The sequence below is a fragment of the Acanthopagrus latus genome, chromosome 12 (assembly GCF_904848185.1).
Source record: "Acanthopagrus latus isolate v.2019 chromosome 12, fAcaLat1.1, whole genome shotgun sequence".
NCBI classification, from domain to species: domain Eukaryota; kingdom Metazoa; phylum Chordata; class Actinopteri; order Spariformes; family Sparidae; genus Acanthopagrus; species Acanthopagrus latus.
In genome coordinates this window covers 4126732-4197543 of record NC_051050.1, presented here as the reverse complement: position 1 = coordinate 4197543, position 70812 = coordinate 4126732, and the positions used below count along the sequence as shown (strand labels likewise).

Genomic DNA, 70812 nt, shown 5'->3' with positions numbered 1-70812 from the left:
TGGCAATGTTTAGGTAGGTTTTACCTGCCAAAGTAAGTTAGTGGTTTATGTGGCTATGCAGCCCCATTGGACCAGACAGCACAGCCAGCCTTCTATCCCCCTGTGCATCAATTTGCCTCGAGGGTCTGTGACTCTCTCTCCTATTCGCCGGTTGCCCTTCTCAGAGCACTTTTGGTAGTTAGTAACAACTGTAGACGGGGAACAGCCCACACTTGCAAATTTTTCCTGCTTCCAAACACATAGACTTCAATAACAAAATGTTCGCTTTCTGCCTAATACATCCCACCCACTGACAGGTGTCATTGTAACGAGATAACCAATGTTATTCTCTTCCCTCGTCAGTGATCATGGCGTTATCGCTGATCCGGGGGCGTAAACACAGACAGTGCGGCTGCAAGCAAGTATGCGCCCAGTAGCAAGCACACCATAACAAAATGATGGCTTGTTCTACAAAAAACTATTAAAACTATTCAAATTAATATTTTCTTATTTCCTTGGTATTTTTGTCATATACAGATGCAGCAAGGAATAATTGCTGGGTAGAGTCTGTATGTTGCCGTCCAATGTAAAGTCTCTATATGATCATGTGACAAGACGTCAAGCCTCCGGCTAGTTGAAGCGCAAAATCCGTCAAGACTGACAGGCTTGCACACCTGCAAGGCAAGCCAAGCGAGCAGTCACGCCTCTCAAACATAAAAGCGGGGTGTAAGAAAAGACAGGAGAAAAAAAGAACAGGAGGAGAGGGTTGTTAAACTCCCTAAATTAGATTCCTTTGGATTTTTTTTAACAAACAGCCCACGGACGCAGCAGCTTAGCTGGCCACAGTATCTGTACGCTGCCGTCAGTGGTGCGCCAGCAGGTAACCTCAGGCCATTTGGAGTCGATTGGTACCTATTTGTAGTGACACTTTTTGGGATCTAGGGTTATATCAGTGGCACAAAACTGACTTCAGTCAGTGACTGAGGGTTTCATGAAAAATAGAAGTTCCACCAAAGTCCAATAAAAACTGGTGCGTCTCATGCAACTAGTTTGGAGTCGATTAGTACCAATTATTGTAGAGACACTTTTTGAATCTAGAGTTAAGGTTAAGATAAAAAAAATAAAACTGTTTTGCTTGCTGGCTGCTTGATAATGATATAGCCCATGTAGTCCAGGCCTTGTTGCTGACCAACTACAGGTCCACAGTGGTACAAAGGGACGGTTATACGTAGGATGTTGTGTGGTAAAATCATCATCATCTGGGTTTTGCTGATTTTGTGTAGCTGGCCAGTTTCCGTGACATGGTGTTGTCTGTTGTGTAGTAATCTACTGCAGCTCTCTTCGCTCTTCTGTTTTCTGTAAACTCTTGCCTCTTTATCAAAATCATGAGGTTATTATTGTACTAAAACTGCCTTTTGTTCACGTCTGCGATTTTGTCAGCGTCACAGTGAAATGGACAGCTCCTCCACTCTTAGGTGCTTTGTGTCACTTGGACTGTCACGGTGCTGTCCATGGTTCTGCACCTTTTGATCCACTAAAGGCCAGAGAGTGAAGGAGGGGAAACAAAAGCAGACAAAACGGATGCAGCTAACTGGATCTGTATTGGTATTATTCTGTCAGCCCGACTTTATCAGCTGATTTTTGCAAGGATACATTGTTACTGATCAGAACCATAAATCTCTGCAAATTATTTGTCTTTATTGGGTTAGGTTCATGGCAACATCCCTGCTTTCTCTGTGTCTCTTTGGTCGCCCTTCAGAAGCAGCTAATAAAGCAGAAAATCACACGGAAAGTGAACAATATACAGACATTACCATGTACAAGTCCAAACAAGTCATTATAACCAAGTACAAATACTTGGCCTCTGTACTGACGCAGATTTTTCAGGTATCTGTACTTTACCTGAGTGTCTATTTTTCTGAAACATTTTACTTCTCCTCTCTACATTTTAACACACCTAACATTTCTACAACAGGCTCTATTTTTATTGCATTTTAAAAGGAATCAATCAACAGCTTTTATTTTGTGACACTGCACACCACCTTCCCAACAACGTAAGATACATACAACGCACTGCAGACTTAGCAAGACGAGACCCTGCAGCCCTCTGCCTGGTTTCTAAAGGAGAACTTCGGTCGATTTAATCATGCAGCTTCATTGTTCAAGCTACCCTTGACTTTCCAGTACCGAAGACGCAAACACATTTGGTCCAGCCATTACAGGGCTCCGTGAATGGAGAGTTAGCACTGACAGCTAACAGCATAGGGTCAGAACTTTACACTGTGTTTTAAGCTTCTCTTCTAACATCTCACACCAAAAGTCATGCAACATCAGCAGACACCTTACAACACAGCGCTGTAGCGTGTATGACTCAAAATGAATAAAAAAGTAGTTAAAACAGTGTGTTTGTGCAAGGAGCTACATACCGGTTTGTTGACATCCGTGTCTTCCAGTAGCTAGACCAAACTAGTCAATCCGTTGAGCGTGCACTTACTCCCTCACTGGCAGACGGAAACTTGAATTTTGCAGACAGAAACTTTTTCATTTTTCTGTTCATAATGTACATGTCTATGTTACAGCCTGCCATGAGCCATGAGCCTTACATTTCAGAGCCTGTACTCTCTTACTTTTACTTGAGCAAAGAAGTTGAATCAGTACTTCTGCTTTTACGGCTCTTTTTTTTTACACCATTATTTGTACTGCCAACTCTGATTATAACCAGATTTCACTAACGGTAATTTTACTGTTGACAGCGAAAGATCTGAAAAATTATTTATTCATTAAAGATCCTCATGAACAAATCCAGTCTGTGAACATCCGTTTGTTAATAAAAGGTCTTAGTCGCTATGGTCGTTTAAAACAAAATAGATTTAATTAGTTTCGGGTTATTCACTGAATTCATTTAGAAAATATAACCTTTTCAAAGTGCATGATTGAAATGTTCTTATTTCCAGTTAACTATTTGATTTTGCCAAACCTAAAACCCTGCTGTCATTGTGATTTAGTAACTGATTAGTCGTCAACAGAAATCCAAATAGGTTTTTTACCACAAGAGATCTAAAAAGATCATTTTTAACATTTGGTGGTTTAACAATTGGTTATTTCACACAACTGCTTAGGACAAGGACAGATGTTACAAAACACCATTTACAGCTGACTTCACTGATATTTTGGGGGCAAGCTGAAAACTGTGCTGTTCTAAGTTGTTGGCTGTTTGAAAAAAAACAGCCTGCTCCCTCTCCAGCAGACACAGGACAATAGTGTGATCCCTTAGGAGTCGTGTCCAAGTCAACCTGATGAATCTCAGTCTAACGTTCCCTCTTCTCTCAGCTCTGGTTTGGATTTCAGCAGCTCCTGAGAAAGATATTTGGCTCTATAGCTGCTAAATGCCCCCTTCTCCTTCCCAGACAGCAGGGTGTGTGTGTTGTTGGCGCTGGGCAGGTCGTGCACAGTGGAAACACAAAGACCGGGTGATGACACTGTGACTTTTTGATAGCATTCACGTGATCGTCTGTTAATATAAAAAAAAGGATTAGTGTGGCTTAAAATACTAAATAGTAATAATGACAATACTTTTTTAAAATATTTTGGCTGCAAAAAACAACATCAGAAGAGTGGCAAGGAGGCGAAGACAAGGGGAAACAATCTGCGTGGCTCAGGAGTCTTAATAAATTATGAGAAAACATAAATAAAAACGCAAAAAAAGGTAGAGAGCGTGAACCATGGGAGAGGTGGAGGAGAAGCGAGAGGGAGGGATGGTCTGTCCTGGAGGGATTAGGGAGAGTCAGGGCAGAGTTTTATTGTTTGTTGTTTTATATTGTTTGGGTCTCAGCTGGCACATTGTCTTCTGTGTGTGTGTGTGTGTGTGTGTGTGTGTGTGTGTGTGTGTGTGTGTGTGTGTGTGTGTGTGTGTGTGTGTGTTTACACAGGAAAAGCTCTTCTGCATCTTTTACACACACACACTCAGTACTAAATGAAAGTGCCCTCCCAGGTTAGAATTTACATAATGATCCTGTATCAGTTTGATTTATTGGTTCAAATCCTCACCTCTTTTTTTGTTTGTTTTTTGTTGCGTTTCTTTTCTTTTTTTCCCCTCTCTCTCTCTCTCTCTCTTTTTCTTTTTTCGTTGATCCCTCGGGTGAAGCGTTTTACTGATACGCCGTCCCTAATTGGCAGAGCAGGGCACTAACGCAGCCCTGGGTGAGAGTTCGATTCCCCGTGGGGGCCGCAAATGCTTTAAAAAAAAAAAAAGAAAAAAAAAGAGCGCTAACTTTGTCCACCTAAATAGGACGTGATATTATAAATGTCCAAAATTAATAAAGCTGTTGTGTTTGTGCATTAGAGGAAGAGATTCGGAGTCAAACGAGAAACCTCCAGGGATGATGAGGCGCGCCGAGGGAGTTTAAATGTTCTCCAAGACTTGGCTTCAGTTTATAGGAGAGAGAGAGAGACAGAGAGAGAGAGAGAGAGAGACAGAGAGAGAGAGAGAGAGAGAGAGAGAGACAGAGAGAGAGAGAGACAGAGAGAGACAGAGAGAGAGAGAGACAGAGAGAGAGACAGAGAGAGAGAGACAGAGAGAGACAGAGAGAGAGAGAGACAGAGAGAGAGACAGAGAGAGAGAGAGAGACAGAGAGAGAGAGAGAGACAGAGAGAGAGAGACAGAGAGAGAGAGAGAGCATATCCTGCAATACATAATGTTACAGTTCTTGATGTATTTACAGTGCAACTATAACTACACAGGCACACCTCTAGTGCAATCTACATTAAAGCAAAATAGATATCGATCCACATTTCACTTATTATTTGGAACTGATATATGTTGAAATGTTGTTGGATGGATGGATGGATGGATGGATGGATGGATTATCATAGCAGCGGGTGCATTCAACATATACAATCAAAATACAAGGGCAAATGTAGAAGCAATAAAGTGCTGTAAACAACGAAATAATTAAGTAGTTATCTTATAAAATGAAATAAAATACTGAAGTAAATAAAATGAAATGCTGACGGAGGCCAGGTGCACCTTTGATGCTGACCAAAAATAAAAAAACAAGTTTCGTCATCAGTCACTGTCGTCTGTTAACTCACCCTCATTTATCTGACGTCTACTTAGTCTCATTTGTTCATCCGTTCATTCATTACCCCTCTTACTCCCTCGCTCACGTGCACATTTATTCGTGCTGGTGGGTTTTTTTTTTGTTGTTGTTGTTTTTTTAATAATGCATGTTGAGTGCATCCAGCGTGGCTGACTTCAATCAAACGTACATGAATATATACACATTAATTGAATACGTTTGATCAGCGGCTAAATGAATTCATCTGTTCGTCGGTTGCTTCCAAGCTCTCCCAGCCAGCGCGGTTTTAAATTTTTACAGCCGTGATCGTGTGCAGGTGTCTGCCGTGACTGTCAAACTCACCTCAAAGAGAATAACAGTGAACTCCACCAAACTCCCCGTGTGGAGGCTCCTCTATCGCACATCCCACTAATCTGATCAACTCTGCTGAGACAAACAACATCTGACTATACATAAATACTTTTTTTTTTTTTTTAAATGTAGTTTATAGTTTTAACAGAGGGGAAATGTGTCAAACTGCACACAAAGAGCGGATGAGCGTGTGCGTCCACTGTAAAGAATACATTTGCTGAACGGCCTCAGCTTTGGTGTGAGCGCCGGTGTCCGTGGATGAGAGGCCCTTTTTGTCATGAGCTGATCTTCTGATGCCTCTAATGAACGTTTCAATACGACAGACAGTCGATGAAACCTCCAGTCGGAGGGTATGTCTCCTCTTTTCAATACTTTCGGGTTGATTAAATCAGTCATTATTCACAAGCAGAGGTTACACAAACTGTTTGATCGCTAACAAAACTCAACCTTTGATGCGTACGTTTTATACTCATTTTGAAATGTTTTGTGGGACTCAGTAAGCGTGTTTCCCATTAGCATGAGCAAGCCTTTGCTGTTTCCCTGCACTTCTCCCTCTGTGTGTTTCTATAGTAACCTTGGCTAAAATCCAAACAGCCGGTAGGGCCCTCTGAAGGGCACTACACAGACAAGATGAAAGATTTCCACCAGGCGACTGCAGCTTCCAGGCAACAGATAAATGTGATTTTTAAAGGAGGACATGCTTCCACTGAGCTGGGGAGAGACAGCGAATATCAGGGTGACAGTGGCCGATCCAGAGTTTCTATATGGGCTAATAAAAGCCTGGTGCCACCGACACACTCGGCGCCCTCAAATCTGATCGAAGCTCCAACATTTAAAACACAGTAGTAAAGATTGTCTAGCAGTGGCACACAAAACATGTTAAAGTCGTTTGCCGGCAGTGAGCTGGTTGCAGTAACTATCCTGGAAGCGAACGATGCCACAGCGCAGGATGGAGGATGTTTTGGCACATCCTCGATCCGAACCATCCCAATCCATGTAGACTGCAAAAACATCACTTCAGCATCGATGCAGTCACAGCGTTCTTAGAGCAGCATCTACTGGCCGTGGCTAGCATGTGAGTGAGACAGAGATTGAGGCAGGTGAGCATCGTATGAGGAGCCAGAAAGTCCATGTCAGGAGGTGGCTGGGCTTGTTACGATGGTTCATTCACAGTACTTTCTACTGGGAGACCAGTTTGGGTTCCAGTCCTGTGCAGAGCCAACAGTCCATGTTGTCCGTTATCAAGCAGATCATTTAAACATACAGTTTCAGCCACTAGGGGGCTCCCTACAAAAAAAAACGCAAGACATTTCTGAGTGTTATGTTGTCGATGAGTGACATAGCCGCAGCGCCTGCAGTCGCCTGGGAGGTTCGTACTTTGTGCTAACGTTAGCCGCTAAAGGAGTGTGTTGCTGCTGCCGTGATTCTGTGTTGCCGGCTCTGTAATGGGTGAACATTATTGTGCCTTGTGCTACTTGGTTAACAAGCTGCAGAACATCGCTGTCAACACTAACAATGTCTAGCTACTTCCTGAATGAGATGATTGAATAGGCTTAGACTCCACCAGAACCATGGTTGGTGCATTTTTTTTCTCTATTTGTCAGAGCATTTGTTTTACTGATTGCTGTTGGGATGTTGAGAGATATAAAAATAGATATAAAACAAACTTTGCTTTAAGAATATCATACCAACCCTCGTGTTGAAACTTTAAACTGCATTAAAAGATTTTTTGGCCAGGGGAACCAGCACCGACTTATTTTCGCCATACAATTTAATATAATTTGTTGGCCATTTTACACTTATATCATTTCTTTGTGTTTCAGGAGATAATATCACCTGTGTTGTAGCTACTCTGGTTAGCTGGTTTTGGCAGTTGGCTCAGTCAGCCGTACAACCGTAACATGGTAGTTGGTGGGTGTAAATATAGAGCAATATGAATATATTTAGTGATGCATACATCTCTACTCAGTGAACATTTCGTTATAACTCGGCGAAGAGCAAGTGCAGCTGAACTTTTATCTTCTGAAAATTGTAACGTACCATTCAGTTCAACAAAATCTCCTGAAGGCAGCAAGCAAATGAGGGATCAATGTTTACTATCCAATCTGACCAATAACCCCTTTAGTCACGGCTGTTTGATCTTAGATCCAACACATTCAGCTACCTGTCCTTAGGTGGTTACCAACCGTTTTACCTTCCACATAAGTTTCGGCATTAGTCAGCTCACCCCAGCCCTGTTTGTTTTCTTCTCCTGAGATGTGACGGCATGACCCGCCCTACGCTGCCTCTCACTGGTTGGTACTCGTTGCCTTTCGTTGGGTTGGTTAGATTTTAGGCATGAGGACTGATGATAGGTTAGGATTAATATCTGGGTAAGACAATCAGAGGCAGAATGTGGTCCAAAGTCTAGCAAGCAGCAATATATTAGAGGGAGAAAAAATAATAAGGGGCAATTTATGATGCTCAATTCACGATCAATGCGTGAGACCTGGCAGCGCTGTGATGCGATTTACTCTATTTTGTATTCTTCAGATTTCATCCCCTCAAACATCAGCACCGTCAAGACCGCTTGTGGTCATCATTACACATTTTCAGGTCAAGGTTTACACAGATTCCCTTTGCAGTGATTCCACTGGACGAAATTCAACTTACTTAAACATCAGTGTGGCTTTTTGGCTGCTGTTCCTGGCCTGAACGGAACGAGACGTGAAAATGATTTCATATTTGAGTCGTTGATGCAATTATACGTCATATTAATTTTTGGAAGAGAAATCCAGTGGCCAAACCCTCAGAAACCAACACGATCCAGGAATCTACCGATGAGAATATTCAAATTGCCAACAACTGTCTTGCTAGATAATATTCCTGTGACCCTAAGACTGCTCAGAAAATAAATCAGAGAGATAAAAACAGTGAGGAAGAGGCAGGGAGGGTTATTATTCCCACACTCACTTCGCTGTTTGTTTCGTTCCCAGACACTCAGATTGGATGTTGAAGCGGCAGCCAGCAAAGAAGCTTAAGGCTCTAAGCATCAGTGTTTCTGTTTGTTCCCTGAAAGATTCATAAGCGCCACATCCACATGAATCATTCACTAAGGAAATGATTGTCGTAAACATGAAGTGCCATCTCTGCCACTGTGCGCTGAAAAATTCATGCTTTTTAAGGCATAAATTATGACACAGCGCTCTCTCCCTCTGCTGGAGGGGGGTCTGCGACTTCCTCCTCGTCAACCTTCCCTTTCCTGACCGAGGTTCAGTGTCTCACGCACACCCACACACACACACACACACACACACACACACACAAAGACACACACATTTACACATCGCAAAATTAAGGGAGCAAAGCGTGAAATGAGACATCCAGGATTTAAAACACCACAATGGAAACGTATTCCATTACAAGTGTGCGGGGAAAGAAAGTTCAGATTTCCAGTCTGAAACGTGCTTACTTTCATATTACTGTCCTTGATTTCTGTCAGTTATAATGACTTTGTCCTCACCCAGAGAACGATTATGTTATAACTGATAGGAGGGCAGGACAGAACTACAGAAAACAGACCTGGGTTGTACTGAAGAGCGCGTACGTCATATAACAACATTGACTCAGCAAATGTAGATGGATATTTTTTTTGCTTGAACTAACCTAGCCACTACAAATGCTTAAATTATCCAGAGTTTGACAAATGATGAATATCCAGTGGTTCTGCAAATGATCCAGTGGTAACACGTTGCGTGGACGTGATATGACGTATGTAGAACTGTTGACATTATACGTACGGATTTGAACTTATTTGTGGTTTGCAAAGACATAAAATGGCAACACTCAACTGGACCCTGAAAGAGTAACGGTGTCAGTTTGACTCCAGCCAGCGATCTCTGGCCCAAAAAATATTTTTAAAACAATATGTGCACTATAAGTTTATCATCCTCTATCCAAATAGGACAAACAGGGTTAGATACTGAGTGAAAGAGATCATTTCAATTTAGCAGTTCCATTTTTTTTCTCTCTCTCTCTCTCTCTCTCTCTCTCTCTCTCACCCACACACACACTTCCACATTTCCTCTCATTACTATCATTATCATTGCAGGTCCTTGGTTTCTTCATTTTGAAGTGTGTGTGTGTGTGTGTGTGTGTGTGTGTTCCTCTCTCTATCTCTTTCCCGCTCTCACTGCCAGGACCTTTTTTTTTTTTTTTCGGGGTTTTTTTTTCCAGGGAGTGTGTGGTCCTATCTGTGTGAGCATGTTCCCATCTTTGTGTGTGTTCCTCTCCCTCTCTCCGTCTCTCTCTCTCTCTCTCTCTCTGTATATTCGGCCCTCACCTCGAGGCGAGTCGATCCTCTTACAGTAATACCATTGCCTAATCTCAGAGGCGTATCAGAGGGAGCTCAGAGCGCTCAGCACTAATAGGTTCACACAAATGGGATCTAGTCAAAAACCTCCCAATCCTCCTGCCACTGTAAATATGGAGAGCATTATCTAAGTCTGCCTGGAGGCCTCTGATGTGGAACTGATGCAGATTTGACAGAGAGACTGAGAGATAGCGGCCAAAAAAAAAAAAAAAAAAAAAGTGATTTAACATGCTGTTAGCAGTGTTACAGCAGTAATTTTATTGGTTGTGGGGATGAATCAAATCGAATTTCAACTTTTAAAACCCAGATGGAGTCTGATGCCATTCAGGATTCCTTTAAGGAACAGAAAACATCAAATGTTAATATGAACAGGGGCTTTTAGGGTATAAGATTAAGTAACATTTTGGAACTTCAGATTAATTGGGCCTTAAACGGTACTAAGGCTCCTCTGTCTGCTCTTGCAAAATTGAAATCTTGTTTAAGTGGCCTGTCGGCTCTGCTTTTACACCTGGATTGGAGTGTGCCTTTAAACTATTTACTAGAACCCTAAGTCATCTAGATGCAGGTGTAAGCTAGACCTGCCTTCTCAGAATTCATATATGTTCTCTGTCTTTGACTCACTGGCTGCCTCTGAATGGGGTTTGTTTTGTTTGTTTTTTTCATTTTTCCACCTTCAGCTCCTTCTTTAAAGCAATGTGTGGTAAGTTACTTAAGACGCATTGTTTGTTTCATTTGTAGATATTCCTATTATCCCAATGATCTTACGAAAAGAGAAAAAAAAAAATAAATCCAGTGTGCGTGGTTGTCGCGGGCCTCTAATAAGCCCAAACAATCATTTCATGCAGCTCAGTTGAAATGACTGCACAGCCCACCTGTCTGTCTGCCCACGCACCTGCCTGCCTGTGCACCCATTCAGCCAGTTCTCACCCCCAAAGCATCCAATACCGAGGGCTGGTTATTGGCACGACGCTTAAGTCACCGCAGTCACACCTCTAGCGTCATATCTGGAAGCTGGGTTGGGGTGGACTGGGTAGTTGGATTTGTCATACACAGGAATTCCCCTGGAGTTGGCGGTTCAAGTCTTGTGTGTGACTGAGTGTCAGTTGTGTAAAAGTAGTTATTGTAACCCAAAGGATGATTTTTTCCTAAGACCAACTTTTTGTGCCTAAACCTCATCAAAATAATATGTTCAATGTTTGTCAGCAAGCTTTATTACGACAGTACGACCTCATGTTACATATCTATTATCATAGAGCCCTCACAGCGCAGAGCCCCTGAACCAAAGAACATGGGTGCTGCTGTCTGTAGCTGACTGTTGTCTAGCAGCTAATGCAGTAATGTTAGCAGAGAGCATGCACATCAGAGCAGTAGCTGCCAAACCAGGTGGCCATTTTCAGACCAAGGTTTGTTGCGTATTTTTGATTGTGGCACTTAAAAAGCATATTTGTGCCGACTGAAATAGCTAATGCCACATTCAGACCAAGCGCAAAGAAAAGATTTGTGTTGCGTTTCTTGCGTGAGTTTGATCGCTGGGTTACACTGTCTACTCGTGAGGGTAACGTGAAGAAAAATAACCGCAAACCGCCCACCAGTGTGAGCCCAAAACGAAGAGATTTCTATTTAGAGAATGCCTAAATAACAACAAAATCATAATGCTGCCTTGTAAAAAGCCGGAATTCATGCTTCAGGTCTGTCGACCAGACAACAAGCAAACAACTTGTTTCCTGAATGGAGTTTGGATCAATAAGAGCTATGCTGTGCTTTGCTGAGACTTATTTCCAAACTTGCCTGGTAGTCTTACTTTCTAGGTCACTTCCCTCCACGGCAGCCCCATATATATCTCATCTTGGTAGGAGTAGATGTGTTACTGTGCAGCTCTTGGTGTCAGCAAACAGGCATGATTAGTGAATACCACTGTTGAGTCCTATAGCGACAGGGATTTGGTAAAACAGCCGCATGAAGCCTGTCATTAAAACAGGGGGCCAGTGGCAGGCTTATTCACACAATCAACATCTGTGAAGTCAGGCCAGCAAACAGCCACAAGAATCAGTTATTGTAGATTTAATAAAAGTAATTAACTTAAAACTGTTTTTCATGTTCAGTGTCATGCGTTGAATACATACTTTAAAGGGGCTTTAAAGCCTAATAGTTTGTCATTTGTCTGTCTGTCATTTGTTATTCATTTTTTCTACCCCATGAAAGCAGCTCAAGTCGGGCTTTGTTTACCTCAGCCTGGCACACGATGTATAGGTGTATAGGTGACTCTGTACACATACATATGTAACAGCACACACACATCTATCCCACTTATCTCCATGTTTTGTCCATCTATTCGTATACTTTGAACTAACCTTTAATGTGAGACCGATCTCTGTTTGAGAGGGAACTTAATAACAAAAGTAGAAACAAAACACTGAACCTGCTGTCAACATGGTGAAAGTTTGTATGTGGATTCAACTTTGTCAAGCATTTCACCTGAAAACAAACTGTAGCTGCAGGTTTGAGAGCTTGACAGTGGTAATGAGCTAAAAGAGCTGTGTATAAACGTACATACTATATGTTATTTTATTTTGCACATTAATAAGATAAATAAGCACAAAGGAAAATATTAAGAAATTGAGTTGGTTTGACAAGCGGTAACGATTAATTCAAAGCTATGAGTGAAACAAATTCCGATACTCTGAACCATGAGATTTGATTTGTCCAGTATGGTTTTGCCCCGATGCATGCACATGAAAATAAAAACAGAATTTGAGGTAGAATTAATGAATAAAAATCGGATAATGGGGAAAAATCAAAGTGTTGAGCAGCGTCTAAACTGCACAGTCAAGTGAAGATCCAGAAATATACAGAACATATGTGTGTTGAACCCTGTTAGGATGTTTCGGTGCCACGTTAACTGCCATCGTCTGTTCCTGCAGCTGAACTGTGCACTGATTTTTTCCACCGGGGTCGAACTAATCCGAGCAGAGCTGAGAGGGACACGCAGTCCTGCAGTGACACCCAGAGGCTCCAATCAGCACCACTTCATTTAAAAGCACAGTGGGCGTACTGCAGTTCACCATGAAACTGGTTCTAGTACTTGTGGTTTTATAAGTCGTTTCTCAAGTCTGCAGTTAAAGTGTGCATTAAACCATGTTATCCGCTTAGTTATTATGCTTATCATAATTGAATACTGAGCACAATTGAATTATTATCTAAACCCTTCATCTGCATTTTTGTAGCCAGTTGGGCTGTCTGATAACAAACGGGTCAATGAAAACCATGACAAAACTCTGCAGCGGTATCAGCTGACATTAGATGCCATGAGCTGCCAGCCATGCCAGATCAAGACTTGCACTTCACTGATTAGAAATTTAAAGGGTTACTCCACTAATTCAACACTTTAAGATGTGTTTACAGCTCTTGTGTAAAGCCCTTTGCCCTTTAATATCTGAAAAGTAACCAGACGGTGACTGATAACAGGTTTAGACAAGAGCTCAGTGAAAAGCTACTTTAGCGGACTGATGAGCTGAGGTTACTCACAATTACATTTGAAAGAGTCTGACTGAGCATCATATTATTTATTCAAAGCATTCTTTGTCCTTGTTAAGAGCCTCAGAGCCTGCTATATATTACCCACAATGCAACTCGCTCTCAGGCAGTTCATTCTGAAATTCAGGCGTGTTATGCCAGCGACAGTTTCTGGAATAAAATCATGACAAATACTTTAATAAGTTTTGGGAGAAAAATCCACTTTATTGATCGATCCAATCAGTAAATGCTGCCTCAGTGTGTCCATTCATTTCATCCACAGTCAGTCTGTTAAAGCAGTGTGTCAGCACTGTGGAGGAAATGAAACGGTGCCCAGGTGATTATCACTGTAGTCACAATAATCATACATCTGCACAGCTTCTCCTGAAAACATTCAGAGTGACAGGAACAAAATAAACATCAGCTGAGATCAACTACTTAGAAATACTATTGCTGCTCCATTAAGGGCCATGCAGCGGAACAGAGGGAACATGAAGTATTATAGTAACACCATATATATGAAACAAAAACGTGATTATATGAGTATATATTCATTTATCACTAGTAAAATGTTCAGGTTATTTCCCTTCAAACACACTGAAATTTGTAAAATCCAGAAATCCATTATAATAAAATCATTTTCCTACAGCAGCTCACCATATTCATAGTTTCAGTCTATATCCTTATATTTTCATTATAAAGAATACAGCTGCAAACTTATAACACATTTTTATTTCCAATCAATCAAATCCTATTTCTTTACTCCTCTGGAATGATCAGTTTTTTTTACTATACTAACATGGGATCAAAAATTGTTTGAGTTACTTAAAGTGTAATAGTCATTCAAAGATTAAAAGAGAAAAACATATATACATATTTTTCATTTAATATTTAACCCACACTGAATGTATGTACATAGCCACAGCATTTCAACCTGCCTACTTGAGCTCACACAATTCAACAGACTTCTCATAACCATAAACAGTGAGTCCAGCATAGAGCGGCTGGGTGAAGGTGGTCTGGACTCTGTGGAGGAGAGTCATGGTGTCAGAGACGCTGTAGAAGGACAGAATACCTGCATGATGATCCAGGTACACTCCTATCTTGGAGGACTGAGGACTTGGGATGGAGGTGCTGATGTTGTTATGGCTGAATGTATAACTGTTGCTGGGACACTCTAACACCCAGGACCTGTTGTTATTTCCAAATTGACTTTCATATCCTGTTCTGCTGATATCCTTGTATGTGACTGCAACAGAACCCTTAAACATATTATGCTTCACCTCCCAGTAGCAACGTCCAGTCAGACTCTCTCTACTCATCACCTGCTGGGTTACAGTGAATCTGTCTGGGTGTTGAGGATATAACTGCATTTCTTTCATCACTGTTGCTTTTCTGTTCCCATCAGATAATAACAGCTGTGTGTGTGCTGTGTTTGGATCCAGTGTGATTTGAGATGAATACTGTAAGAACTCCTCTCTGCTCTTTGGCTCTGCTTGTGGCAGGAAAACATCCACTGATGTCACTGCCAGTGAGATCTTGGTCCATACGTCACTCAGAATGTCCTGTAGTTTATCTCTGACCTCTGACACAGCTGCTGTCGAATCCTCAAAGTACTGCAGAGGGTGGATGCTGATGCTGGGTGAGTCTGTAGGTTCACTGATTTGAGACAGTGAGGGGTAGTTGTTTAGGAACTGGATGTGATCATTTGTGTGTGAGAGCTGCTCCAGCTCAGCGTCTTTCCTCCTCAGCTCAGTGATCTCCTGCTGCAGCTTCTCCTGAAGCTCTTTCACTCGACTCACTTCACTTTGCTGCTTGGATCTGATCTGCTGCTTCACATCAGAGCTTCTTTTCTCAATGAGATGGACCAGCTCAGTGAAGATCTTCTCGCTCTTCTTCACTGCTTCATCAGCAGAGTGATTGACAGCCTCCACCCCCTGCTGGAGCAGCTTCACCTCTTTCTCTCTGTCCTGGATTCTCTGCTGGATCTGCTGTCGACTCGCTCCGAGCTCTCCCTGCTTCTTAGTACGTTCTGCTGAAGCTGAGACTGTGTCATGGCCTTTATGTTCATCCATGGAGCAGAGATAACAGATACACTGCTGATCAGTGCGGCAGAAAATCTTCATCACCTCGTCGTGAGCAGAGCAGGTGTTGTGCTGAAGCTTCTTGGAGGGGTCGACCAGCTTGTGTTTCTCAAAGGCAGGAGAGTCATAGTGAGGCCGGAGGTGCTGCTCACAGTAAGAGACCAGACACTGCAGACACGACTTGACAGCTTTAAGCTTCCTCCCAGTGCAGAAATCACAGGCCACATCTTCAGGTCCGGCGTAGCAGTGATCAGCTGGAGCAGCTTGGAGTCCAGTCTTCTTCAGCTCCTCCACTAAATCTGCTAACATGGTGTTTTTCATCAGGGCAGGCCTCGGTTGGAACGTCTGTCTGCACTGAGGACAGCTGCAGATTTTCTTCTGATCCTGTTCTTCCCAGTAGCTTCTAATACAGTTCATACAGAAGCTGTGTCCACAGGGAATAGTCACTGGATCCTTCAGTAGATCCAGACAGATCGAACAGAAGAATTTTTCCTGATCCATCTGAATTCCTCGCTGCGCCATTTCACCACGTAGAGACACTGAATGTCAAACACTTTCACTTTCTGAATTTGAAGCAGGAGGAGGAGGGAGGAGTCACCGTGCTTTATACACACCAGGAAGTAGATTCATTCAAGCAAGTCTCTGAGTTCCTGTAGCTCCTCTTTAGAACAGGGACAGTTTGAGTCACCAGACTGGATTCATTCCCTCTTAAAATAGAAATGCTGCTCACAATACACAGCCCAACATTCCCCTGATCAGATAATAAGTCACTTTTAGTTCATGTGTTGACCCGGTCCACTTACCTGTTAGTACACTTTGGTTTGTATGGAGCAGCTGTAAGACGTCATTTAAGAGCTCTGATCCATAAACCAAGTTTATGAAATATGAAGAGTGACTTGAGCTGCTCCAAGAGAAGAATAAAAACAATGTTGGTGCTGTTAGTGATCTTGCTTTGAACTCTTTATATCCTCCAGGGTTTATTATCACATCATGCACAGGAGGAAGGTTTTATAAGACACATTCAAAGACCAAAATATCTTCATTTCACTGGCAGAACACGTGATATTCTTGACTTACGGCACACCATATTGATGTTGAGTGCATCATCAGCAGAGAGCGCAGTCTGATGATAAAACACAGACTAATTTAACGGTTGTTAGAACACAGTTCACTTCAGTTGAGACCATTTTTCTGTGGTTTTGTTTCCAAAGTGCTGTTTTCCTTTAAAAAGCAGGAAGGAGACAGTCAGGGACATTTTCATCTGTGTCCACTCCTGACACTTTCACTTAGCTCTTCTCTTTTCTCCATTTAGTACGTCCTCATCTCCTCTCTCCTCTCTCCTCATCTCCTCTCTCCTCTCTCCTCATCTCCTCTCTCCTCTCTCCTCTCTCCTCATCTCCTCATCTCCTCTCTCCTCTCTCCTCATCTCCTCTCTCCTCTCTCCTCCGTCCTTCTACCTATGTGACTCACTGAAGTCACATAGTGCAGAAACATATGATGGGGGAGACACACCATTCACCCTGTTGTGAGAGAAAAATCTAAAAGCCCTATAAGGAACAGATGAGGGCATAGTGACATCTGATCTATGAGTGTCTGTCTCTCATGGTCTTCACAAACTTAGCAGCTAGAAGCTACTGTAGATGTCTACAGAACAGATCCCCTGCAAACCAAAGACGATAGTTTGTGTGGTCTCACAGGAAGGCCTTCCATCTGTCAGAGGTGAGAAGCTCTGCAGTAACTTGCCCTTCTTTATTGTTAAACAGATAACCATGTATGGGAGGGATGCTCTCTGAGCCGCAGATAGAATCTGAACATTGCGGAGACTCGACAGGTTTGACATGACATCACACTGATCATGTTTTATAAACTACTTCAACGTAAGTCATCGGCGTCTCTGAGTTTTCTTCATCTTCACAACGCACCTATTACAAGACGCTGTAGCATCAACAGGGTTAAAAAGTTACATAATATCCCTTTAAAAGTAAATGTGTAAGTTGCCGTGAACACTGCTGTTTCAGCTCATCTGACAGAGATTATAGATCCAGAAGAAGACAATGACAGAACAATGGACAGATGATGCAGCTGTGTCACAGCTCATATGTAGTTCAAATTCAGCTCTGAAGCAGGAACGTCTCGTTTGGTTAAATGCCCGTCGCCTTAGCTTCTCTCTCCTCGCGTCCTCTGCTCACATCTCATGAGGAAGGGACGGTGACAGAGGAGGGATGGAGAGGGAACTGAGGATGTACAAACTGAGAAGCAACAAGTGGGGACTGTTCACCTTTGCTGAATTTATTTTGGTGTCATTTTTCACCACCAGGTGTCGCCCTTGGGTCAGTTTTCCCTCTGTGGCAGCTACATAAATGAAGCCTGCTCTGTTCTCTTCAGGTGTCCCAGTAATCATCTGATGTTGTCTTGACAGTCTGACTGACAACTAAACAATTCGATGGTGTATATTTGATTTTCTTCACTGCTGAATTCACATGTGTTTCATTTTACTGCTCCATATGTTTTAGGTTGAACTAATCGAGCTACTTGGTGTATTGATGAGGTCATGATGTCAGGAGAACAGCCTGTTGTCAGCTGTGTGACAATGCATTTTCCAGCTGAACACAGAGGGCTTTAAAGAGTTTATTTGGACTAAGAGGGACAAAAATGTTCTCCACACATAGAGAAGCTCCTCATCCTCTAGATTCTCACAAACATGAAGCAGCACATCACTAGACAGGAAGGGTATGAAGGGTTCTCTGCAGAGTGACTGCTGACTGAAGCTATCACAGAAATGTAGTGGAGTAGAAAGTAGAACATAGGGATGCCTCAGTGGTTCACCGGATCAGGGCAGAGTCCTGAACTCATGGGCCGGGTTCATTTTGAATGTTTCCCCTAGAAAAGTACCGGAGCAGAAGAATAAAGGAACATAAAATGAAAATACTCATGTAAAGTACAAGTAGGCCTACCTTTAACTTGTACTTGAGGACAGTAATTAATTACATTCCACCACTGATACACACACACACATTTGATGTCGACCAGTGGCAGGGAGAACAAGCCAGGCTCATAACCTGGAAAAATCTTGGAGCCTGCTGTATATTACCCACAATGCAACTCAGTCTCAGGCAGCTCATTCTGAAATTCAGGTGTGTTATGCTACTGACAGTTTCTGGAATGAAATCATGAGAAATACTTTATTCGTTTTTGAGAGAAAAATCCACTTTATTGATCGATCCAATCAGTAAATGCTGCCTCAGTGTGTCCATTCATTTCATCCACAGTCAGTCTGTTAAAGCAGTGTGTCAGCACTGTGGAGGAAATGAAACGGTGCCCAGGTGATTATCACTGTAGTCACAATAATCATACATCTGCACAGCTTCTCCTGAAAACATTCAGAGTGACAGGAACAAAATAAACATCAGCTGAGATCAACTACTTAGAAATACTATTGCTGCTCCATTAAGGGCCATGCAGCGGAACAGAGGGAACATGAAGTATTATAGTAACACCATATATATGAAACAAAAAAGTGATTATATGAGTATATATTCATTTATCACTAGTAAAATGTTCAGGTTATTTCCCTTCAAACACACGGAAATTTGTAAAATCCAGAAATCCATTATAATAAAATCATTTTCTAACAGCAGCTCACCATATTCATAGTTTCAGTCTATATCCTTATATTTTCATTATAAAGAATACAGCTGCAAACTTATAACACATTTTTATTTCCAATCAATCAAATCCTATTTCTTTACTCCTCTGGAATGATCAGTTTTTTTTACTATACTAACATGGGATCAAAAATTGTTTGAGTTACTTAAAGTGTAATAGTCATTCAAAGATTAAAAGAGAAAAACATATATACATATTTTTCATTTAATATTTAACCCACACTGAATGTATGTACATAGCCACAGCATTTCAACCTGCCTACTTGAGCTCACACAATTCAACAGACTTCTCATAACCATAAACAGTGAGTCCAGCATAGAGCGGCTGGGTGAAGGTGGTCTGGACTCTGTGGAGGAGAGTCATGGTGTCAGAGACGCTGTAGAAGGACAGAATACCTGCATGATGATCCAGGTACACTCCTATCTTGGAGGACTGAGGACTTGGGATGGAGGTGCTGATGTTGTTATGCCTGAATGTATAACTGTTGTCCAAACACTGTAGTGCCCAGGACCTGTCATTTCTTCCAAATGTACTTGTACCTCCTGTTCTGCTGATATCCTTGTATGTGACTGCAACAGGGTCATTATTATGCTTCACCTCCCAGTAGCAACGTCCAGTCAGACTCTCTCTACTCATCACCTGCTGGGTTACAGTGAATCTGTCTGGGTGTTGAGGATATAACTGCATTTTTGTCATCACTGTTGCTTTTCTGTTCCCATCAGATAATAACAGCCGTGTGTGTGCTGTGTTTGGATCCAGTGTGATTTGACATGAATACTGTAAGAACTCCTCTCTGCTCTTTGGCTCTGCTTGTGGCAGGAAAACATCCACTGATGTCACTGCCAGTGAGATCTTGGTCCATACGTCACTCAGAATGTCCTGTAGTTTATCTCTGACCTCTGACACAGCTGCTGTCGCATCCTCAAAGTACTGCAGAGGGTGGATGTTGATGCTGGGTGAGTCTGTAGGTTCACTGATTTGAGACAGTGAGGGGTAGTTGTTTAGGAACTGGATGTGATCATTTGTGTGTGAGAGATGCTCCAACTCAGCGTCTTTCCTCCTCAGCTCAGTGATCTCCTGCTTCAGCTTCTCCTGAAGCTCTTTCACTCGACTCACTTCACTTTGCTGCTTGGATCTGATCTGCTGCTTCACATCAGAGCTTCTTTTCTCAATGAGATGGACCAGCTCAGTGAAGATCTTCTCGCTCTTCTTCACTGCTTCATCAGCAGAGTGATTGACGGCCTCCACCCCCTGCTGGAGCAGCTTCACCTCTTTCTCTCTGTCCTGGATTCTCTGCTGGATCTGCTGTCGACTCGCTCCGAGCTCTCCCTGCTTCTTAGTACGTTCTGCTGAAGCTGAGACTGTGTCATGGCCTTTATGTTCATCCATGGAGCAGAGATAACAGATACACTGCTGATCAGTGCGGCAGAAAATCTTCATCACCTCGTCGTGAGCAGAGCAGATGTTGTGCTGAAGCTTCTTGGAGGGGTCGACCAGCTTGTGTTTCTCAAAGGCAGGAGAGTCATAGTGAGGCCGGAGGTGCTGCTCACAGTAAGAGACCAGACACTGCAGACACGACTTGACAGCTTTAAGCTTCCTCCCAGTGCAGAAATCACAGGCCACATCTTCAGGTCCGGCGTAGCAGTGATCAGCTGGAGCAGCTTGGAGTCCAGTCTTCTTCAGCTCCTCCACTAAATCTGCTAACATGGTGTTTTTCATCAGGGCAGGCCTCGGTTGGAACGTCTGTCTGCACTGAGGACAGCTGCAGATTTTCTTCTGATCCTGTTCTTCCCAGTAGCTTCTAATACAGTTCATACAGAAGCTGTGTCCACAGGGAATAGTCACTGGATCCTTCAGTAGATCCAGACAGATCGAACAGAAGAATTTTTCCTGATCCATCTGAATTCCTCGCTGCGCCATTTCACCACGTAGAGACACTTAACGTCTGGAATGAAATATATGAACTGAAAGGTATTCAGTGCCATTAAGGGCATAAGATAAAGAGCTTATCAGATCAGACTTTGATTCCTCTCTGAAAGATGAATGTGTTTGACTCAGGTTGTGTTCATAGGCCCCATTTACAACACAGAGCAAAGATCAAATTGTTCATAAAATCCGACACAAAGGCGAAAACGTACAGGAGGGATGCAGCCTCTGCCTCTGCCATTTCACAATCATCCGTTCCATCAACAGCCCCATTCCACTGCGTCAGCAGTTGGACGGATATTCAACTGAGGAGGAGGAGCAATACTGCACGGGTGTGTGTGTGTAATAGTGATGGGTGAAATACCTTGTTAATGTGGAATCATTGAAGATATTACCTGCAGCTATCCTCCATTGACACAAACAATGAGTACATGTCTGTTCTTCCACATGTCCAAAGGCTCACACACACACTCCAGATTCGTACAGTAAAATTGTTTGGATTGAAGCGACCATCCCCCCTGGTAAATCTAAAGCTCCGTCAGAAACGACTCAACATATATGAAAATGATCATTTATTTGTTTTAAATAAAAAGTTTAATTCTGTTCCATGTGGAGAGTGTTTCCTCTGCCCTGTCAAGTTTGTAAGTACAGCTTTTAGTTTGGCTGCTGAAAAGTGCCGAGACATTTGCTGCAGTCACGTCACTGCATGCATGGAAATGTAGCAAATGAATGAAAGCAGCCTCTCGCCCTCTGTCATGAGACCAGAGTGTATGTGTGATGTAAACCACCTGTGCAGAGATCACGTCTGACTGAGTAATGTGCCTTTTAAACAGCAGGGAAAAAAAAAAAAAACACTCTGTCCACTTTACTCCAGTTCACCTAACCACACCTCACTGACACACCCAGGGGTGCACAGATGGGCACAGGTACATTTGCTTTTTTTTTTTTTTAATCCAACAGGGGCTTAAAAGGTGACAGATGCATCAGACAGAAACTAGCAAACTTGTGCAATGCCATGGGACACTTTGCACCGTGCCAAAGATGGAATCCTCTGTCTTTTGATCACTAAAATGTATTCTGTGTAGTCTAATACCTACCTAGAGCTGTTGCTATATGAGCTACTGCAGGATTAGCCGGTTGGCTAAATAGTCTATGCTAACAAGTAGACTTCCCATCAAGCCAGAATATTATTCACTGAATTATTTCAATATCCCAAACAAATCAATTTTGCAAGACTGCAGTGTTATGTTGACCTCGGATAATTCTGTCATGTTCATCCTGGACCATCACTGCCATATTGATCCAAGAGAGTAATCCAGGGTCAACATGGCGATGATGGTCCTGGAACATGAAACAGAAAGGTTCAGCTTAACAAACATGTTAAAAAACTTTAATCCTGGTTGTGTAAGGATAATCAAACTGAAAATCCTGAATATTAGAATCACCACATTCAAACATAAAACAAAGGGGAACGAGCCTCCCCAATAAAATAAAGACAAGTTTCAGATTGCTAAATGTGCCCATGGCTTTTATTAACAACCACATGATAAAATACCATCATATGACAGAGACTGAACTGTTGATGGTACAATCAACAGCAGTCCTCATCCACTGCAGTCATTCATTCAGTATTAAAAAGACATTATCTGCAGACAGTAACAGTCAGAGCAGGAATGGGTCAGTTCTGGCTTAGCGCTTCCTAGTGGATATCCTAAATCTGAATAGAGGAATGGAAAAACAGATCATTTTGGGGTTTATTGTAAACAACCAGTGACACACACGCAGGACATCCTCACTTTTTCACCACTTAAAGATCGTGCAATTTAACTTCCAGGAAGTCGCAAAAATCAAGAGAAAGGAACAAACTACTAAGACGTCATCAAACGAAGATGAACCAAGACCTTTCTGTGTGTTTCTTTCCACATTTAAAGTAAGGAGCACTTAAATTTACACTCTGTAAAGTGAAAAGAAATGAAGAGACTGCTGTTGAAGGAAGACGAGTGTTTTGTTTTTTTTAGGTGTTTGCATGAGGATACAGCTTGGAAAGAGGCATTTAAAAAATGTGAAGAAAATGTTTGCAGTCCCTCAAATTAGAAACTCCAACACCCATCAGTAAGGACACTTTGGATATTTGATAGAGCAGAAGAAAAATATTCACAACTTAGTTTTAAATTAAGACACACTTTATAATATCTGACCACCTTGCATGACGTGGCATGGAAATATCCCGCCATTATTTATAATAAAACATTAAAAGAGGACACCTCGACATGTTCAGTTTTAGCCCATTGTCCTAATGTGCAGGAAAAGGTTTTGACTGCATCTCAACGGACAGAAACAAACTAAAGTAACAGATGATGTGGTTTGATTTCATGTTGCAAACGGACAAATTGACTGGAAAATATATATTTTTAATTTAATAAAACACTTAACATATCGAGTGCACTGCAGATACTGGGCTAAAACCGTCAATATCAAAAAGCAACATGTTAAACAACATTAGTTACGTATCCAGCCACAGTAGTGGTGTGCAGGGACAAACTGACTAAAAATAAAGCTTTTACTTTAAAAAAATCCTGAGTCGAACGACATTGTCAGTCACACAGTCGCTGCATGACTTCAAACCCCGGTAACAGAGGTCTCTTCGGTGAGCTTTTTTGTTTTTTTTCATTAGTTTTCAAGAGTCTGTGCATAGAGGAGAGACTACAGGCAGTGGAGTCAGGATCACAGACTGGAGCAAAAAAGTAGCTCTTCATTTCTGCAGGTTAACATGCTGGTGCCAAACCAAGCATCTAACTTGTCATTTCTAAAAGGACGAGTGACATTAGGAGCTCTTCAAGGCACTTAAATACCCAAAAGGAACTGTGCACTGAACCACCGACCAGGCTGTGATGTTGACCATTACAGCAGCGACTCAGATGATGGCGAGGATTAACCCACTGCTCCTCGCACCTCCCCAAATATTTACAATCCCTCTGGCTACAGTTCTGCGCCATCTCCTGCTCAGCCCTCATCAGATGTTTTCAGCCTCTCTGTGGGGAACCTCCCTGATGCTGTCCTGGGGTCCGCCACGGGCCGGCGGGCGCCGCCGAATGCTCCGCCCAGACGAGATGAGGTCGGCGTAGCCACGGGAGTGAGAGAAGGCGTAGGCAGAGCGGCGGGAACGCCGGCCACGCTGGAAGGCTGATGGCTTTTTCTTCTCTTCCTCTTGCATCTCCATCTCGTACTTCTTCCTGTTTCTTTGGACCTGGGGGACGATCGGAGATAAGGAGATTAGAGAAACGCTGCTTTGGTATTTTTTTCCTCGTTCCTCAGGTTACTTCTTTTCCACTTAATTGCATTTCATGACGACTCATTTCAAAAGTAATACACTCGAATTGCGGTTGGATTAAACATTAAAACGTCTTATTTCATCCTGTCCTGTCCAATTTGATCATTTACATTCCATATAGTGCAACAACACTGTTTTCCATATATGAATAATCTGTTCTCAGACGAAAATAAGATCCATTGGACACAGTTTGAAGCTAGAAAAGGTGCTGCATTTACATGTTCCTGATAATCTACAGTTCCCCAGTGGGTGATTATTAAGAACAGTCCAGCAGCAGGTCTGCATGTTGACTCATGGAGGCCTCACCTTGTCTCCTACAGAGGGCCAAATGGTTTTATGGAGGAACTGTATGCAGATGACGGGCAGCAGGCTGATGCCCACCGTCAGGATGATGGTTAACCACAGGTAGGGCTGCCGCAGAGCATTGGATGCTGCACCTGCAGACACAAAATATACATCATGAGAGTTGTGAGGCAGTTGGGGGTTTGATGTAGCATTGCATCCAGGACCAGCTCCCTCTCGATTCATGCAACAGTCCTGACCATGGCTTTTTTTTTCTTAACCCAACAGCTAGCCTGTAACTTCACAACATGATGGAGTAAGCTGATAATATGCTTCATCCCTCACTGTTCTGCTCTTTGTGGTATTGGAAAGACTAAAGACAAAAAAAATGGCACCATTCTGAATTGTCAAGGAGACTCTTGGAACTCCCAGTGTGGTACCCTGTGCTGCTTTTGAAGAATATTTTGGAGTACCATCTGTAGAACCAGCTAACTGTGTGACACCGCAGTGATGGTCGTTGACTGACCTGTGAAGGTGAACTGTGAGGGGAAGATGACGTGGATCCCAGCACTGTGGATGTCAAACATGATCCCGAAGTAGATTGCTATGCTGCCCAAAACTGCAAAGCAGTTGACGAAGGTCCAGTAGGAGGTATCCAGAGAGATCTGACAGACAAGAGTCGGAGAAGAAAACACCAGTCAGCCGGCCGCTCACGTGCATGCACATCTTCTAAACTTCGAGTATCATATTTAGTCTGGACTTCTGAGTCAATGCTTCCTTTAAAAATTCAAGACAATTGTTGATATTTCTTTTTATTGTTACTGAAAGATATCACATTTAGCATATCAGCATGTTCTCATCTTTAACATGCCTGATTGGGCTGCAAATATCCCTCTGAAAAAAAAAACTAAACAAAACAAAAAAAAAACTAAACACTTATGTGCGACTGACCTGCAGGTTGACAGTAAAAATGAGTGACGAGGCAGTGACGACAGCCAAAGACTGGTAGTCGGAGGGGGCTTCTCCGTCTTGCCCCATGGTCTGAAGGAAGGCTCCGTAAGGGATGAAGAAGATGATGAGCGAGACGAAGATGCCGTGGAACAAGCTGATGAAAAAGTTTCTGTAGTTGAACATTGACCCCTGCTGGCCAGGCAGGTAGAGCTTGGGGAATTTCAGGCTCAGTTTGTCGTTAACATCCTGAAGCGAGAGCAAGAGGAGGAGGAGGAGGAGGAGGAGGAGGAGGAGGAGGAGGAGGAGGAGGAGGAGGAGGAGGAGGAGGAGGAGGGATCAGTTAACAGAATTCTGGATTACTTTTATTTGTCTCTCATTGAGCAGAAGATAACGGAATGGACTGGATTTTTTTATTGACATAAATAGTTATTTGTGATTGTTGCGGGCAAAAATCCTTGATTATGTGGAACATTTTCTTGAAAAATGCGATGGAATATGCGGCATATTTATGCAATTTTATGTGATAAAATTGCACGAATTTGCAGGAACAGCAGTTAGATGAATAAGAAAAAAAAAGTGATTCCCCCAACACTCTGTTCTCACTAGGCTACTACCTTAATGTAAAGATGATAAGCAAGCATACTACATCACAGAAAGTGCTGGTAATAATTGGTGATGAGCCAAACTGGCTCTGTAGCTTTACAAAAAGAATACACCACAACTTCTGGGGTTTGAAGCTTTCTGATGACGTCACTTCATAACGTTACCAGGGCAACAGGAGGAAAACGGTTCTTGTGTGAAGTAAACGCAACATTTTCCAACTTTCTGCGACAATATATGTGACTTTTTTGCAAAGAAAATGCAGGTATTATGAAATCATGCGAGCCCTGCATATTTCGCAAGGAAATCAGCGAAAGTGAGGCATCGTTGAAAAAAAATGCGGCCCACGTGTAAATGTGCAGACTTTGACTGATTATGTGTTGAATTATGCGACTGCATAATCGTGTTTTTCTGGAGCGACTCAAATATGTTTAAGAACAGGTTAGTCCAAGACAAATGTAAAGAAGGGTGTTCGGTTAAGTTTCAAACCTAAGATGTGCAATATGCCTTTATTTTTTTAGTCACATCTGAGTCTTAGCTATCATATATTTTGTACATTAACTTTCAGATCAACCTCTGCAGTTTCAACTTAATTATAACCTTTGCCATTTATTGTATACAGTTAAAGAACAGGCATGTGGATATTTTGGACAAAAAATACGATATGCCTGTTTTTACCTGGTCAAGAAGTCCAACTAGTAGAACAGGTAAGCTGCTGTAGCAGAGATTGTATAGAGTGATGAACCAGTCTTCGTAGGCGACCTGCAGAGAAGAAGAGACAATTATTGAGTATGTAAAGTAAAGTGATGTATGCTGGGATAAGGCCACATGATATCACTGGGAGCAAACTGAGTGTCGGGGTGAATTATAGTCAAGGTGAAAGACAACCAACACAGCATCTAGGATGTCTCACATCCTGACAGAAAGACCTTCATGTGAAAACCTTTTGACTTCTTCAAACTTAATTTGACAGCTTGTACAACTGTTCAGTGATGTTGATCAATAGGGGAACAGAGGGCTCTTCCATTGGCCCCTGGCACCTGAACAATAACATTAACCAAGGTCTTCTAGGTGGTTTATTTGCATCGGGTAGAAGTAAAAAGCAGTAGTGAGGTAGACATTAGCATGCTGCTGTGCTGCTGACCTGTGAGGAGTATCCGCTGAAGAAGGAGTACCAGAAGTGGACCAGTGTGAAGGCGAAGTTCTTGAAGAAGAAGTAGCGCAGGAACTTGCACATTCGGATGTAGGACCAGCGTCCGTGCACCAGCAGGAGGCGCTCCAGGTAACGGAACTGAGCGAAGGCGTAGTCGCTGGACATGACGGCCTGCATCCCCTCCTGGCCGCTGATACCAACACCGATGTCTGCAGCTGGAGGGACAGAAGACATACTAGAACTGGAACATACTAAAGAAAAAGTGTCCTTTAACGCGAGCCGAGAACACTCATGTCCTTACTCTTGATCATGTTGACGTCGTTGGCTCCATCTCCGATAGACAGTGTCACAGCTTTCTTGTACTTCTTCACCAAACTGACAACGTTAGCCTTCTGCTTGGGGGTGACGCGACAGCAGATGACTGCCTCGCACTCACAGGCCATGTCCACAAAGTCAATCTGCAGAGGCATATTACCATCTTTGTTATTACTTAAAACAGTCAACACAATCAAATCTCACTTCTTTTAAAATGTTTAGTTAATTTCATCATACCTGTCTCATCTCCTTCTCCAAGTCGTCCATGGGCTGTCCGTCCTGAGGGGTGCTGGGAGGCGGTCGTTTCCCCAGACGTCGGAGACGCAGGCGACGTCGCTTCTTCTTCTTTTCATACAGAATCTCATTCTGAGAAAAAAAAACATTGGGATTTAGGAGGATCTTTTTTGCCAGGGCTGAATTTCCAAATATCATAAAAAACTCAAAATAAAAATGGATCATTTGTCATGATTTCAGAACCGTGCTGATGGAACCTACCAGCCAGCCTCCTGTGATGATCAGAGCGTTTTTGCCTGGTTCTGGGAAGAAAGGCAGCACGGGCTTCTTTTTGCCTATACGGACAGCTGGAGGCTCATGTCTCCTCTGGGTCTGACGAATCCTCAGCTTATCGCTGGAGACACAGGAACAACAGACAAACTCTTAGACTTGCATTTCAAAACATGACATTAACCGCTATTCAACAGCAGCTCATGGGTATCAAATGTGTCCGATGTCCCTCTTAATTTTGAGTTGCTGAGCAATCATGAACGAGTGGAATGATAGCGACTTTAGTATATAGGTATGATGTATAGGACTGCGATCTAGAACACAGCAGTGTGACGTCTGAGCTTTCTACCCTGAGTGTGATGTCAGAGGAAAATGGTCGCTGTGCTAATTTGGTCAATACTGATTAACTTTACATTTCTATGAAAAATAATGCGCTCTCTCTCATTTCCAAATATTACATGGATGGAGTAAAAAACTTTGGCATCATAACATCTTAAGAGCTGCAAGACTCACTTGACGTCTTCTCCGTAGTGGATCTGCATGTCGTCTGTCAGAAGTGAACAAGAATATCCAATATTCTCTGCCGTTTCTGGGGAGAAAGTTAAAATTCATTAAAAGTGAGAAGAAAATTCTGTTACAGCGGCGGGGTGGTGTTTTTAAGATGCATCTACTTAAAAGTAGACAGATGCAAGTTCAAACTTAGAAACATAATTAAACCACTGGTGTTTTTTTTAATATCAGTGCCAAACATATTGGTTCTTATTAGTGCAGGTGGACTAACAGTATGACTCTGAGGTACCTTTCTTATCTCCAGTCAGGACCCAGATCTTGATGTCGGCCTTGGCCAGTGTGGCGATGGTCTCTGGCACGCCGTCCTGTAATTTGTCTTCGATGGCCGTCGCACCAATCAGCTGGAGAGAGGGATACAGGTGCTTAGTTACAGCTCAGGGTGCATGTTTTTAACTATTACTGACTGTCAGTTAATAATAAAGAGCTTCACACTGGTTTTCAGTTGGATTTTAAACATTTGTTGCCGTATTTTTTGTTTGTGTTATAATTTTGACAGTCATTTCCAGATTCGAGTTTTGTGCTTCCACTCTTTCCTTTTTTCCTATTAAATCCTGTATATCTCTAGATGTCGGTGCTGTTAAATGCCCAGTGTTAAAGTGTAAACAACTGAACAACTTTCTTCTCTAAGTGTTTCCATTACTGTTGGTGCAGCTCTCACAAATATAACTGGATTATTTTCACTCTCCTCTGAGTAGCAACTACCAACGACGCAGTACAAAACGTGAGTTTATTCATTCATTTGGTCTAAGATGAATGTAGATGGGAAAAGGTGCCAGGCTGCAGGTCCGACTGGATTGCCAGTCAGAGACTTGAGCAGGGAAGCTACTTAAACACTGATGGAGTCATTATTTTATAACCATTACATTGTGAAATCAACACTTAATTCATAATGACATATTCAAACTAAAAACGTGTCTGTCGTGGGTTTAAGCGTGGAAAGGTTTTTTGTTTTCCTCTCACCATGAGGTTGCTCTCGATCTCCTCATACACGCGGTCGAGGGCCGCCTCTCTGTCGGCCAAGACCAGCTGGGCATCTTTGTGTTTCCGTGACCAGGCTGCGTACTCGTCTGCGCCGATGTCTTTGTAGCACAAGCACAGCGTCCGCAGGGTTGCATTGGCAAATTCCTAAGGCACAAAACACAAATGGTTTGCTTCCACAGAAACAGGAGGAACAGCTCTGTACATACATGTCATTGTTTGTACAAACAGTGGAGCCATGCTGAGACAGAACGCAGCCGCAAAAACACAACAGCACAAATAAGAGTAAAGGCCTAAAAACTCACATCCAAGGCAGTCTGGGTAGTTTCTTTGTGTCTGGTGTTTGGGGAAAGTCGTTCATAGATGACGGTGTCGGCTCCTTTACAGTAGAGACGAACACGGCCATCAGGAAACTTCACTGAATGAGAGACAGACAGAAGCACAGAGGGTCAGAGGAGACATTGTTTTAGAAGTCTTGAGCCTTGGCTATGAAGTCTTCAGTCATCTCCAGTTTAAAAATTTGTGTTTCAAGTTCCAATCAAGTCTTTGTCTGTCTGTCTGTCTGTCTGCTGGTCAGCTCTGTCAAACACACCTTCCCCTCAGGCGACATGAAGATTGGCTTCATTGCTATGAAAACGTCCTGCTGCCAGTCATCAGGGAATCAGCAGAATGGTTGTCTTTGGCATTTTAAAAAAAAGCAGCATTTAAAGTGATTTGGCACCCTTCCTACAGTTTCTGAGTGCAACACCACTGTCCTAAATAAAAATCCCAGCTCTGTTACAATTTGTCAGATGAAATGCAGATGCTGCCTACAAACAAATCTAATTCCATTATAACAAACTAAGGTGCTGAAACGTGTATGTTGAAGTCAACATGTATTTTACACTGTAACTCTACCCTCTCACTGAAGATTCATAGAGCAGAAACAAGTGATTGGGGGCAGAGTATCTGAAGTTGTTATTTCAAGGTTAAAACGTTACATAAAGTTACTTGAATGTAATAAAATAGTTACAGTAACAAAATTAATTCCTTAAACAACTAACTTCATATTTCATTCAAATGTTTTGTTTTTTTATTTTGTTTTTATGAAACATTAGAACTTTTTTCACGTTTTTCATGTGAACTGATCTTCTCGTAACTACTATACAACACGACCAGTGATGATATGTGTGTATGTGCAACTGTGTGTGTGTGTCTGTGCACTCGTACAGATGATAGACATGCGCTTGCGGTCCGAGTTGAAGTCGAGCAGGGCCAACATTTCGTAGGTTGTCTCGTGATCCATCTCCCTGATGGTGATGGTGTCCTGCGTGCGAGACAGAAACACGTAGCCGAAGTTCCTCGCAGCCGTCACCAGGGCGCCCTCATCAGGAGAGGCAGCCTGGTACACCAGTTCACCTGAAGGAAAGGCACGAACCCATACATCGAGGAGGTGTCCAATTCAATGTCTGCAGTTTTATACTAATACACCTTTCTATGCATTTGAGTCGAATAACATTTTTCAAATGAGGATTTTAGGATTACCGTCTTTGTTCTCCACCATGACTGTGTGGCAGAGCGAGAGCAGCTTGAAGAACTCTGTAACATCTTTATCCTTCTTGGACCGGATGATGGCAACGAGGGAATGATCCATGAACTCGAACTTTCTGTCGGCGTGCTGGTTCCAGCTCCAGTCCACCAGCTAGAAATAGGCAAAACAGAGAAAACGGTTTAAAGGACTACAGCAGAAATTGTCTGCTATGATTGTGGTGACACTGCTGATGTGACACTTCAGATAACAAATCACCCGTTTTAATATTGTCCACTCAACATTTTCATTCTGGATATGAATGGTGTGATATGACATGATATGAATCTGGAAACGTGCTTCTTTGAGCAGCTTAGAATTTAGAAAAAATGTCAACTTTCATATGTTTAGAATCAAACGTAATTCGGCCTTTTTCATCAAACAATCACTGAATCTTAGCCAACAGTTTGTATTATAAATAATCCTCTTGTGTCTTCTGAGGTTAAGTGTATTTGACATCTTACCCTTCCTCGGTCCAGCACCACTCCTTCAGCTGTGGTTGGTTCACCTGTGCAGAGGAGAGCAAAAACTTGATACGTATAAATACACACAAATGCAAAAATAAAAAATCAGTAGCAGAGTATCACGGGAGGTTTCGTCTTTAAAGAGAGATGAAGTCCCTTCCCTTCCTGTGGGACGTTATTGTGGGGAAATCTGTATGATGCTCGGACAAATCATTTGTTGATATTGTTTGAACTGTTTCATGAATGACACTTACAAATTATTCATCAAAAAAATAAATTCAACTTGTGAAAGGCACAGTTTATTGTAAAGATAGTGAAGTATCATTTAATTTTGTGTGAAACCACATCGACTCGCTCAGCATAGGTCACCAACACCAACAAGGCTGTCAGTACAATAAGATAAAATAAATACGATGAAAGTCTGGCCATACAGACAGCTGCAGTTATGCAAAAGGAGAGTTCAACAGCCCTGTGAGCTAGCTAATGTATACGGTCTGTTTAATCTTTCTGACTACATATATTCTCACAGTCCTATAGTTCAACAGTTTATTTTACGAGTTGAAAATGTATCTTTTATAATTGCCAGACATGTGTAATCCATGACACAGTTGAATGACGATCTCTCTCTCTCTATCTCTCTCTCTTTTCTAATATAAGGTCCTGTGGTGATCCAATGCGTGCAGGGGGACTTTGCCTCACTGTTGTTCAACAGCCATCGCTGCTGATGAAAGTCTGTCTCTGTGACTCAGGCAGAAATACTCGCAGTTGTTTTAAAGTTTTATTCAAGTCATGTTTCTTCTTGCTCGCAGACTTCCCTCCTCACTGTCTGACCCCTGGAAGTTACTGTGACAGGTGACCCAATGAAACGCACTGTAACTTTGTACAAAATCATATATTACACAAAACAAAGATCCGGCCATCAATGCTGAACATTTATCAATATCATATTTTGAGGCAGAATCTTTGTTTTGAGACCAAATGGAGAATATTTCCTGGTCGTGTGTTTGTTCTCATTGTATTTGTTTATTTCTATCTGCTGCTGATTTGCCTGAAGTTTTACATGATTTTTCATACCTGCCCTAAGCAGCAGTGGCTGCTCTGCCTTTTTTTCCTTTTCTCTTATAAAGCAGCATCAGTCTGTAACAAAGTGAAGTGATCTGCAAACTTGCCTCAATATGTTTGTTCAGCTCTTATCTAAATTCCACTTCTTCCTGCTTCAGGGAACCAGGGCTCACTAAAGGCCCATTTTCATCCTTCTGATAACACAACCTTGTCAATAGGTCCAGGCAAAGATAAAACACTAAACATTTTTTTTCCTGCAGACACTGGACATGTGTGTAGAACACCTGATGTAAAATCCTCCATATTCAAGTGTGCCATCAACATTTTTAGTATCAAGAAGATGGTTATCATCGCAAATAACGGGCAGCAGGTGTCACCCTCTCACTGTCTGTTCTTGTCTTTACCTCCACAGCTACATCTTACTGGTTTCCCTCCCTATATCTTTCCATTTCCACTCGCAGGTTATTTTATGAAAGTGAGAGGGTGAATTCCCCCGAGCAAGGCCACAGTTCAACACCTCTGAGCAAGGTACTAATACTGTCAGGGTTACAGTCCCAGTTCCCAGATGCACATGTATCTCTCCCTTTATGTTCGAGTGCAGCGAAGCAGATCAGTACCGTAGCTGCGTCCAGCGATGGTGCACTTCTTGAACTGCATGATGTTCTGTGTCAAAGTTCCCGTCTTGTCGGAGAAGATGTACTCGATCTGACCGAGCTGCTCGTTCAGGGTGGTGGTTCGAGCCTGCACAGGGGAAAGAAGTGATTTAATGGAATGTTTGGATCTGGACTGTTTAAAGAGTGAATAAAGTTGGCTGCTGGACCAATTATTTTCAGGACCCTCTGACCAACTTTTACTGAAACATTAAACTGCATCCCATAGTCTTTATCAGCAAATGCAGTTGAATTGTCATTACATGTCCTCAGAATTGAATTTTGGTTACATGATTACAAAACACCAAATATATAGAAAAACTCAATTTGCAAATGAATACCCAGAGATACGGTAACATCCCTGAAAACAGCCATCAAGTGGACTGTGAGGTCCAATTCTTTTGACAGAATAATGTTAATAAAGGCCGTTTTTTTCCCTCTAATTGAGAAAATCAATGGAAAAATAAACTGGTTGTTTATTACGAAATGAACTATTTTGTAATACATTAATGACTTAAATTTGTAATTCGTAGAAAGAAATGGCCAGAATTCTATGCTAGTTCAAATAATATGAGCTGCGGCATCACCACTTCCTGCTGCAGAATATACTCTTTGATTGTTAATGCTCATCAGTGAACAGAGATTATCAGTGCCTGTCTTTAGCTGGAAGCAATTTCAAGAGCACATCAGAAAGTCTCACTGACAGGCGCATATCATCCAAAACGTTTGACTGATAAGAAACCAAAGAATTCCAAATGCGGTCATGTGTTTTTAGATAATGCTTATTTCCTGATGAAAGGTCTAAAAATTCAAAGATTAGAAGGACTCTACAAAGATATGTGAAAGGAGTGCTAACGTACCTTAGCCGGTGTGTCTTTCTCTGCAAAATACATCTGCAGGTCCCAGTTGATGAACTTACTCTGGCCCAGACGAATCACCTCCACACTGAGCACACAGCAGACAGACATGCGATGATTTGAACAAGTTTCATTTTCTCAAATAAAGATGTTTTGTCTTTGAGTTGGTTTGCTGAAAGTTTAAAGCTGCAACATGAAAAATCCTGAGACATGTTTTCCAAACGGCCAGAACAAAGCACCACTGCATTCTCGAAGTCATAAAACACAATGCCTCCTGCCACAGCTGGCTCGGAGGGATAATGAAAACAAGATGGGTAGGAACAGAGAGGCTGAATATGTGGGTGTGGTTTTACAGACCTGACATATAGTGAAATGGGCACCATGGTGTTGAGGACGATGATGTATCCCCAGAAGCTGAGGAAGCCTCTGTAGGATGTGGTCTGGTTCTTGCCGTCGTACAGATACCAGGCCTTAGAGCCGATCTCTTCGTACCAGAAGGAGTGACCGATGGCCAGACCTGCCGCCACCAGGATCAGCAGTGCAAAGATCTAAGAGGAGGGAGAACGAAAATGAAAAGCAGATATACAATACAATAGAGCAATGTCACGGTTGGCAAACAACAGTGTTATGAAGTGTTCCTGAGAGCATGTAGAACTATCTTTTCAAGGATGCCCCTTTCATACCAAATCATCACACTATCACCTGCCACAAATGAACCTGGCTACCTGTGGGATGTTCTCAACAGGTGTTTTTTGAGCATTCAACAAGTCTTTCATTGCCACTGTCCCAACTAGGGATGTAACGGTTACTGTGTCATGGTAAACTATGGTAAAATTCCCGACAGTGAAGGTTACCATTCATTTTAATCACCATGGTAACCACCGTGGTAGATAAGAAAACTCGCGAGATACTTCTTAAGTGTCACTACGCATGCGCAGCGTACAACGTGCGCTTGTTATGTAGTGAAGAAGACATGGCGGAGGGAGGACGTGATAGTAGCGGCCCTCATGGCATTTTTCCGCCTTCAAAGAGAACCAAATCTGAAGTCTGGGTGTATTCTGGTTATTATAAGAATGCTCAGGAACAGCTGGTGGAGGATGGCAGCCCTGTCTGCAGGAGCTGCAAGAAGAAAGTTGTTACGAGGGGCGGCAACACATCCAATTTACGCAACCATCACCTTCAACTGTTCAGCGAATGCAAGGTAAGCTAACCTCATGCTCAGGTGCATGATGTATGTGTATGTCGAGTTCTCTCTGTCTAATCTGCTGTTGTCACCAATGTAAACTGACCAGACAGTAGTATAACTGAATAAAGTTGATCCATGATTTGGCACGTTATCTGAACAGCTTATTAATTGTAAACTTAACTTTTTAAAGCCGACCTAATAATTCCCCAAGTATTGATGCAGAGCTGCAGTGAGGAGGATTTAAGACAAACACGTACTGGGTGGACTGAGTTACTGAATACAAACTGACTGAGGTGACTGACTTTCACCTCAGCTCCATTCACCAGAGCAGCATCTACCTGTGGCTCAGCAGACACTTGACCAATCAGACTGACCAAGTCCATTGACAACAGACGAGCAGGCAGACAGAGAGACAGACAGCAAATATATATCCAGCCAGTAATATCAGAAATTATTATTTGTAGAATAGACTATATTTAAAGAATAATATACAACGGTGAATATAACAAGTGTCTAGATAGAGATAGAGCCAAAATAGAGTATTCATAATTCATTTAACAATAATCCTTTTTGTTTTGATCAAAAACAGGCTGCCTCATCACAAAAAGCCAATGATCTATTTTACACAGTTTTGATACATTCTTTTATACTTGTTTAATGTTGATTTTGCAGTGTTTTGTTAAGGTTTTGAATTTGGACTGATTTAATATATAATAAACCTATTTAAATATACATCTTGGTGAAATTATTTCGATTTATCAATGTATCAGTGTTTTTTCAACATTTTGAAGACATTTCAAAAATACCGCGATATACCGATAACCGCGATAATTTTGGTCACTATTACCGCATTGTGAAATTTTCATACCGTTACATCCCTAGCCAACCTGTTAGAAATGTCTAGCTACCTTTAAATTGCACATGCTATCCTATCTCAGCTTCTTTAGAATCAGGGTTCAGGGTTTGTGTGGGATGAGAAGATGAAAGGTGATAAGACACAACAGAAATGCATGTGACTCAGACTCACTGTGTAGACCATGTAGTTCATCAGCTCGTCAATTTTGGTCCTCTTGAACCTGGTCTTCCCACCGTTCCTCATGATTTTGGTGTCGGCTCCTATGACATCATATGCCACAATGGTGAATACTATCCGTTGCCTTCAGTCATAATTAGTCAGCATTCATCAGTAAGACTTGACATAATTAACTAACGAAATTACATTAAATACATTTTCTTAAAGCCATTACTTTGCAATCAACTAAATTAGAGCCGCGTATCAGTACAACAAAGACGATGTCCCATGAGGAGCAGTGATGGGGTTCGAGGGTTCACACCTGCGAAGATGACCAGTCCGTGACACTCCTCAGTGTTCCTGACTTTGCAGCCTCGGAGCAGCATGTTATCCAGATCCAGAGGGTAGTGCTCCCCCTGCCACCGCATTGTTCCTGTGAACTTATCCAGGCGGTTGTTGGGCTCCTCACACTCGATCAGAGCTTCAGGAGAGAGAAAGGACACAGGGAGGGTTTTATCTTAGGTCGACAAGTCAAAACAATTCCTTAAACGGGAACTTTGCCTATATGTAACCAGCTTTTTATCACTTAAGTTTTGGCAATTTATATAGATAAATAATGTTAAACTTCTCTCCATTTTGCCTGCACACAGAGCCTTATTCTTTCAGTCCCGTCTGCCACAGCACACCCACATCCTTTCGGCTACAGTGGACTGTACCTCAACACTACAGCTTAAGTTAAAACACTACGTTTTCCCCCCACCTTTTGCATCATTACAGAGAAGAAATGATTGTGAAACAGGGTGTATTTAAAAGTCAACTGTGTCGGGGCGCCCAAGAAGCTCAATTGATAGAGCAGCCCATGTACAGTGGCTGTGTACTTGCTGTAGCGGCCCAGGGATCAATTCCAACCTGTGGCCCTTTGCTGAAAGTTACCCACCCCCTTCCTTTCTCTGTTTCCTGTCACTCAATACGTATCCTATCAAAATAAAGCCATGAAAAGGCCCAAAATAGTTTACTTAAAACTAAAAAACTACCTTCTATCAAAGTTCTACCAGAATATCAAAGTTAGAGAACACTGGTGTGTTTTCTGGCAGATAGCATCATACAAATTGCATAATGCAAACACAAATAAACCTCATAATTTTTATCTTTGACTACTGCCGTTATCAGAGAGAGGGTGTGTTTGTCTGGCATAAAAACTGTCCCGTAACTACTTTTTCACACTGGTGTGGTGGAAGATAATGTCAACAAGTTCTCCATTATGTGTACTACTCTCTCCAATAAACTAAGTATCTTTTTATTAAACATATTTTTACAATCATTATATTTAAATTTTGAAGTTAAAAGGAGGCTTTTGCGAGTCTGAGTGATTCTGGGAATCAGTCAATAAACTGGGAATAAACTTGGGTTGTAATGAGAACCAAGCTCACCATCAAACTCAGCCAGCTGACGTTCCTCTTGCAGCCGCTCATCGGTCACGCGAAGTCCCAACTTAAATTTCAGGTTAGTCTCTCTGCAGAGGAAAAAGTAACACACAAAAAGAACTGAAAAACTAAGGCCAAAGGCAGAATCACAAGATATTTGTTGTCACTCCAGCTGTAAAAATACATCTGTATGATCATCTTGAAAACTCCAAAGCAGAAATGAAATAAATAAAAATAAAATAATTCTGTGATCGTTCTCTGGTGCAAGTTTAATGCAACGAAGCTCTACAAAACATGAAGACGGGAGATAGTGATCTATCAGATTAGCTGCCATTGACAGTAAAACACCTCCATTACAGACAGCCTTGCAGGCCTGTCTGTTTGATTTAAAGGTGTTTTCTCACTTAATCGTAGAACACACAGTCACACTGGTCACATGGCTGTGCTTGGCTAAGGTTAAGTCTTGGCAAAAGCTCCTAACACATTTGGTCTCCTCTTATCATGATTAATTTGTTGACGGACCTCTTGAGAAACGACAGATCAAACAAAAAAACTTATCGAAGTAAAGAGCGCTGCTCCAACAGTCACATTACACAACATGTATTCCATTTGTCAACAGATCAATACAGACACTACAGTTCAGAACAAAGTGGGAACAACATGGCAGAAAGTTAAAGAACCTTACCCGTCGAGCTCTGCTGTTTCTACATAACACAGGCTGTTTGGGTTGGAGCTAGATAACAGCAGGATGTCAGCCTGAAGACAAGAAACAAATATTCACATCAATCTTAAATGTTCTGGTTCCTAACACAGCTTCTGACTTCATCAGCCACAATATAATATTTGATCATTTGACAACAAACTTATTCTGGAGCTTTTATCTCTTTTAACTCAGTTCAAAACAACACTTTTGTTTACTTGATCATTTGTTACGTGCTGAGGGAGAAGAAGCATTAAGAGAAGAAGGAAAAGAGAGAAGAAAAAGTGGAAGAGGGCTTATTTTTAATTTCTGTCTAGTGTCGTCTCTGCATTTAGTTGATACTTAAGAGACTTTTCTCATTCTTTCAATGTACACCCTTTTAGTCAGTGTGAAATGGCACAAAGTCACATATACACATTTAATATGTCAATGTGTGTCAGTCAATCTGCCAAGTAATGTAACACAGCCCAGCATTAAGTGTGCTCATCTCACCGGAACAAAGTCGTTCTTCTTCAGACGAACCACATCTCCAACCTGGATGTTCCTCCACTTCGACGACTGAAACCTGAAGCAGACAGAGGACCCATCTTAGGTTTTATACACCTGTGCTGTCGTTGATTTTAAAAATGGTGACTATCTTCCTACTAACTAAGAGAACATTCATTTTGCTGACCTGCCGTCCTGAAGCACGTCACACTTCCTGTTGTTGATCTCTTTGTCCATCCTGTGACGTGCCTAAATGAAAGAAAATTTAAGAGGCCAGCGCAAACAAGATAACATAACATTTAACATATAATCCCATGACAATGTGCTGTGCTAAATGAACAGCAAACACTGCTTGGTGTAGCACCGGGAGCATGGCATCAACACTCTGGTTACATGGCTGTGCAGACTGCTGCTGGGCTCACACATGATCCTCCTCCCATGAACAACATTCAATCATTTTATCTTCATTCAAGTTAGCCGGGGGGGGGCTAAACTGTAAGGTCGCCAGCTAAGTCTGCAGTCCATACGCTTTATGGACCTCACAATGCAGAGCTGGGTAATTTGATACCTGGGTAGTCAAGCTTGTTTGTGCAACTGAACAGCTTTCAAAGGAATGACAGTGACTTAGTGTAAGACGCTTTGGACAAAACGTAAATGCCCTAAATGTAAATGAATACACAGGAATGTGCTCAAAAAAAACTTGTGTGTGCACTTGTTCATGCGTGTGTGTGCGCATGTCTTACCAGGTCGTCCACCAGGTCTTTGATGGCAGTGACTCCCAGCACCACCACCAGAGGAATCAGCGTGGTGTACCAGGGCAGTGTGGAAATGTCTGGAATAATCTAACAAAACAAAAAATATTGCATCACCTCTTGCTCCTTGTTTTTTGTACCACTGTAAACCAGAAGCCAACTGTCATGTTTTTGGATGTACCTGCAGGATGAGCAGAGCCAGGAAATACAGGTTTGCAACCCTCTTGAACTGTTCGTACAGATTCAGGGGGATGAAGGTGAGGACGTTGTACTTGTACGTCTTGATGGCGTTTCCCTGCATGAAACACAAAGCAGCCAGTGATAAATGCATGGTCGGTTAGCGTTTGGTCCTGTGCTGTTCAAGTGCAGAGAGGCACTCCAGCGATTTCCAAGATCAGGACCAGTTTATTGTTTGTTAGCGGCAATATTCGATCTGTGACTCTGAAAGCGCTTCCGAGAAAATAACCCTGATGATGTCATAGCGATGTCATCTGGGTTACCTCAGCTTGTGCTTGAAAACAACAAATGTATAACAGAAAGTCAGTTTTACAAGCTTGTTTAAAAGGCATACGTACTCACTAGGCAAGGAGGGTCTAGCCAAAAGACTATTATGTTGCATTTTGGAAAAGGAAGGATTTCATGTTTTGACTCTCCTGGACTCTGTAGCATGGAATGGAACCTCTCTTTTAAATTACTCTCTTATGAGTCAGATTGACCTTGTGTCAACAAATGCCAAAAATGCTTTGCTCTGTAGATGCACTGATGAATGATGGCGTTTAGCAGTAAACTACTACTAGAAACTCTTTTTATAGTTCTGCAAACATGAGCGTTGAAATAAAACTCCTCTGCAGGTATCAGTCCAGTTATCATGGTGTCAGTGCTAAGGTAGTGCTGTGTTTCAGTAGAGGATAACCATCTGAACTCCGTCCATTACAGCCTGGTTTCCACACAGTGGAGAGTCTTGCCCCGCCACAGTGTCCTTGAGCAAGACACTGAGGCCCCACCAATTCCATGTCTGTTCTAAGAGCTTTGATTTCACAGAGTTACCTCAACTGTGCCGTCTGCGGTGCAGTCTGCGTTTCACTTGATCTCAGAGGTTGAAGTCAGGATCGTGTGCAGGCCAGTTAAGTTCATCCTCACCAAAGTGGGCAAACCATTTCTTTATGGACCTAGCTTTGTCAATAGGGCATAAACCTTACAAAGCTGGTTCACACTATAGTCTAAAATATAACTGACAGTGTAGCATTAACATTCCCCTTCATTACAACTAAAGGCGGCCAGCCCGCAGCAGGAAAAACAGCCCCAGAATGTGGGCATGGATTGTGGTTAGTATCAATAAGTGGTTTCCAACTTCACAGTCAGTGTTCTGGTTGACTGTGCAGGCAGTGGCCCAGCTCATGGGGACACCAGTAAGACGACAGAGCTGCCTTTCATTATAGATAACCGTCTGAACTCTGAACAGTTACAGCCTTGATTCTACAGGACAGGCAGGGGTGGTCAACCATCCATCATCTGTTTCACCTTCTCTCCAGCAGCTTCTTGTTAGATCAAGGACTCTAACTTACAGAGGATCACTCTTTAAGTCATCTTTAACACGTTCTGACTTCAGTCCCACTGAGACTTGCTGCGTCTAATGTGTCCATTAGACAGATACAGGTCGGCTCAGCTGGACGATCTGGTTTCAGCCTCCACAAAGACCGACGACACAAAGGCTCATAAACAAAACACTCCCCTGTTCACCAGCTGCTAAAAAAAAACTGTCACACCAGCGATTCGTAACGATTTGACCAACCAGCTAAAGCTCTAGACTATAGAAAGAATACTTTAAATTATAGTTTTTCTTTTTCAAATGTAGGATAGACTAAGTCAATGAAAGCTGAATGATAAAAACATTTTTAAAAAAATTTTGAAAAATCTAAACAAGCCATCATCTAATTTGGGTATGAGCTCTCCAACAACACACCCAGATGTCGTTCATCCACATGCTTCCACGTCATCTTACCTTTTATCTACGCTGTCATGCAAGCAAGCAGTGTACAACAGAAGAGTGCTGTAATAGCATAAATAGCTCTTAACATATTTAAAACGTGACCTTTCAGCAGCACAGGGAGCCCTGATGGAGTCTGAAATGACTCAGCAGAAACAGACAAATGACATGAGGAGGAACAAATACAAGGAAAACTGTCAAACACAACAGACTTCCTTGTTGGTGTTGTAGCCTACATCACATTTTTTCCATTTCAGCTGATCAGCGGGAACACTGGAAATTCCCACTGATCAAACTGTTCACAATGCACACTGCCCGATATCAATTGGTGCCCACTCAATCGGAGCACCCAAAAAAAAAAAAGTCACGTGCTGTGTGTTGAGATTTTTTCTTTTTTCTAAGGTCAAGCAGGACCTTTCATGTTCACTTCACTGACAACACTTTGTACAGTCATTTATATACACATGTATTCATGTTCACTGTTTTAGTTGTGTTCATAACCAACAATGAAAAGATATCTCAGGTGCAAGTAATTTTTTAAATTAAGATCGACTTATAAAAAAACAAAGCAGCGCTGTGCTGCACCTTTGAAACCTTTCCACATAGTATCAGATTCAGTTTGGGTTGAGAGCAGGTTGGAGCTTGATTTCCTTTCCTCCAGGCGGCCACTAGTTCAAATTTGTTTCTATGAAAATTTTGAGAGTCTGCAGGAGACACTAAATCAAAGTGAATGACGACACACCTTGGTTTTGTTTTAAATCAAAGCTGCATATAATAATGTAGTTGAATGCAAGACGTTTTTTTTTTTAAAACTCCTCTTCATTGGAAACTGTGTGACTATACCCTCATAGTTTTTTTAACAATTAGGGAGATGACTGTTACATTTCTTGACCCACAGTCCTCCGGGCCAGTGCTCCCTTGCCATTGGCTCTCTTAAGTAATGGTATGTTTGGACGATATAAAATAGGCACAAAGGTCCAGCCTTGCAGGTTAATTGTTGAGAGAAAAGAAGTGAAACCAATAACAGCCTTGAAGTAGGAAATCAATCCCAATGACGATGCTGAATGATTCTAAAAATAATGAGCACGCTGAATAGCTAATCGAAAACATGTTAAACATCGTGTAACCTACGCTCAGCTATGTGCTCAGGATTAGTGTCTATCAGGACCAACAAGGATGGTGGATAAAGGCACCTTTGGGTGAGTCCATTAACAAGCAGTTCCATGTAAACAGCTGAACTTACAGAGTATCTGCTCTTCTTGATACACAGGAAAACTTTTTTCTCGAACTCTGGCAGGTGGTGGTAAGGTCGGTCATTTGCCTTCACCTTCCATCCCATCTCTGAAAAATAAGATCGTAAAAAGGTTTACTTAACATATAAACTAAAGGATAGATGAGCAGCAGTATCCACCTGGTTCCATTCTTTGTGTTAAGTTAGGCTAAACACATTCTGGACCCATCTCCATAGTGGGTACACAAAAATGGAACCAATATCAAGCCAGTTTATTGGACTTGGGGAAAGATGTACAATGGATCAATTTATCAAAAATAATAATCACTTTAACATCATTATTAGTATTCCTGTAGACACTCACCGCTGGGTCTAACTTCTGCCGGGGCTTGCGGGGCTCCTGGTGGCGCTTCTGGTTCCTCTTCCGAGCTTGCGTCTAATTCGTCATCCGTCTCATCATCACTATATGGCATGACCTCATCGTCAGGCCCCAGGGAACCCTGGGAGTCTACTCGCCTCCGACTCATCTTAGCGCCTCAGGTTGTTCCTAAGAAGGAAGAACAGTTTGAGTTACTCAATAAATGGAATGTAAAATACTTGTTGATAAATGTTCTCAGTCTTTTCAGGCCCATCCAACAGTTTGTCGAGTTGCCCACTGCAAAATCTGATATAGACATTATTACAGGGGGATGCATCCCCAATTTGGAGATGACTTCAGTGACACCTTAACCAGTGATTTTTGATCATATCAAAAGAAAAATTGGTAGGCTGCAGCCATAAGGAGACTACAGCAGCAGACTTTTCACTGGTATCGGTCGGACCACACATCATGACGGCTGCGTCTAGTTATTTTCTTTCTAGTACTCGATTAATATCACAACAAATGTATCCAAAATAACATTTTAAAACTCCTCATCTATATTTCAATAGTCATAGTCGTAGTTGTAGAGGTAAGCAACCAGTATGCTCAACCCTTTTGTGGCAGAGGCATGATTGCAGGTCACAAGCAGAGTAGAATGGGTCAGTAGTCAGGCATTTTATTTAGCATGGATTAATACTGCAGAGGGAACACAACAGACATTTCTCTGTGTAGCATACGTTTCACTATCACTTCAGACTTGTACCCCAGTTTAAAACAGCAATGACCTGCCTCTTCCCGGTTGCCCTATACATCATACAGACCAGTTCCACTGAAGCGTACAGATGCCCTCAGGATTTTGTTGTTTCAGCATTAAGCATATAGTAAACCTCAGGTCCAAGACTTGAACTCACCAACACTATAATGGTATAAACTAAACCAAAAAAAAGGGATCAAAAAACAAATGCTGGCACAGTCTGAAATACTAAAACAATGTAGATGGACTAATAAATCCTCAGCAAACTCAGATCCTCAAAGGAAACAGAAAAGGGGAAAAGAGGCACTAATGAAAAGATATAGCAGTCAACTGATGACTGCAACAACAGTGAAAAGTCCAAAATGTAACAAATGAAACTGTAAATGCACTTAAAACAATGACAAAACATATCCTGAAATGTTTAACAGCAAGAAATTCATGCAGAAACAAACTAAAAAAAACAATCAACCTTGACCTATTTGGTTTTTCCGATCTACAGTACTCCGTGAATAGATACAGAATTTAAAAGCTGCAGTTCAAGTTTACCATCAGGTTTGACAGGCAGGTTTCTGCCAAACCTCCTGATGATATGATGCATGTGAGATGACGCTGCACTTACAGCTGAACACACTGGCATTGGACCAATCACACTGTCTTTTGAGAAACAACTGACAGCTACAAGTGTGGTTCAGCTGTGACAATCAGAAGCGACTTTTTGCTTGAAAGAAAAACAATGGTTGCTTAAAGAGGTAAAGAGGTCAGGATAGCTCTTAGAGCATCAGTTATATCAGAACTGGAGAGAATATATTAATGGAAGATGAGCTAAGAATGCAGCTGAAGGCTTTTTTTTTTTCTTCTTTTTTTTAAATGGAAAATATTTTTGCTCTCCTCACGACTGCCTTTGAAGAGTTTAGTGGCTCAACTGGTGGTATCACTCTCCAGCAGCTAATCTGATTGGTTGAACTTAGCCTGCAATGGTGTTAAACAAGTGGTTCATCCAATTGCCTGCCAAGTATTTTCTAAAAGTGTTTGCCCTTTCCAAACAGTTTTTAGCTGTGTCTTTCCAGTTGGTTCTGTGCAACAAACCAGCTAACAGCACCTGGTTAGCAGGTGCCAAGTTTGGGTTGGCACTTCCCATCAGCTTAATGTTTAATGACACAGAGGAGACCATTAGCACAGCTGATAAGCTTCATTAGTCTGGTTTCCAAGAACAAACTCACCAAGAAAGTGCTCAACAGGATGAGACGGGGACTTCAGCAGGACTGGAAAGAAGGGATAGTTTATAGTACAGACAGACATTTGTATGTCTAGGGTCTATATTAAATTATACATTTCCCCCTCTAATTCCATCCATCCTCACTCTCACTCATGCAAACATTTTATGGTTGGCTGAACATTATTTTTTTATTTTCCATCCAAATCTATCTGAAAAAAAGAGGGTCCTCAGACGCTCCAGGAGGATTTTATTCGTAAAGGTTTCTGTAGTTGCTGTATAATATAATACAGTTCAACAGCAGCACAAACTATATCCTCCCAAATGTTGTAAATTTTGTAATACAGTTGTTTTACTGGACTGCATTAGTTTAAGCCAGGTGGACCAAAAAACAACTGAGTGTAAGAACTGTTATGATTGGGATCCTGCACTGTGAGTGGACAGTTGTTGTATAGTGTACTACATCATTTTTGTGAGCTATACAAGGATGAATTCTGATCCACTTTTATGACATGAAACTAGAATTACCACCTGCATGTCTCTGCCAACTGATCAGTTGTCGTTAAACCAGTGTCTGTCCAGTCTCCTAATTTAATGTAAGTAATGAGAAGTAGCTTAAGTTTAGCTTCCGGTAAATTGAAAGTTAACACAATATTGACATGTAGTAATTCCCAAACATGTTTTCTACTACACTGTCATGAAAGAGTCTGAGTCTGAAATGACTCAGCAAAAAACAGACAGATGACATGAGGAAGAACAAAACAGGGAAGGACTGATGGAGAACTTATCACATGGAAGGACAATCACTTAAAGGGATAGTTCGGGTTTTTTGAAGTGGGGTCATATAAAGTACATATCTATATCTATCTACCGTAATCACCGATCGGCGCAGCCTCAGTTTGGAGAAGCAGAGAGCCGCTCCGGCCCAGACGCTCAGCTTTGTACTGAAGTGAACGGGGTCCAGATGCAAAGCGAGTTTTAAGCAACTAAAACAAGCCCCACCTAAAAAAAATCTATAGCAATTCAAGTGCATAAGCATCATTAGCATAACAAATTAACAGGTGATCTGCGAGCGGCGAAATATAGTGCGCTAATGCGTAGGGATACGGAACTTTATAATGCCTCTGTGAAGTTGACTTTACATGCTGAGTTTAAAATGTCATCACTTCATCATTTAGTCATCATTTATAGATTTATGGAGAAGAAGAAACAAAAAAAGGAACACGCGACTTCTACATGTTACATCACAATACCATTTTGTCAAGTTCCTGCAGTATTAAAGATGTCAGCAGGGCAGCTTGAACCTTTTCAGGTATCAGTGCGATACAAAACAATATTTTACGTTGTTTATTTCACAATTGAATCCCAACATCACTTGTACATAGGTCTTAACACAAAGCAGCTATAGCCAGAGGACATGCCTGTAACTGTTCCGTAAAAAAAGCAAACTCTCCATTTCAAGACAGCGTGGCTTGATTGAATGAGTCTGAACATGAGGACTGGGTGACGAGGGGGGTGAAACAAACACTTGCAAATACTATGAGAGGAGGGGAAGAATGGCAGAGGGAGGGAAACCTGAAGTGGTGAGTAAATAAGATGACAGCTCAACTCAATTCAGTACGTATTTCCAATAGTAGGTACTACAAAGTCTCTAAACACTCACATCTACAACGCTTTAAAAAACAGAAATTACTTCTCACAGAACAGATTACATTTTCAACAATGAGACAAAAACTTATCATAACTTCCTTCTCAAAAGGAAGAATGTGTCCAAACTTCTAGATGACCAAAAGCTGTCTGTATAGGAGTGTTCCATTGGTTTTCTGATATGAGCGTGTCTGTGACAATTTGAATCAAGATGGACTAAACGAAATACCTCAACATCAGACATCCGCATCTAATGGTAAATGTTACCACTGTCAATATCCTGTCAAACAACGTGCCACACCAAAGGAGTACACAACGTGAACTAAAGTCTGCGTCATGCCTGCATTCATCCACAAACACCTTTTAGAAACCTGTTATCACAGAAGGCATGCGTACTATTTAAAAAAAGTTTCCTTGATTGTGAAACAGACGAAATGCAATGAACCTGCATGAATACGACTGTAAATACCACACCGTGTCATGTCTATTTTGTTTTTTTGGGTTTTTTTTTTTATGCCAAATGTTAAAAGTCGTGTCCTAAATCATTGAGGTATAGTGACACAATGAATTCACAAATCTGGTTGGCTCAAGATGTCAGGCAGTGCAGTCATCTGGAGTAGTAGTTAGTAGTTTGGGAGTTTTGTATTGCAAGAATAGGGACCCGCCAGTCGTAAGCATCAGAACACTTATTTTAAAAAGAATGTGTTATAAACCAAAACGTGTCATTCAAGCAGCAAACTCCTTGAAGGAACAAGTTAAGTAAGTTGTATAAGTTGCGTAGATGACGTGCATCACCTAAACGAGTGTGTGTTTGAGAAAGACAGCCATGTGATGGTGAGTATGAAGTTAGCAGTAATGTTGTAGCTGTGAACGTGGCATCGCGTGAAAACATGCTGCGGCTCGTCAAGACCGAAGCCAAGTGTCATCTATTAGCAGGGGTTAGCGACAACTTCCACACAGGCTCGTTCTAAGTCCATTTTCTATATTTTCTTTCTCCCTTACATAAAGCCAAATATTCCTGAGTTTAACTAAAATTGGGGATCTATAAAGTAAAAGCCCAGGGGACATACCCATACCCAGGGGTAATTGCAGTTGGAGTTGGGTGGGGGTTTGCATGGCTGGAGGGGGGGGAACCTGATGGATGTGGGAGCAACATGCAAACCAAGAGTGCTCATATGTTGGCCTGCTATCAAGTTTTAGTTTTGAAAGAGTTATTCGGACAGCATACTAACATATACAAGATGGAGAAAAGAAAAACTGATCTTTATCCAAGAGTTGTAAGGCCGCTGGTTCAGGAAGTGTGTTTTTTCCCCCTCTATTCTCTATTTCTTTTATCCAAAATAAAATCCAGAATCCAAAAACAGATCAACTTTAACCTAAACTTCTTCAATGGATGATTGGGTTTCAAAGGCAATAGTAAAAACAATGACAGATGGTCGCTGTCATTGTCAACAATGAAGAAAGAACAGTAAACACAAGCCCTGTGTGAGCAACACAGAGGTTTCAGAGGGAGACCTGTTGAAGTGGATATTGTGTTGGGTAAGTTTAGTTGTGCAAGTAATTAGTTTGACAAGAAATGTCTGCACCACAGCCTGAGACGTCTACCAAGCCTGACAACATTACAAAAGACAAATTCACACATTTCCGGCTTGAGAGCGCAACACTCACTGCCGCGCCCGCCTCACAAAAAAAAAAAAAAAATCGGTAGGGACGACGGCACATCTCAGAAAACCAGTTTTGGTGTGCGGCCCAGGGCGTCACTGTGGCAACAACAAAAGAGCAGCGAGGAGGGTGGAGGGGGGAGGGATTCCCAGACTGGGTCAGAGGAGAACATACCTGGGTGACGACGGTGAAACCTGAGAGGCGGGAGGAGGTTCAGCTCTAACAGAGAGGTGAGGAGGAGGCTTTAGACAAACAAAACACAACGTAAAGAGAGACTGTTTCTGCGCTTGTGACCACAGTACTAAAAAAACACTGCGTGGATCGGCAGACCTTTCTGTTTACTCTTCTACTGTCCTCTGTTAATGTGTCCAGCTCTATCCTGGATTTAAAAAAAAAGAAGTCTATAAAAAAAAAAATCACAGACTTTTTGTTATTCATCTTTTATGTAATCAAGGGAGGCCACGATCCTTGCACGCACACACTAACTAATGATATCGGGGTTTGCATTACTTAACTAATTTGATAACCCTATACTGTCAATCCCACTGAGTGGGACGTAGCTTTGTTGACATCTCATTAGATACGACCAGCGTTGAGGGTTAGGCCTACATGGTTCTGGGTATCACACAGTCTCAGACTGCAGCTACTGATTTTTTGATCACTCAAATAATATGACAGTTAATTTAACCACAATATCAAAACCCCATAATCTTTCAATATTTGATCCAACCATCTAATTACCATCATCTAATGTCCATGTCACTGTTGTTTTGTATATTTATAACAAAAATAGACCATATGTCAGATGTCTAATCAGAAATATACTGGCCCTCAAATTACTCAAATTACTTGTAACAGCTCACCCCACTAAAAAGGCAAGGAAAATAAAGCCTGAGGCAGAAAAGGCTGCGACGAAATAGGCTCTGGACAAAGAAAGAAGTCGGACCCGAATCAACATCGGTGCAGCGTTTGAGGGGTGGAGGCAACTGGGGCATGTGAAGGGCCTTAGAAGTGATGCAGAGGTTGCTCTCTTTCTGTTGGACAGGTAATGATTTGTTTTGTTTCGGGAAGATTTGTTATTTTCATGAAATATGTAAGGTTTGCCAACTTGGCTACGTTTGTAGCTTGTATTAGCCCAATGCTAACGTTAGCTTCTTTGTGTGTTGTTTTAGCCATGAGAATGGCTAATGAGTCGGCCCAGTTTCCAATGGATAAGGTCCACTGCGTCGCAGCTCCAATCCGGTTTTGCTCCGCCTTCCAGCGTCTCCTTCTCCCTGCTGAGTCCCACTGCCAGATGCACGTTGCAAGTTTGTGGGAGCGTGGTTTTGGACGGAGCACTGACAATATACAATATACAATATATCACTGCACTCCAACTGGCCAGTGTAACTGCCTCCGCCTCTTATATTTTCTATCCTGCATGTGCAAATTGTTCTTCTCAAGCAGTTTAATTAATCAGGATGCACACATTCTGTCCTACTCAGCTAGTGGGACCCCTGAAGCCCCGCCCCACTGTGACGTGTCAGTGTTTATATCAAACACCAAGCTGAGTGGCTTGCTGCTGGCTTGTTTAGTCAAATAAACTCAACATATTATTCATTTAATGTACAACATGTTGTGTGTAAATGTTTGTCTTTTAATGATGTCTTTAACAATTCTCATCCAAACAGCTTCACACTCAAGAATGTGTTCTGGCAGAAGAAGAGGATAGAAATGTTCCGCTATCCCTGCCCACTTTACCCAATCAGGACAGAGAACTCCACAAAGAGGGGATCGTGTCTGCGTGGGCAACAGGCAGGGTTGCAGCCGGCGCTCCCAGGGAAAAACAGGCCGATCGAAGAAAGAAGCCTGAAGTAAAGAAAGAGGCAAACAGTGCTGCCTTAAAACAAAGAAAGGAGTCGTGCGAGTGTTCTGACGTTGAGAGGAAGGAGGACAAAATCAACAGGGAGTTAGCTAAAACAGCAACAAAGCTACCAGCAGCTTAAACTCAAAATCCATCAGACACGTTTATATTTGAGTACTACTATTTAAGCACAGGAAATTGTCATAAAATGTTTTTCCACTAGTTTAATGACTAAAACACATGGCCACCGAGTTATTCATTTAAATGAATCCCACTGTAATGCCACCTATAAATACAATGCCCTCAGAGTTTACAGCACTGCATGCAGTAAGGATCTGATCATTTTCTATTTTCCGTTTATTTGTGTGTGGTTATGCAGTGTGGATCCTACACAGGAACGCCACACACCGCTGTCAGGACTGAAAACCATTTTTAGAGAGGTGACGCATTAAGGAATATGCTTTTAACATTTACCCATTACAGTTGAAATGAGATCTGGGGAGACCGTCTTTTTTTTCCAATGCTTGTCTTAGGTTCTTGAACAAAAAAAACAAAAAAAGTACCACAATCACACAAGCCAACACATGCCAAAAATCCCACAGTACCCAGATGCTTTTTTTTCCAGGACATGGTAGAAGATTTTGGCAAGGATTACTGGGAAAATCTGTGTTTGGAATGACAAAACTTCCTCTTCAGTGTGTTTTTTCAACCACTCTCTACATGCTCTGTACTAAATTTGGCTAATATCAGATGACATTTACAGGGGGGAAATGTATTAATGGAATTAAAATGGCAGAAAATAAAGAGCATAGCCTATATGGACGGATTTATATGTCTGTATATAACCAGTTAATCCAGAACAGAAAGGTTGTTGCTTCTATAAAAAGCCTATATGGTGGATGTTTCTTGTCAGTGGCCGAATTTTGAGCCAAACTTCACCGAATTCTATGAGACTGGTTTTGAGATTTCCTGCTGAGAATCTGAGCAATGGAAAAGAGAAGACAACTTCCTGGGCAACTGTCACAGATGTCTCAGCCTTTCTGAAATTCAAACATTACTTTCCGGAATCAGTTCATGGTGGGACCGAGGTCTGGGCCACAGCGGAGAGTGTTTGTCGGTCACTGAGCGTCCCGGCTTGAACTGATGCTATCAGTCAGATCGAGGCAGAGTCGGGTTTCTGCAGCACCTGAGGGGAATCTTTTTGGGCTGTCTCTGGAACGAACAGGTGGAAAACAAAAAGAAACAATTGCTTCCTGTTCTCCGCTGGACTGCCAAGTAATACGGTGACTGTGCATGTAAAGGAGCACAAACCACAAACTATCCACCACTCTCTGCACATACCTGCATCACCTTCTACTTCCCTCCGAGCAGCTCACTTGGCTGATCATCTCCAAAACATAAATGTAAAAGTATACGTTTACAGTGTGTGTGCGCATGTGTGTTGACTATTAATGGAGCCTAATGAGGGTTAATCAGTTGAGTGTAAATTGAGATTCTTCAGTCTTTTACTCACAGCTGGAGTCCAGACAGTGAATCCCTGAACAGACAGCCAGTCCACAGAGACACCAGCAGCTATTGTAACATGTGAGCCCCCCCCCACACTGCCAGACCCTCTGAGCATGGCACTAATACTGCCAGAGACAAAGTTCAACTCCTCTTTGGATGATGAGGATGTTCTCAGGATTTTTTCTGTGTCTTTTTTATGGCTTTTCATGTGAGTTTAAAGCCACGGTCATTAGGTTTTACATCAGCAGAAATAATAACATGATCTTTTACAAAGAAAAATCATGCAGTCCTCCTCCATCACACACACACACAAAATTCCCTATGAAGTCAAATCAGATTTGACTCCTAATTTGCCTATGCTGTACATCAAGTAGGTCTGAGTGGTGACTGAAACAGGTTTGTCAGAGGTGGTTGTGTCTGGTTTGAACACGAGTGCCACTTGTGTTGTTATGGATCTATATTTAGATGGATGGGTGTCTTTTTCTATCCATTTGTTACAAATTCTATAATTTCTTCATTTTCCCCTGAAACCACACAAAACAACTTAATCTGGACAGAAATTCTTCGTTCTGTCAATTTATTTGAAAGATGAAATCCAAACCTCTGACATGGAGCTCAAGTCATGTAGCTATACGCTGGATAGTCAACAGAACAGTTACAAAATGATGACGCTTTATCTATGTAGATTCAAAGTCACCATAAAGTTAAAATGGATGTTCAAGTGTTTTTATCACACTTGCTTTGCTGCATATCCCACCCCATACACCAATATCAGCCCCAACAAATTAGACAAAAGTCATTCTGTAGGTTTTCTTAATGGCATTTTAGAGTTTGTCATTCGTCTGGATAATGATAGAGGAATACAAAATCTGTGCCCATTAATGGTTTCTTAATATTTCTGATGCTGGGGACCAGGCTGTGACTGTTTATTCACTGACTTTGGTGAAAATGGATCATATTTTATGGATAAATACTTTCAGGTTTCCCCCTGCTGTCCTACAGGCTGCTCTGCCTCAGCTGGGACAGATAGCTTTAATTGTTGATGCTATTACTGAAAAGTAGTAGTTAGCCGCTGACTCGGTGGAGGCCGTTTACAGAACCAAGATGATTTATGGAATGGAAGGACAGATACTGGTAGCTAAACCACCATGGTTCTGTTCTCCCTGTCACCGAACCCACCTCTGTCTTCTCAGGGCTAACATTACAAGGACATCTTACCTCACTAGGATACATCTAAGGATAAATTCAAAAGCACGCTACAGTTGTAACACTGTAACACGTTCAGGGCATAAATCACCATGTGAAACAACACAAACCTACACGCCAGCAGACACAACAAAATGCTACAGCCCAGAGCACAGCCAGTACCTGAACCTGGCGTGACGTCTGTATGGAAAACATTCAGATTTCTAACAGCTGCCATGAAGACTTCAACCTCGGCGTAACCTTCAATCCATTTGCCTCCCAAGTCACAATTCAAATTCTCAGTCCCTTGTTTTAAGGTCAACCATTTCCATAAGGAGACAAACATTTCCCTAATCAAAAGGACTCAAACTTGCTTCGTCTGCAGAAGAAGAGCTTCGCTGCTTGTTTATGGAAAAACATCCATGGCTGGTTAGACATGCGCCTCCAGGAGCGCCCACTGTGTTCACACACAACACCAGCCATGACTGAGTGCATGTGGGTGTGTTTCACAACCAACCTCAATACTTACAAGCTTCCTTTTTCCTTCACTCTTGTATGTATTGAAAAGGTCAAGTCAGGGTATTTGCTCCATGTAATTGACTGTAGCGCACCGCCACGCCTTAAAAATTTGGTGTTTCCCATACATTGATTAATATTTCTGCCTTTCCAGCCATGATTTAGTTACAAAATGACAAAAAAGTCACCTATGACTGACTGTACGGTGAGTTGAAGAGTATCAGAAACATCTAGTTTGTTCACAAAAATAATCCGATTTCATGTAAAACCGTTGGCATAAATAAATCCAGTGTTGGAGAAAGGAAATATTTTACCATCGTCTTCCACCACAGTCTTTGACGTTAAACTAGCATGATGGATATTTAGCTTGATATTTAGCTAGATGATTAAAATGGTCACTTAGATCAGAGTCCTGCACGGATCTTATTTTGCAAACCCGCACCTGCCTGAACCCGCCATACTTTAACTGCATCTGACCCGTTTTCCAACAGTAGCACAAATAACATTCTGTACCCGAGCCAACCTGCTATAAATTGATACCGACGCCCGAAGGAAAATTGGTTGGACAGAATTTTTAAAAATGAAAGTAAGCCAGCGTGGGGAATTGGAGTTCTGGGAGGGTGCAAGCACGCAAGAATGAGCTCATATGAAATATAAATGCTTATCATTTGTGTTGCTAATGACTGATGGTAAGTGACGCCTTGAAAATGGCAATCGTAAAACCCGACCCGCCTCTCCAGGCGTCCAATCCAATCCGCATCTGTGTCCGGCACAGTACACTATTTTTCACCCGTGCAGGACTCCGACTTAGATAACTCCTCTCTTGAATCAAATAATAAAAATAGCATTTCTGTACAATAGTAGATGAATCTTCATTCCAAGCCCATGCAGGGGAGCTCGTGATGGCTGTGTGAGAGCATTATAACCAGAGAAAAAAAAAATGAAATTCCCTAAGTGGCCTATGACATAAGTATAAATATTACAGTATGATGAAAAAAAAACTGCTATATAATAATAATAATAATAATAATACCAAAAGAAATTATATATGGTAGCCGAACTGATACCGGAGTTTGGGGCCAAAGCCCGTACCAATATTAGAGAGTGAAGAAAGTTGCCTTCATGGCCCTTTCCAAGCCTCTGTACAAACATCCATTCATGGCACGGATGTTAGAAGGGAAAACTGAGGGAGGTCTTCTAAAATGTCAGTAAGTTTTATATTTGCATAACTCAGTCTTGTATGTAACAGATCCTTGTGTTTCCCTCAGCCATCATGGCGAGACACTTGATTATGCAATGGAAAGACTCAGACAGTGGTGAGATGTACAGGGGGTGGGATGCGATTGAGAAAAGGGGGAAGAGGAGAGGGCGAAAACGCATCAGGCCCAGGTTGCGACATTTGTGTAAATCAGTCCAGTATTTTCATTCCTTTATGTACACTCATTAACACGTGTATCTAGCCCATCAAGTAAAAACTAATGAAGTCTACTACAGCAGTCTTACAGTAAACCTCCTTTCATGAGGGTGAGAATATTCGGTTCTTGTTGTAACTGTTTCAGAGAGGTGCTGATTGGACCTCATGATAACCACATGGAGGGTGCAGCCTGGGTTGTGTCGCTGTTGAAAACAGCAGTGTTTCTGATATTCAGTCTACTGTAGCTGATGTGAATACACTTTTCTAAAGACTTTTTCTCAATCCAAACACAAAGCCAATGAAGCACCCAGTTTGTCTGGAGATTTTATCATCTGTGATGTCTCTATTATTCTACTGTAGGCTACATGACCTGAGATACAACCACTGTTTTCAGTGTCTCTAACCCTCAACTGTGACTATAGAGAGTCAGAAGAGTTTCAGGCGTTTAAAGGACTTTGATAGGATTAAATTGGAACGCCTGGAAATCTTCAGATTATCAGGACTTTTTTTTTCTGAACTACAGGGAACAGTCCAAAAGTTCTAAACAGAGGCAGAACCCGGACACTGAGGAGGGTTTAAGAACCAGAACCACAACACAAGTTGTAAAGTGAACGTTCAGAACTCACAACAGCGGAGTCTGTTAAGAGAGGAGAGCCGAGCCGAGCCGAGCCGCCCAGGTGGAGCACTCATCTGCTCGGTGTAGTATTACACACACTGTGAAGCCTCATAACTCCAAGTAAAACACACTGACCTCACACACACACAGGTTCATTTCTGTATTGTGTTAAACTTACCCCCGTGTCCTCTGCAGAGTGATATCAAAAAGATGAACCCTGGTCTCAGTCGGTGTCCGGGCGCTTTTGTCACCGCACCATGTTGCCTCTTCTTCCTGCTTGTAGAGAGCTCCCCGCCCTTTCTTCCCCCCGCAGCCTCACCTGCTCTGTCCCGCACAAACCTGCAGGACCGGTCCGACACGTCAAACACTTCAAACAACAACAAGAGAGAGAGAGAGAGAGAGAGAGAGAGAGAGAGAGAGAGAGAGAGAGAGAGAGAGAGAGAGAGATCCTTACAAACAACTCACGGCATCCAGGGCGGCTGCCTGCGGAAGTGGGCGCGTAGACGCAGTGGTGACGTGACGCACAGGTAAAGGTGTGTAATTGGATCGTTAATTAGAGCAGGTGGTCGTTTTATTTCAGTGTTTGTATGTTTGTTCCTTTTCAGTCAGTTGTGGAGAGCCTTTTGGTTCGTCACGAAAGTGAATTATAAGCCATGTAAATAAAGCTAATTATTTTCTTTTTTCAAGATTTTTTTAAGAAGAATTGTTTACAATGTGGAATCAATTTAAGGACGTAAAGCAAGAACATTTAAGCTCCTGAAAAATCCTGTAGATTTGTTGCTTACTTTATGTTAGTATCAAACAACATTAGATAACCTAAGATACTCTGAAATACTTAATGAATTATATATATATATATATATATATATATATATATATATATATATATATATATATATATATATATATATATATATATATATATATATATATAGGACTTCGTACTTTGAAAGTCCCAATAGAGATTACTGAAGCTATAATCTGTAACTATGTTTTGGGTATATTTGCTAAAACTGTCATTATGAACTGACAGTAGAATAAGATACAGGTCAGCTGTATAAAAATCCCTTGTCTGTGGCTCCATCCTGTGGCTGTAAGTTGGCTTGCAAGAATCGACCGCTCCCAGCTAAATACAACCAATCAGAGCTGAGTGTCTGAGAAGTGTCAATCACTCTTGTGCATATGCTGCTGGCACTTTAAAGTAGATAACACTGAACAAATGGGGTGAATAGATGAGGTGTCTGCTGACATGTTGAATGTCTGTATGATTGTAGCAGTTAAAAAAAAAAAAACTATAGAAGTGGCACAGAGGGCAGCCCAAGCCAAGATATGACCCCAGCAGAGGGGAGGCCAGTGATGGAGGGGATCCAGGGAAGGACGGTAACCGACTCTGTCCCAGCCACAGAAACTGTCCGCTTCATACAAGGTACATACTGCACATGGTACACAATCAAATAAATATATTATACTGTCTGACTTTGGATTTCCTAACAGTGTCTGGGAACACAGTAACACTTTTGGAGCCACTAGAAGATGATCTTGTTAGTACATTGAAATCACAGGTGTGGTATGTCCTGTGAAATCTTAATCCAAGCTCTCTCATTACATGTGGCAGGGGGAAGGCACCTCTGCAGCTGCAGAATGCACTTCTGAAGATGAGAAGACTGTGTCACTGGACTCCAGAAGGCTTGAGGTATGTCAGTTTTATGGGAATATCCTGCTTATTTAGTCCATAAAGGATATGAAGTCAGTGATGTGGTGCTAATAGAAAATATATGTGTAACAGGACCCAGATGCTGCACAGTCCCCTAAGCAGCCTGGTAACATTGTGAGTATTGGCTAAAGTAAATCTACATTATGCATAAATCCTGCTGTGCTGATTGACATTTCTTTTGCAGACTTCACAAACTGTCAGAAAACTGTATGCTAAGCACCTGGAGAAACAGATAGAGCTAGCAGACATTAAAATCAAATTAAAGAAGAGAAAGCTCCAAGAAATGGAACTGGAGCTTGAGTTTAATCGCCAAACACTGAGGAGACTGGACCTAGAAATCAAGAAACTAGAAAGAGGAGTGAGTATTTCAGTGCACACAGTAACCATAACTGCAATACAGTTTTAATCTTTGTTGCTTTTGCTCTCTCTATTCCAGGATCCAAGCAACCAAGAAAAATGACAATGCCAATAAAAAAAAAATCAATTAGAAAAGATTGTGGTGTCCTCCCTTTAGAATTTAAAATAACCACCAATGCTAAATGAAATGCGCACACACATAGGCTAAATCCAAAAATTAAGTGAAACAACTTGCAATATATTGCTCCCTGACGAGTCTGCAATTTCCCAGTCAACATCAACAGCCAATCGGGGGGGCTTCTCCTTTCTTAGGCCTGCAATGTTATGCAGCAATGACATCACAGGCCCTGTCCGGGGAAACCCTCAGGTGGTGCAGGCACTGAAAGTGAGATTTCAGAAGGCCAAAGGTCATCTCGATTCGAGCCCTTGTCTTGCTGTGTACATGGTCGTAGGCCTGCTGTGGTGGGGTTTGGGGCTCCGCAAGGGGAGTCAAGAGGAATGACTCGCAGGCATAGCCTTTGTCTCCCAGCAGCACACCAGAGAATTCGCCTAATAATGCAAGATGTCATTTAGAAAACTACACGGCAGAGTTAAACACTCATGATGTCCAAGGTGCTTACGGTACAAACAAAATGTTTGGCTTACCTTGTGAAAGTCTCTCGTAAATTGGACAAGCCCGAAAGACTCTGGAGTCATGCACTGAGCCAGGACACTTTGCCTCTAAATTGCTGACAAGGCAGTCGGCATCATAGATCATCTGAAATGTGAAGCTGTAACCTACCAAGGTCATTTAATGCACAAAATTAATGTATGTAGGTCATAGTAACCACAAATCACTCTTACCTGAACACTGATGCTGTGGAAGGATTTCCTGTTAATGTAATCTCCCTCATGTTCTGCTGAGGGGCGTCTGATCCTGATGTGTGTGCAATCCACTGCACCAATGATGTTGTGGAAAGCTGTAACAAAAAATAGTGAGTATCCTACTGTGACTGATCAAAGTAGAAACTAATGGTTGCATGTCGAAATTGAGGTTACCTGCAGTCTTGTAAAACTCCTCCTTGATGTGGAGGGTAGGGAAGGTGATGAATATGTTGATAAATGACTTCAGCGCCAGACAAACACGTCTTATTGTGCGCCAAATGGTTGCTTTATTGAGGTTCTCTGAATCCCCAACAGAATAAAGGAAGCTCCAACTTGCAAGGAATCTCAACGTAATACAGACCATCTGTGGCACAGTGAGAGCATGGCTTTGTGCAATCTTGTGCTGTATTTTTGGACTCAGCAGCCTACATACACTATATTACCAAAAGTATTCGCTCACCTGCCTTTACTCATTCTATGAACTGAAGTGCCATCCCATTCCTAACTCATAGAATTCAATATGATGTCGGTCCACCTTTTGCAGCTATTACAGCTTCAACTCTTCTGGGAAGACTGTCCACAAGGTTGAGGAGAGTGTTTATAGGAATTTTTGACCATTCTTCCAAAAGCGCATTAGTGAGGTCACACACTGATGTTGGTCGAGAAGGCCTGGCTCTCAGTCTCCGCTCTAATTCATCCCAAAGGTGTTCTATCGGGTTCAGGTCAGGACTCTGTGCAGGCCAGTCAAGTTCATCCACACCAGACTCTGTCATCCACGTCTTTATGGACCTTGCTTTGTGCACTGGTGCACAGTCATGTTGGAAGAGGAAGGGGCCCGCTCCAAACTGTTCCCACAAGGTTGGGAGCATGGAATTGTCCAAAATGTTTTGGTATCCTGAAGCATTCAATGTTCCTTTCACTGGAACTAAGGGGCCAAGCCCAGCTCCTGAAAAACAACCCCATACCATAATTCCTCCTCCACCAAATTTCACAGTTGGCACAATGCAATCTGAAATCTACCGTTCTCCTGGCAACCTCCAAACCCAGACTCGTCCATCAGATTGCCAGATGGAAAAGTGTGATTCATCACTCCAGAGAACGCGTCTCCACTGCTCTAGAGGCCAGTGACGGCGTGCTTTACACCATTGCATCCGACGCCTTGCATTGCACTTGGTGATGTGTGGCTTGGCTGCAGCTGCTCGGCCATGGAAACCCATTCCATGAAGCTCTCTGCGTACTGTACTTGGGCTAATCTGAAGGTCACATGAAGTTTGTAGCTCTCTAGCAATTGACTGTGCAGAAAGTCGGCGACCTCTTTGCACTATGCGCTTCAGCATCCGCTGACCCCTCTCCGTCACTTTACGTGGCCTACCACTTCGTGGCTGAGTTGCTGTTGTTCCCAAACGCTTCCATTTTGTTATAATAGAGCTGACAGTTGACTGTGGAATATTTAGGAGCGAGGAAATTTCACGACTGGATTTGTTGCACAAGTGGCATCCTATGACAGTTCCACGCTGGAATTCACTGAGCTCCTGAGAGCGGCCCATTCTTTCACAAATGTCTTGTTTCACAGTCTGCATGCCTGAGTGCTTGAATTTATACACCTGGGGCCAGGCCAAGTGATTAGAACACCTGATTCTGATCATTTGAATGGGTGAGCGAATACTTTTGGTAATATAGTGTATATATCTCAGTCCATCACCTGAGAATCTGTATCTCTCTATGAGATAGTCATCGCCAAAGGCCAATGAGTCTGACCTGTCCCGGAAGACTCTTTCAGGCCTAAATGCTCGTCTGAGGATTAGGGCTTCCTCATCCAGTACATCCTCCAAAAAAGAGCAAGCCATTATGAAGAGGGAACAGGTGAATGGGAGCTGGACCTATATACTATATTGCCCTCGTCACAGATTTCATAGAAAACACCATTGCAACTTCATCAGCTGTGTTTTGTAATCAGAATTACTGCAATAAAACATATTTATGAAACGTCTGATGGCAATTTGACAAGCAGTCTTCATTAGCATAGCAATATAACACTTGGCCCAAGTAATAATACTACTACTTGAATCAATATAAAAAGACTGTTGCAATTACAAACAGCCAATGGATTTAAATGAAATGAAAAATGACAATATATATAATATTTTAATTCAGGATTATTAAAATGATACAACATACTTAGAAAGACCATTGACATGCTGTAAAACACATTAATTCCTCACAGGATTGACACTGGAAATACAGGTGAATCTCTAGGATTAATCTGAGCCTGGCTGTAGGCCTGGTCTGGAGCAGGCTCTCACTTTTCCACGGCTCTCAGCATCAGCACGGGCTCCCCACAGGGCTGTGTGCTGAGCCCCCTGCTCTACACCCTGCACACACATGACAGCACCCCCACACACCACAGCAACTAGTGGTCAAATTTGCAGATGACAGCAGAGACTTTATTTCTTGAGGGTTCTAAAAAAGGCACTTAAATTTTTCAGAACAATTTTGGTATGCAAACATTTACAGGATCTGCCTGAGAGCTGCTCGTGTTTTTATTCAATGAAACCCATAAAAACACAAAAGATATGTCTCAAAATGTTTTTGGTGCTCTTTAATGTACTGTACGGTACAGTCCTGAGGAAATGTGTTTGTCACCTCAATAAATGTAAGGTAATTTCTATTCAAATTGTGTACATTTTAGTTATTTACATTAAAAACTCAGTGCATTTCAAGGGTATGTTCATCAAGTATCTTTTTGAGATCATATGCCTTTACATATAATTTTGAATGATCCTTGTGTTTTTGCATGTCTAAGGGCATATTGTAACCAGTGTTACACTGGGTTGCACTCCTTCAAGGTCTGTGGATAAATTGTGGCACAGAAAGCAATTTACTTTCAAGAGCAGTCAGTGGAGTTGTTTCACTTTTTGAAGTATACATAACTGTTTAAAGTAAGGAAAAATACATTTCTAAGTACTGTATAGGATGTTAAGTATTTGTCTCTCAGGTACTGTATGGTTTTTAAGACAAATTACTCTCCCTTTTTAGAAAAGATCATCTGCAGATGCAATCTGCCCTGCAGAGATGGAGGCCATTTTCACTGTCCATTTTGTGGAACTACAATAATCCGGAAAGATACCATTCTGCCCCATCTTATACAGTGCAAAAATAAATGTGACATGGCCAAGCTCACCTCGGCTCGACCTTCTCAGCCGCCCTCACCAGAGACCCACCCTACTGTTTTATCATCAATGAGTGTGGAACATTCATACACACTCCCACCTTCTGTGTCTGTTGTCAAAATTGACCATTCCTACACACAAACAGCATCCCTAAAGAACCCAGATCTATCTCAGTCAACCCCAGCTCCAACGTTAGAGGACCCCATTGCTCCAAAGGAAGAAGTAACACAGGATGTGCCACCAACCCATGTGAGGTGCCCGCACTGCCCATTGGTTTTGTACAAGAGGAATTTGTTTTTACATATCCAAAGAAAACATGGCCAAGTAAAAGACACTACATCACAGTGTCACTTACAAAGTACATCCGTTGACCAAAGTAAAGGCCTCTTGACCGTCAGAAAAACTTCCAGAGGATTGAGTGTTCCGGTGCATGTGCAGCGCAAGACATGGGGACAGCAACATGTGATGAGATGTGAGATGGATGTTTGCTTTTCTACTCTGGAACAATAAAATGTTGTCAAAAAATAAAATGTCACTATGTCAATAGGAAAGTCTAATTATTACAGTCATTTTATAGTTACACATGAAAATGAACACATCTCCAGACCCAGGAACTCCCCGTTCTGTTGCAGTCACACTTGTCTGGGGCCACTGTGTTGCTCACGATGCCCCTTCATACCTGAAGATCCCTGGTAGGTGAGGAGACGACCAGTAGGACTGATGTTTTTAGCTAAGCTTCTTGACTATGCTTTTGAGCAAACAATGTGTGGGTAGTCTGTACAGTGTTTAATGAAGGCATCCTCTGGTGGCCAGACTCGGCCATATATGTGAAAGACAGGGAGAGCATGGCAGCTTCCTGCAAACAAGATCCTGTATAATATCTGGGCAATATAGCCCTTACATTGTATTACTACCAATGATTTACAGTGTTGGCCTTATGATTTTTCAGTTCTAACGTGAATGATATGTGTGAGCAGCCCCCCACATACACACACACACAAACATTGTATTCACGTTTAAAAACCGTAATATTAATATTTACAATCAAAATTAATTGTAAATTGATGAAACATTAATGAATAAAAAATCATATTTACCATATACTAATGTGATAGTAAGTATGACATTTGTTTTGACCGTTTTATTAATTCTGTAATTTGATAATTCAGTTTATTTAATCTTAGTTTTTCTTCAGTCCAATTGTGTGTGTGGTGTGTGTGTGTGTGTGTGTGTGTGTGTGTGTGTGTGTGTGTGTGTGTGTAAGCGAGTGAGTGAGTGAGTGAAGCCCCCTACCACCACCACCACACAAACATAATATTCACATTTGTTTTCATGAAGTTGATATTTAAGCTAAATCCATGAAATGTTAACATTATGAATTAGTAATTATTATTAGCTTCTAACTAACTTGTGAGCAAAATGCTTAATAAGTAATAAGTGTCATAACTAACTTAAAATTGGCAGAATAAATCAGATGAGAGACTTTATTCTGTATGAAAAAAAACAGTGGAGGCTGTCTGAGGCGCCTCTCCCCCCTCACAATACATAATGGTTCAGTCCACCCTTGCAGCTGCAGGAGCGGGAAGATTCGTCTCTCAACAGGTTAACGAGCGGAGAGGCCGCTGGTCATCAACATGTCTTTACCCAAGAAAGCAAATTCAGGGAGTCTTAAACGAAAGGAAAAGGCAGAAAGGGGCAGAAAGCAAGGAGAGGGAAGACAACTCCTCACACATTTCTTTCAAAAGAAAGGTGAGCACAGTTCACAGCTAGCGCAGTTTAAGAACAGTTGACATTGAGGTCGCGGACCTTACGGTAAAAACAGGTAAAATTTGGAGCTATATCTTAGCTCCTTTCCCAGTAAGCTAGCATGACATGTTTGAGATCAGAGGATTAATTTCAATACCAGTATTTCTATGATGCTTATGGCTTAAATAAATCTTAAAAACTGAGCCCGTGACGGCCTTTAGAAGACGGTTATGTCAGGGTTAAAAGAGAGTTATAAAATGAAAATAGCCTATAATCCATATTTATTTCAGAATGATTTTCATGTATAAAAAAACAGTTCTGAAATAAAAAGAGCGTGTGTGTGTGTGTGTATAACATAGTTGAAATTCAGCTATCACTACAATATTTGGTCAGTAGATTGGGACTCTCACCTGCTCTGCAGTTGGAGCAAAGGAGAACATTACTGCTGCATGCAGACTGTGTGACTCAATACAGCTCTCAGTACAATCAGAGAAATGTTTAGATTTTCTGGAAATCAGAGGATTAAATAGCAACAACCATATAGCCTCATATATGTATTTTTTCATCCCAAATCCAAAGGCACCACCTGTGAGTCTTCAGCTGTGGAGATAAATTAGACCTGCATGCAGGACTACAAGGGAGACAGTGCACAGTAACCAAGTAACTGTCATGTTGTTCTTTTCACAAATATGGGAATGATAGTAAAAAATGTCATTAAAATGCATAGTTTTATATAAAACGGCATCAGCTTTTTGCCATCTTATACAAGGGCCCGATTAGATTTCTTTTTATGGGGCCCAAAATCCCTGGTGGCGCCCCTGTGTAAACCGTACAGTCTAAGGTGTAAATGTACGTGTTTTTAAGCCTTTATTTTGGTGATTGACTTCCACTAGAGACTTCCGGTATGGATTTGATATATGGCAGCTTTTATTTTGGTTTTAGCTCGGCAATTAACTAACTTCCGCTTGGGACTTCTGGTATGGATTGGATATATGGTGGCGCCCTTGTCGGCCATCTTGACTGCAGATGGGTACTGAGGGAGAAAGGGTGTGCATGTGTGCGCGCGCGCCTTTGAAGGGTGGTTTTCCAGTGCGTGTGTTGGGGATCAAAGCAACAGTTGCCATGTGGGGCACTTATAAATGACAGCATTCTTAACAGATGTTTAGCTTTTAGCAGTCTTGCATATCTCCAGAGCTGAACTAGAGAAATTAATAGTCTTCAACCATTGTGATACAGGTGAGTAACTCCTTTTCTGTTTCAGGAGTAACAAAGTTGAGATGAATTGACAATATTTAGGACAGTTTAGTTATTTGCAGGCAATCACAGCTCAGAGGGAGAATCTGTATGATTATTTAACCTGTTAGTGAACGCCGCCATTTTAAGTTTTTTGTTATGTTTTGTTTTTTTTGTTTTTTTTCAAAACGACATACCGGAATTAAAAGCATGACAGCTCCCACATAGTTTGAGACTCAGGGATGTGCTTGGTACCATTGGAAAGGTAAAACCCTCGAGTTTTTTTTAGAAGTATAAGTGTGATTCTATGACATACTGACACAGAGTTGCAGAGGTTGGAACACAGGTTTTGGTTTCCCTCCAGTTCAAATGTCATTAAACTGACTAAGATATAAGGGTTCAGGTATGTCTATGGACACAGCAGATACAATTAGGCCATAGCCACAGGTCTCAGCTTGCTACTCTCAAAATTTGAAGTTAAAAGACTAAGAAATGTATTTTTCTCACATTTTTTCCTAAGGCATGTCTGTGCGTTTTGCTTGGGACTTTCGGTTTCCAAGAGCGCCTGCTGAGGTTCAAAGGCTTATAACTTGAGAACCTCCTTACCTAGAAACCATAATCTCAAATGAAAGGTAAGACCCTGGGGTTTCTTGCTTGTTTCTTGATTTGATGCTGCTTATTCTGGGATAGAATGACAGAGACATAACCATTGAAAACAACATTTTTACCATTCCGCCTACGGATTTTGATAAGAAAAAGCCAAAGTGAACTTGAAAAATGTTTTATATAAATATTAGAAAAATAGTAGAAAAACTTAGCAATACAAACAGAACATTCTTGCTTCTTGTGGTAGAGGGCTCTTTCTAATGTTGTGTCATGGTGAGCTTAGAAGGCTATTACATGGTCCGGAAATAACTTTTTTCTCTTTTTCTTTTTTCTTCATGTTTTTTTTTTTTAATAATCACGACAGTCTCAGCTTTCCAACAGTGTGCGGCATGTTAAGATCTGATGCTTAAAACTGTTAGCAAAATTTTTACAAAGTTTTGGAGCACCCCCTCTTAGTGAAGGGTGTTCCTATGTTGGAACGGTGATCCTTAACAGGTTAAAGTGGATAAACAACATTAACATTCAGTGGAAATTCCCTTAATTATACTTAGACTTCAGACCAGATCAGATCAGATGATCACTGAAATGTGGAATATGAAATAAATAGAAGAAGAGAAAGAAACCAGTGGATGGTAGCAAAAGAAATATAAACTATTTATCACGATATCTGAAACATGGTTATGGGCCTTCAACGTAACTTCTCCTTCTTCTTCTTTTCACCTGTTTTGTTTCCGCAGTCTAAGAGAGAAATGGCACCCACTAAATACGCTGCTGCTTGCCCCCCTGAACTTCCAAGCGGTTATAAGTTCCTAAAAAACTTGGAGGGGGCTGCTTTGGAACGGTGGTGAAATGTTGGCATTTTGGAAGCGGTCAGACTGTGGCTATAAAGTTTCCAAAAGACTCTGAGGAATGTACCAGGAATGAGGTGTGAAAATGTGTTGATTTTAATGTTCACAGTTGTAAAATATATTGTATAGTCAAATGTGCAGTAACCTGGTTAGCCTTGTGCGAAAAAGCAATTCAGTTTATTTAGTGTAATTAAATGACCTTAACATAAAGATATAGTGATTATTTGTACGCTACGTTTGGAGCACCACAATATGAAGCTCTGCCTTTCAGCACTCTTCCAGACATCCAGTCTCAACATTTTTCCCAGCGTCCACCCATGTTAACACATAAACTAACTGCAAACTACAAATCATGTCAAACTTTCCTGTGTCTCCAGATTTCCACACTGAAAAAGATCAAGAGCCTCAACCTTGACTAACACAACATTGTCAAGTTCATTGATTGTTTTCAGACCAGCTCCGGCAAGGCGTTTGTGTTTGAGTCAATGGATATAAGCCTTCATGACTACTGCAAGAAGAGAGCTTTTGCCCCTATGCTTCTGAGTGACATCAGAACCATCATCCAACAGGTATGAACACAGCGCCATCAGATGAAAAGCAAAGCACTGAACACTCAGTTTTTGGCTTTTGTAGATTCTTACCGACCTTGTATTTTCAGATGGCCACAGAATTTAAGGCACTGAAGGAGAACGAGCTGATCCACACTGATGTCAAACTGGACAACATAATGATGGTGAATCACCGACTACGTCCCTTTAAATTTCGGTCTGGCCATTTCCAGGTCAGATGCTAGGCTGGGCTTAACTCTCCAAGCACTAATTTTAAGGTATGGCACACTATTTTTATTATTATACTGGAGTGAGTAAGTAGTTTACTTTTTTACAGTTTTTTTCAGTGACTAACAAGCGTTTGTCCAATCAGTTAACACATTTTCGAAGCTCTAAACACAATTAGCACAGCATCGGACTTCTGTGGCCATACCATTCACACATTTCATGTCGTTTTCACACAATATGCAGTCAGTGAACACATTTCCACAATGCTTACATTTTCTTAAGAGACACCCGAGACCTCCCAACAAAATTATGGATTGTTTTTGTATTATTTACAAATGTTAACACACAACATGCCACAATAGCAAAAACAATACTCCAAACCTTAGATACAGTATAAAATCCTCTACTTCTGCACTGATATAAGTTCAAAAACAATATATCTCAGCTGATAATGAACTAGCAATTGAATAATTGACACACAGCTGATTTATGTGGGGTAAATTGGGCCAACTACAGCTGATTCCAATGATTTCAGCTGCATTGATAACTATAAAAGGAGGACTTTGAGGAGTGATTTCTCTTGGAAGCAGTAAAAAGAAAAACATTGTAATGTCTGGACGAGGAAGAGTACGAAGGAGAGGTGCAGGTGTAGTGAGAGGTGTAGTGAGGGGGGCAGGTGCAGTGAGAGGTGTAGTGAGGGGGGCAGGTGTAGGAGCAGGCCCAAGGAGAGGGCAAGGTAGGGGTATAAGAATGCGTGGTGGTGGCATTCCAAGGGCTACAAGAACGGTAGTCAGTGATGAAATTCGTGCCACTATCATTGACCATGTCATCAACCATGGTCTTTCACTAAGAGAGGCTGGTGAAAGAGTGCAGCCCAATGTGAGGCGGTCAACAGTTGCCTCCATTGTACGCATTTTTCGACAAACCAACAGGTATGTATTGCATTTTACATGGATTATTTGTATTCTCACTTGACATGTCAATACAGTAAGGCCATACAGAAACGCTAACATAGAATTTTTTGTCCCTCTAAAGGATGCAACGTCTTCCTCCCTCTGGGGGAAGAGGAAAGCTCCTCAATAATGATCAAGAGCTTGCCATTGTGGAAATGGTAGTTGCAAATAATGCAATAAAACTCCATGAACTGCAAACTCGGATTGTAGAAGACAATGACATGTTTGAAAATGTTGACAGTATCAGCCTCACAACAATTGCACGGACATTATCCAAACACAGAGTGCGGATGAAGCAGCTCTACACTGTTCCCTTTGAGAGGAATAGTGAAAGAGTCAAAGAGCTACGGCAACAATACATCCAGGTATAGTGAATATTCAATTCAATCTTCAATTCTAAAAGCTTTGCACTTTGCAAGCAGGTAACCTAGACAGTACAGCACTGTAATTGGTTACAGCATAGTATGGTGTACAGTAATGACATGATTTGCATTTGAAACTTTGTTTCAGAGAGTTATGGAATTGGAGGCCAACCAGGCACCTCATGAGTTCATCTACCTTGATGAGGTGGGATTCAATCTGGCCAAAAGGCGTCGTCGTGGACGAAATGTTATTGGACAAAGGGCCACAGCTGATGTGCCAGGACAGAGAGGGGCAAACATAACAATGTGTGCGGCGATTTCAAACGCAGGATTGCTGCTTCACAGATGTCAGGTTGGACCCTACAATACAGAGCGCCTCCTTGCCTTTCTTGATGATCTCCACCATCACCTCATCCCACAGCAGAATCAAGAAGGTGAAAACATGAGGACCTTTGTGATCATCTGGGACAATGTGGCATTCCATCATTCCCAAGCAATTACAGCATGGTTTGAAGCCCACCCAAGACTAGTGCGTCTGTTCCTTCCACCCTATTCACCTTTCCTCAACCCCATAGAGGAGTTCTTTTCTGCTTGGAGGTGGAAGGTTTATGACCATCAGCCACATGACCAGATGTCCCTCCTTGAAGCCATGGATGCTGGCTGCAGGGAAATCACAGCTGATAACTGCCAAGGGTGGATCCGTCATACTAAACGCTTTTATCCCAGGTGCATTGCCTTGGATAATATCAGATGCGATGTTGATGAAAACATGTGGCCTAACCCTGAAGACCGCAGAGATTAGATAATTACTTTAGAAATGTTGTGCTTTTATTATTTTGAGCTTTTTGCATTTTTTTTCTTTTTCAGAATGTTCTTTTGTGTTTCATGGATATTTTGTTCACTTTACTGTAAGCAGTACTGTAAAAGTGTTCTGTTCTATCCCACTGTAAACAGTACCTATATCTACTGTACCTCTTGTAGTAAACAGTAAATGAATAAAAAAATGATTTGGTTTTTAGTGGAATGCTTTTACATACAGTTCCCAACCAGGAAATTTAGTATAGAAATGTTGTATTGCATGTTTTACATGCAAATATCTGTAAAACTGAAACAAACACAAGTCTATGCAGTAATATCAACAATAGCCAGTGTTTTGAAGCCTGGTGTACTTTGACTGACTGCATGTACCTTCTGAAGTGAAAACAAGTGTTATTCTTTGACAACATAATGTCATTGTGGGTCAGATTTCCAGTGTTTTGGTAAAGTTAGTTTGTACAGAGAAAGGTGTGTTCTATTTTGAAATGAAGAGTTAGTATATATTTAACAATATGTGTTTTTGAGAAGAAAATTATCCATTTGGCCAATTGTGCTTTGTAGGTGTGAGTCTGTGTTAAGAGTTTAGAAAAAGTATCAGAAGTATGGGTGAGTGCTTGTTAGCGACTGAAAAAAACTGTAATATGAAGAAGCAGCTGTTTGCCTCCTCCCTGTAACATGTTATCTGCATGTGTTCACTTTCAAAAATATAACAGTGTAAACATCCTGTAATGTTTCTCTTCCACATTTAGGTCTCCTGAAATGATGTTGAGCAGTGAGTTTTCTGAGGCCATTGATATGTGGACCCTGGGCTGTGCCATGTTAGAGATGATCAGCGGCTATCAACAGTTCTCAGGAGAAACTGAATATGAAATAGTAAGTCATCTACTATAGTCAGACAATTTGCCAGATACTTGCACTTGTGTGTCTTTACTTGTTTTGCTCCATGTATGTCCCACATGTGTATTAAGTGTGTGAAGATGGAATTTTAAAGACAATAGGGAATGAAAAACACTCTTGTTCTTTATCTTTGTTGTTGTCATTTATTGAAAGTTTAGTGGTGCAAAGAACTTTGTACCTTAGCTACAATTGGAGATCTTAGCTTTAACATGTTGTCACAAAGAGATCAGAAGCTCCCCGGGATGAACAGCCCTGCTCGGCCTCTGATTGACTTACCCTTTTTATTCTTGCCCAACCTAACAGGCCAATAAGATATGGGCAGGTCATTAATTTGCTCTTCGCAGAAAAATATTTTCCTTCCTCTTGCATATTTTGATGTGATTCTCTGTTCAATCTCCAGATGCTGAGCATTGTTGAACTCCTGGGTTGGCCAGCCAGCGAGGTTCTTGAAAATGGTCAATTTTCAGAGGATTTCTTCAACAGGAGGGATCGAGTGTGGAAGATCAAGGCACCATAATGAACCTTCTCTGAACTTTACAGAACTTATTTATCTTTTATCAGTATATCTTCTTGATGACCAAACATGTTAATATTTCACAACATTGAGATTGATTTTGAGGAACATTAATACAAACACTTTGATCCTTCTTTTAGACTCATTCTTAATATGTTGGAGGTTGCAGGACAGGAGCTGTAGAGGGAGAGCAGTGTCTCGAGCTCCTGAAGGCCATGCTGAGAGTTGA

The 70812-nt window shown here is 41.7% G+C and overlaps 4 protein-coding genes and 1 long non-coding RNA gene across 8 annotated transcripts; 2 read left to right on the top strand and 3 right to left on the bottom strand.

Moving 5' to 3' along the window:
* Window positions 1–13490: 13490 nt before the first annotated feature.
* Window positions 13491–21061, bottom strand: LOC119030134 (tripartite motif-containing protein 16-like). The gene is made up of 2 exons (XM_037117516.1): window positions 19620–21061; window positions 13491–14555 (listed from the first exon to the last, which is right to left on the bottom strand). Exons 1-2 carry the CDS (start codon window positions 20940–20942, stop codon window positions 14211–14213), a joined length of 1668 nt encoding a protein of 555 aa, XP_036973411.1. The 5' UTR covers window positions 20943–21061; the 3' UTR covers window positions 13491–14210.
* A 1387-nt stretch (window positions 21062–22448) lies between these two features.
* Window positions 22449–56307, bottom strand: atp8b1 (ATPase phospholipid transporting 8B1). Of its 2 annotated transcripts, none has more exons than XM_037117617.1 (31): window positions 56182–56307; window positions 55906–56066; window positions 43375–43557; window positions 43023–43120; window positions 39974–40087; window positions 39784–39882; window positions 39228–39289; window positions 39047–39119; window positions 38540–38610; window positions 37861–37943; window positions 36753–36911; window positions 36446–36534; window positions 34590–34780; window positions 34236–34320; window positions 33343–33466; window positions 31664–31707; window positions 31157–31313; window positions 30842–31030; window positions 29938–30050; window positions 29615–29779; window positions 28884–28995; window positions 28598–28673; window positions 28076–28208; window positions 27818–27946; window positions 27567–27723; window positions 27257–27480; window positions 26791–26874; window positions 25513–25758; window positions 25088–25226; window positions 24586–24716; window positions 22449–24195 (listed from the first exon to the last, which is right to left on the bottom strand). In XM_037117617.1, the coding sequence occupies exons 3-31, from the start codon at window positions 43535–43537 to the stop codon at window positions 23962–23964; spliced, it is 3744 nt and encodes a 1247-aa protein (XP_036973512.1). In that variant the 5' UTR covers window positions 43538–43557; window positions 55906–56066; window positions 56182–56307; the 3' UTR covers window positions 22449–23961. The 2 variants fall into 2 exon arrangements, with proteins under 2 accessions (XP_036973512.1, XP_036973513.1); XM_037117618.1 differs by having other exon boundaries at window positions 56193–56300.
* LOC119030203 lies at window positions 56146–57918 on the top strand. Of its 2 annotated transcripts, none has more exons than XR_005078202.1 (6): window positions 56146–56260; window positions 57002–57153; window positions 57343–57420; window positions 57514–57555; window positions 57626–57799; window positions 57878–57918. It is a non-coding gene; the product is annotated as an uncharacterized LOC119030203 (long non-coding RNA). The 2 variants fall into 2 exon arrangements; XR_005078203.1 differs by having other exon boundaries at window positions 56151–56254.
* Window positions 57919–57922: 4 nt separating this feature from the next.
* On the bottom strand, window positions 57923–60509 carry LOC119030202 (putative nuclease HARBI1). Its single transcript, XM_037117619.1, has 5 exons — window positions 60347–60509; window positions 58837–59094; window positions 58642–58757; window positions 58444–58555; window positions 57923–58347 (listed from the first exon to the last, which is right to left on the bottom strand). The coding sequence occupies exons 1-5, from the start codon at window positions 60507–60509 to the stop codon at window positions 58121–58123; spliced, it is 876 nt and encodes a 291-aa protein (XP_036973514.1). The 3' UTR covers window positions 57923–58120.
* A 6645-nt stretch (window positions 60510–67154) lies between these two features.
* Window positions 67155–69805, top strand: LOC119030505. 2 transcript variants are annotated; one of them, XM_037118167.1, is made up of 3 exons: window positions 67155–67699; window positions 67730–68359; window positions 68505–69805. In XM_037118167.1, exons 2-3 carry the CDS (start codon window positions 68078–68080, stop codon window positions 69156–69158), a joined length of 936 nt encoding a protein of 311 aa, XP_036974062.1. In that variant the 5' UTR covers window positions 67155–67699; window positions 67730–68077; the 3' UTR covers window positions 69159–69805. The 2 variants fall into 2 exon arrangements, with proteins under 2 accessions (XP_036974062.1, XP_036974063.1); XM_037118168.1 differs by having other exon boundaries at window positions 67155–67717; window positions 67748–68359.
* Window positions 69806–70812: the final 1007 nt, after the last annotated feature.

What these genes read in the sequence shown, in the direction of transcription:
- LOC119030134 (XM_037117516.1), bottom strand. Translation starts at nt 20,942, where the DNA reads ATGGCGCAGCGAGGAATTCAGATGGATCAGGAAAAATTCTTCTGTTCG. An exon ending in CTGGACGTTGCTACTGGGAG is followed by an intron (nt 14,556 to 19,619) that starts GTGAAGCATAAT and finishes TGCTACTGGGAG; the next exon opens with GTGAAGCATAATATGTTTAA.
- LOC119030202 (XM_037117619.1), bottom strand. Translation starts at nt 60,509, where the DNA reads ATGGCTTGCTCTTTTTTGGAGGATGTACTGGATGAGGAAGCCCTAATC. An exon ending in GGAGTTTTACAAGACTGCAG is followed by an intron (nt 58,758 to 58,836) that starts GTAACCTCAATT and finishes TTTTTGTTACAG; the next exon opens with CTTTCCACAACATCATTGGT. An exon ending in TTACGAGAGACTTTCACAAG is followed by an intron (nt 58,348 to 58,443) that starts GTAAGCCAAACA and finishes TTGCATTATTAG; the next exon opens with GCGAATTCTCTGGTGTGCTG.
- atp8b1 (XM_037117617.1), bottom strand. Translation starts at nt 43,537, where the DNA reads ATGAGTCGGAGGCGAGTAGACTCCCAGGGTTCCCTGGGGCCTGACGAT. An exon ending in TCAGCTGGCTGAGTTTGATG is followed by an intron (nt 36,912 to 37,860) that starts GTGAGCTTGGTT and finishes TCTCTCCTGAAG; the next exon opens with CTCTGATCGAGTGTGAGGAG. An exon ending in CGGACTGGTCATCTTCGCAG is followed by an intron (nt 36,535 to 36,752) that starts GTGTGAACCCTC and finishes ATGATGTCATAG; the next exon opens with GAGCCGACACCAAAATCATG.
- LOC119030505 (XM_037118167.1), top strand. Translation starts at nt 68,078, where the DNA reads ATGCAACGTCTTCCTCCCTCTGGGGGAAGAGGAAAGCTCCTCAATAAT. An exon ending in TACGGCAACAATACATCCAG is followed by an intron (nt 68,360 to 68,504) that starts GTATAGTGAATA and finishes ACTTTGTTTCAG; the next exon opens with AGAGTTATGGAATTGGAGGC.